The sequence below is a fragment of the Monodelphis domestica genome, chromosome 5 (genome assembly GCF_027887165.1).
Source record: "Monodelphis domestica isolate mMonDom1 chromosome 5, mMonDom1.pri, whole genome shotgun sequence".
NCBI classification, from domain to species: domain Eukaryota; kingdom Metazoa; phylum Chordata; class Mammalia; order Didelphimorphia; family Didelphidae; genus Monodelphis; species Monodelphis domestica.
Genome location: NC_077231.1, coordinates 273,525,428 through 273,597,516, shown reverse-complemented (window position 1 = coordinate 273,597,516; position 72,089 = coordinate 273,525,428). Strand labels below are relative to the sequence as shown.

Genomic DNA, 72,089 nt, shown 5'->3' with positions numbered 1-72,089 from the left:
CTACACTATATCATATACTAATATGTAATATAGTCTATATACTAGAATATATGTAGGCATATATAATTATATATGGCAGCATATACCTATCTAACTGTATATATGCATATACATATATGTTTCTATACATACATTCACATATAAACACACTAAATCTTCAGACCCCACTTTAAATAACAGCTGGCTTGTAGAGCTGTCTAGAGCTCAAGGCCATCTTCCTCTCCCCTGCATTATACCATTGTCACTGAAAGGATCTCTTTTGCTGCTCTAGTCAGCCCAGGATTCCATTTCACTGGACACAAGAGGGGGAAAGGATGTATTTGGGTACATATACCACCTCCAGCAAGGGCGGGGGGCTAACTACATTTGTGGCTGGTCACTGCCCCAAGCCTGCAGGTGACTTCTCTCTAAGAATAAGCTGAGAATCTGGACTGGGCAAGCTTCTGCCTTCAGGAGCACATTTTTCCATTGCATTTTCCACAGCCTGACTCCAGTAAAGGCTTGGAAAGGGGGAGGGAAAAGAGAGTTTTCCACTCCTTCATTAGGGAGGAAACCTTTCCTTACTCCTTGTCCTCAGGGCCAAGAAGTAAATTGGCCTCAAGGGTTCCAATGGTTTTATCCAGAACCCAATTATTAACCAACCTCAGGATCTTACATGATGTACAACACGTAGAAAGCAGTTAATTTTCCACCAAGATTTAGAGTGTGTGTCCCCCTATATTTTACAGCTCTCACTAACACAAGAGAACTCCAGTTTTATCTACAGCATGAATAAAAAGGCATTGGCATCCAGCACCAGGATATCATCTGCCTACTCAGAAAATGATTAATTTAAGATAAATAGGCACTGGTTTCAGACACCCTGATTGTATTCCCCATCCTGCTGCTGCAGCAACAGCGTTTCCGGCGCAATGTTATAAAACATATGCAGGAATCATTCTTTCCCACTCACACACCACAATGCATCACAGATTTAATCTAACTCTCCAGAGTTCTATGCTGGGACTTAATTTTACTTTGCCATCTCCCTACTATACAAAACACTTCCTATTTAATTTTAACACATAAGCCATAAACTTAGTTTGCTATTTTTTATTGCCTGACTTTATACTTTGTTATCCAAACATGGAATAACTCTAAAAGAGGGCAGCAAAATTCTACCATTTAAGACAAATTAATAAGTGAAACAAAGATTAGCAATCAGAGCTTCCAGCAGTTGCTAATAAGACAACCCTGGAAAACATGATACTGTAATTCCTTTGACCAGAACTACAGAAAAGGATATTTTCCCCCTTAAAGATCAAATTTTTAGAAAGATAAGTGGAGGAAGGAGGGGGATATGCAGCTCTTTTAGGCCTAAAACACTTACTGATTCTGAATTTTTAAATCACAAAGAATTGAGAGGTAAAAGGACACCCCATGTACTAGAATGAACATGTTCACTTCTATCCCTACATCTTAAAATAAAAAATGACCAAGGAGAATTTTTTCTCCTTTTACAAGGCATAGGTCTTGGAAAAGTATCTTATAAAATATTTATGAACGACCCTGCTCTCAAATAGATCACTAGAAGCAAATTTCTAACAAGTAGGAATGAGTCATTGAACACGATTCCGACTACTGACCTCCGTCTCTGGGAATTTCAAAGGTCTTGCCTTCTGAAACTCTTAAACTAAGGAACTGAAATTGAGCTCTCAGTATGGTCAAGAAAAAGGCAAAATATGCGATGGACAGACAGCTGACCCTGGAGCCAAGAAAATTGGAGTACAAACTCTGCCTCAAATAATTCCTAGCTGTTTTATCCTAAGCAAGTCACTTAAGCATTGTCTGTTTCCTCATCTGTTAAATTGGGACGAAAGAACTCCTCATTCAAATATGGAAGGCAAAAAAGAATGAAGAGGAGTTGGGAAAGGCTTCCTGTAGAGAATGGGGCTTTTAGTTTGGACTTGAAGGAAGTCCAGAGAAACCAGTAGGCAGAGATGAGGATGGAGAGCATTCCAAGGATGGGAGATGGCCAGAGAAAAGCCTAGAGCCAAGAGATGGAATGTCTTGTTTGAGGAACAGCCAGGAGACCAGTCATTGGATCACAGAATATATGTAGGGGAATTATGTATCAGAAGAGTGGCGAGGGAGGAGGACACTGGTAATAAGGGGCTTTGAATGCCAAAAAGCATTTTGTATTTGATCTGAGAGGCAATAGAGAGCCACTCAAGTTTATTGAATATTATTGAACCTGAGACTTAGGAAAACCAGTTTGGTGACTGATAGATTGAAGTGGGGAAAGACTGGAGTGAGGCAGATGCATCAGCAGGATATTGCAATAATCCAAGGATGAGATGATGAGAGCCTACATCAAGGGGTTGGTAGTGTCATATTTGAGAGATACTGCTAAGGTGAAATCAACAGGCTTTGGCAACAGATTGGAAATGAGGGGTGAGAGTGGAGATCCAGATGATTTCTAGGTTGTGAGCCTGAGAGCTTTAGAACTTTCTATAGTAATAGAGGAGGTAAGGGGCAGGGAAGCTTGAAGGGGAGAGATAATGAGCTCAGTCTAGAACACGCTGAGTTTAAGAAGCCTACTGGACATTTAGTTACTTATATGGACATGCCTTAGGTTCTCACTGAAAACCATTTTGCCTCTGATATTCTGAATTCTACCCTCTGACACATTCTTCTGCCTTTTTACTTCCTCTCATCCCTCATATGCCAGAACCTGTTTTTTTTTTTTATTTAAATTGTGACCTTTAATGCTTCAGTTTCTCTCAGTCTATTAGACTTTTTAAATGACTTTTAGCTCAGTCATTCACTTGTGTCTGGATGTTTCACCATGGATGTTTGTTCATGGGGTTTTCCTGGCAAAGATACTAAAACAGTTGTCATTTCCTTCTCCAGTGGATCACCTTTTTGTTTGTGATCTATGAGGCAAATAGAGGTTAAGAGACTTACACAGGGCCATAAAGCTAGAACTATCTAAGGATAGAGTTGAATTCAGTCCCTCTTAGCTCCAAATCTAGTATTTTATCCACTGTACCACCTCACTGCCCTTTTATAGCTTTTCTTTTATAACTTGTCCAAAGTGGATCCATGGTCCTCTTCTTCAATGGTTTAATTGCTGCCACCTAAGAATTCATCAGAGTTTGAACTTTCTACTATATTTACCCTCAGCCAAAAACATTAAATTGTTCTGCCCCTATTGTCAAACTGTTAAGAAATGAAGGAGGAAATCACTAAACATGGCCAATTAAACCACTACAAATCTGTATCATAAAATCTCAGTTCAGCTTAGCTCTAACTGATATCCTGTTATCTATCTACCACACCGGATGCTCAAATATTCTTCTTCCTCAAGGCTCCATACCTCAAGAATTTACCAGATGGACCACCCTCCTAGGTTATTAATAAGTTGAGGCCATCTACATTCACAATTTAACTTCTGCATGGTTAATTCTCAAGTGTATATGTCTAGTTGCCACTACTTTCCTAGGATCCAAACCTATATTTTCAGATAACCATCACCCATCTTCCCTGGATATTCTACTACCTCTTCAAACTCAAAAGACATTTCAATAATGAAAGCATCCTTTTCAAGTCTGTTGTAGTGTATCCTCTTGTTCTTTTAATGGCATTACCATTTTTCTACTCACTCATGCATGAAAATCCAGGAGTATCGATTCCTTGCTCTTAGGCTCCTTTCATCTGTGTACAAATTTCTCCTGGTTCTGCACCTTTTACTCTGAATCAATTCCTGGAGGTCATTCCAGTTCACACATAAATCCTCCAGTTCATCATTCCTTACAGCACAATAGTATCCCATTACCATCAGATACCTCAATTTGTTTAACCATTCCCCAATTGAGGGACATCCCTCATTTTCCAATTTTTTGCCACAAAGAAAGAGCGCAACTATGAATATTCTTGTACACGTCTTTTTCCTCATTATCTTTTTGAGGTACAAACCTAACAGTGGTATGGCTGGGTCAAAGGGTAGACATTCTTTTAAAGCCCTTTGAATGTAATTCCAAATTGCCCTCCAGAATGGTTGGACCAATTCACAACTCCACCAGCAATGTATTAGTGTCCCAATTTTCCCATAACCCCTCCAACATTTATTACTTTCCTTTGCTGCCATATTGGCCAGTTAGCTAGGTGTGAAGTGGTACCTCAGAGTTGTTTTAATTTGCATTTCTCTGATCAGGAAGGATTTAGAACACTTTTTCATATGCTTATTGATAATTTCGATTTCTTCAAGTCCCCTTTGATCTGGAATGTTGCTAACCTCACTTATGTAATATATTTCAAGTGCCCCTGCTCTTCTATTTCAACTCCTTCCATCTAGTCTAAACTTTCCATTTTCTCTTGCCAAGTCTAGTGCGAAAGTTCTTGTTTTCCTAAATGAACCTCTGATTCAAGGTTTCTTGGGTAGAATTCAGTTCTACCTCATATAGAAGTCTGTGGACTAAGTTCAGGTGTCCATGGAATTAGGTGTTCAAAAATAATTAAATTTTGTTTTCATTCATTTTTATTTCCTCTTTAATCCTATTGCTTCATTTCCCTACTAGATTATAAACTCTTTGTGGGTAAGAGTTATATTTTTGTATCCCAAGGAGTATCTAATGCAGTTCTCCACAAATAGCATGTATTTCATGTTAACTGCTGAATAATAGTTATATTAGTTTTCCCCCCAATATTTCACCATCCAGAATATTAGAAAGCTCTCAAAATAGCTAACTTCTAAAGCTAATCTGATACTACCACCTGTGTTAAATGGCAAAATAGCTTTGATTTTATCCATAAATGTTTCCAAGGCCACATTTTCAACCAGTACTTCTTTTGATAATCATTATGTCTGCATCACATAAAAGCAACAAGGATTTAGATTTTCCAACAGGCAAGGCTTTGGTGAGACATGAACTGGATGCTGAAATTGAAGCAATATTGATAGATAGGAAAGAAATAGACAAATCTTAAGTTTATATTAAGCCAATAAAGATTTTCACATGTTAAGAATTTGTAATTTTCTTGATAAGATATTTGGAATGGCTCAACAATTAGGCTGACTTAATGATCCCAAAGCCTACTTAACTAAATGCTAAGATCATTAATTTGGTTTAACTAAAAGATAGTTTGGATTTGAGAAAATTCAACAATTCCACCTCTTTTGGGAGAAGAAGGGGAGTTGTCACAGGCCTCTGGGTTTCTTACCGTTTATATCATCAGTTATCTGACAGATTTACCAATTGTCTGGTCAATATATATACAGTTCCTAGGAGGTCAGTCTCTTAATAGCATTCCGTGAGATGCACTTTTGTCACCAAATAAAATTTTACATATATGTATATGCATATATATGTGTGTGTCAATACACACATACACTTATAGAAAGATATATAGATACACATATTCACATAATTTATATATATATGTATATTTTTCTTTATGCCATTGTTTTTCCAAACAATATCACAATTCAACATGGTGTAGAACAGTGGTGTCAAGCTCAAATAGAAATGAGATCACTAAACCATCCATGATGATCCTTATGGGCCATATATTAACATTTTAAAGTGAGACTTGATTCATATTCTACTCTATTTTGTTTATTTTGTTCAATATTTCCCATTTCCATTTTAATCTTCTTTGGAATGGACTCAGGAGTGTGGTGAGTCACATCTTTGTCACCACTGGGATAAAGGAAAGAATGTTAGTTTGAAAATCAAGAGAACTGAGTTTGTTTTTGGCCACTGAAACACATTACTATGTGGCCATGGGTACTTAAGTCACTTAAATTCTTCAAGACCTTATCCAGGGGGAAAAGATGAGGATAATGAAATTCATAATGCCCATTTCTCAGGGAGGATAACTATAGAGAAATAATTTTACAAACATTAAAATGCTACCTAAATGGGAGTTCTCTTAAAGATTCAGAAATCAATTTGTTGCATTTAATCAATAGGGATGTGCAATAACTTTTAGGTCATTATTATTTAATACACTAAAACAACGAGGCTGTATAGCTGTACTACTATGTCAACTACTGTTAATGTCAAAGCTATGGGCTAACTCTAGGAGAAGGATGGAAAACTTGAATAATACAGAAAGTTGTGTCTCAAAGCATAGCTAAAAATTTCTGTGATCATTTAGAGCAATGGTTCTTAACCTAGGGACCATGACCTTGACTTTAAAAGATAATTTTAGAATGATATTTTGATATAATTGGTCTCCTTTGGAATCCCATTTTATTTTGTACATTTAAAAGCATTATTCTAAGAAGAGGTCTATAGGTCTCAGCCTGCCAAAAAAGACTGCCATGGCACACAAAAAAGTTAAGAACTCCTATTTTAAGGGAACATTATTAAGAATGCTTTCAAAAATGTACAAGCTTCCCTATACTTAAAAAGCCAGCTTATCTTACCCTATTTCTCTCACCAGTTACTGCTTTATTACTCTCCTTTTTTATGGCCAACTTTACAAGTGAGTTTGGGGGTTTGGAATGAGAAGGAGTTTGCTTCATCTGACCTCCCTCCTTAATTCTTGGAAGTTCAAAGCATCCATTTACTGAAATTCAAATTTTCAAAATCATCAGTAATGTCCTCCTCCTTTCAAAACCCAATGACTTTTTCACCATTCTTATTCGCATTGACATCCCCACTATAGTTTTAAAATCCATGAGTTACAATAGCCAGAAAGATTCCATGGGTTCACCTGGAACTCGGAAATGTTGATACTGAAACATATCCAATAACACATTTCCACTTTGATATTTGTTATCACCACACACTCTCTATGTCTAAGATCTGACCTTGCTTTAACTTCACAAAACAAAGTCTTCCTCAGTCATTTCCCATCAACTGGCGCCATTTCTCAAAGTTACTCAAAACTTCCACCATCTCAGATGATGGTCACCAAAATAAGTGTTTTCAGCCCCGTAAGGGAATAAGGTTTGAGCTCAAAAGCTGTAGTTTCAACAGCTATAAGGTAGAAGATTGATTAAATCTCATTCTTTCCAAAATAATCAATCAGTCTTGTGTAATTGTGTGACCACAACATTCTACTACCCTTTAGCCATTATAGTTTATCTTTCCTTCACTCTAGCCATTGGAACTCCTTGGATCCTCAGAAAAGACATAACCCAAGTACAATTCAGACACCTGAATTAGCTAAGGAGGCAAAATTCCTCATCCCACCCCCAGCATTCCCACTCCTTAACGCTGACCCACCCCTCCTACCCAGATCACCAGGTGGCCTCCACAAATGGCCATTGGTAGACAGACTCTGCCCTCTGGGGTAATGTTAGATAAGTTACTGTCTCACATCTACCACTTTTCTTTTCTTAAAAAAGTAAGAAGCATCAGCATTAGACATGATCACATATGGGTGGATTGCGATTTCCATTGTAACTATCTTAACAGTTTCTTTCTCCCACAACCAATCCCTCTTTCTAACTCCCTTATTTATGTCAAAGCACCATTAATCCTTTCAATCTCCCAAGTTCTCAACCTTTATCCTTGACTCCTCATTCAAGTGAAATGGCCTTCTTGAAAGTTGCCAATGATCTCCAAATTGCCAAATCTAGTGGCATTTTCTCAATTCTTGCTCTTTTTGACATCTTTCTAACAACCACCCTGTTGTTTACCCTCTCTTTCTAGATACTTATTCTATCAAAATAGTACTCCCATTCATAACTTCTTTATTTTCATTGTCACCTCCTAGTCCCAAACTGTATCACCTTATTCCTGAATCACCCAATATATTCTTATACCTGGCATTCCATTTTCTGATCCCCCCCCCATTGTAACCCTATTATCTATCATCAGGATTATTTTTTGAAATATCATTTTTTCTCATGTCATTCTAGCAATCAAAATCTTTCCAGAGCTCTTTAGTGCCAAGAAGATAATCTCCCAACCAGTCCAAGTAATTTTCTGTGCTCTCCATTATCAACCCTCTCTCTTTTGACTTTTCTAGACTAATTTCCTAAACCTTTACAACTAAATCTTGTTTCAGCTTGGATCATCTCTCCCTTTAACAAACTACATTATTCATCCCCTCTTTTCTGCCTTTGCTCAGTGATAATCCCCTTCCTATAATACCAATGTTCTCATCCCTTCTCACTTTCTTTGCAAATCTTATGTTCCCTTCAAGACATTCAAGTAAAAAAGTAAATTTAATAAGCTGCATTTATATTCAACAGATCTGAATTTCAAAAGTCTCTGCTATTTATTACTTATGTGACCTTAGGCAAATCACATCATCTCTCTAGGCCTCAGTTTCCTCAAAATTAGAGGTTGAATAAATTATTTCCAAGTTTCTTTCTATTCTGAGATCTCCACTAAATACTGCCTAATTAGTCCAATTGCATTTTTCTTCTTTAAAGTTTTATTATACTTTTTATTTGCTCAGTCATTTTAGTGCTTTCTGACTCATGTGATTTGCCATTTCCTTCTCCAGTTCATTTTAAAGATGAGGAAACTGAGGCAAGCAGGATTAAGTGACTTACCCAGATTCATGCAGCTTCCAAGTATCTGAGAATGGATTTAACTCGGGTTTTCCTGAATCTAGGTCTAGCATTCTGTCCAGTTGGCCACCTAGCTGCCCCTACTTTAGCCTACTTTTACACTTAGTGAAAAAAAATACTGATTTGTTTTGTTATTTAGGGCAATTAAGTAGTGAAATGGATAGTTTAGTCAGGAAAAAATTGAGTTCAAATCCACCCTCATATACTTTACTAGCTATGTGACCTTGGGCAAGTCATTTAACTCTGTTTGCCTCAGTTTCCTCATATATAAAATGAACTGGAGAAGGAAATGGCAAACCACTCCAATATCTTTGCCAAGAAAACCCCAAATGGGATCAGAAATATTTGGACAATATTGATAAACAACAACAACAATTGTTATTTGTTATATATATATTTATTTATATTTTAATAATAACTATATATTTTCTATATTCTATGTTTTATATGATATGTTTATTTAATATATTTATATATCCTATATTTTTATATTCATGTAATTATATAATATATTTATATATTATAAATTTGTAGAGAATATATATAAATTTATATAGAATATATAATTTTATATATTCTATATTTCTATATGTATTTATATTTTAATAATAACTGTATATATTTTCTATATTCTATGTTTTATATGATATGTTTATTTAATATATTTATATATCCTATATTTTTATATTCATGTAATTATATAATATATTTATATATTATAAATTTGTAGAGAATATATATAAATTTATATAGAATATATAATTTTATATATTCTATATTTCTATATGTATAATTCTATATTTATATCTTCTATATATTTATATGTATATGTTTATATATATATGTATTTATATATTCTATTTTTATACATTTATATACATGTATTCTAGTTGTTTATATATATTCTAGTTGAAAGTATATCTATATACACATATAGATACAGATATATAGAGAAAGATATTTGACTAGACTATGAGAACATCAAAAAAAAGTCTTGCAATTCTGTATTTCCCACAGTATTTAACATAGTGTTTTATCTGACCAGAGTAGTTTTGAAGGTCAAACTAAAGTCTATAGGTAGGAAAGGAAGTGACATTTCCTGGTGAGGTCACCAAGGGCCTGCCATATGTGAAGGAATCAAAAAGGGACCCATTGATAATGGAAGAGGAAAGGTGAAATGAAAGGGTCCTTATTGCTGTGCCATAGTTCAAAGCTACCATCAACCTACCAAAAGAAAAAAAAAAAGATTTTTTAACCCTATCCAAGAATCTAAAGGAAGCAATAAATATCAGAAGAGACATTAGGGCATGCAAGTGATGTCTAACAGTAAGTTCTTGCAGGAAATAATGCATGCATGACAAATTTTAAATTTAACTTGAATTATTAACATTTTCTCTATCACTTAAATCTAGACAATCAACAAAATAAATCAAGCCCTAATTTGTAGCATTTCCCCATTTCTGCAGTGTGTTCACACTAAAAATTCAACAATCAGGACCACAAAAAAAAATTGGAAAAAAACTCTAGCAAACCTCTATGTCAACCCCAAGATAATGAGCAGAATCAAGGATCCAAAGGCAGAGATGATGAAGGCTGAGACATTAAGTTTCATGTATTTACTTTGGAATGGGTATCAGTGGCTCCAAACTATTTTCTCCTCCAATAGCTCCATCTGCTAGCATAGGCGGGTGTAGATAGAATTCTGGCCCATACAGAAAATTATTTAACATATGTTTAATTGAATGGCATCTTAATATGGTGATATACTCTAGTCCCATTTGGGTGGGGAACTTTGGCTCCCCTTCTCTAAGAATGCCAGATAACATTTTCCCCTTAATGCAAACCTGCCAAATACTGTAAAAACTGGATTCAGAACTATCATTGATACAAAAGTTTGATGTGATACTTCTATATCAAAGCAATATGTTGAGAACAGGAGAACAGCAAAGAGTACTTTCATGCATAGATTTTAAAAGAGTAAAACAAAAAAAAAACACAAAACTTTAACTATAATTACAATGAAAATAATAGAATTTTTACTTTGAGGATTCAGAAGGCACTTCAGGTTCTGGTATTACCAAGCTAATATTGTTTTTTGTTTGTGGAAGAAAGAGAAAGAAGGAGAGCAATGGGGAAAATCTATACCTAAGATTCCATGTGTGTAGTTAATTCCCAGTCTGGAAACTTCCCATCACTGAGACAGACCAGCCACCCATCTATAAGTGAAAATCTTAAAGGAATGGCCAGGAAATTGAAGGATGAAATCATATAATATAGTCTCACAATATGAAAGACCATGAACTTGTCTTCCTGATTCTAAGGCCAACTATATGTATTCAATGGGCCATATTGTCTCGCCAGCATTTATGTTCATTATGAATATTATTTGTCATTGTGTGGCAAATGTTGGGCAGTTGGTAGAGTCCAGAGACTGGGAATCAGCAAATCCTGGGTTCAAATCTGGCCTCAGACACCAAATTGGTTGTGTAACCTTTAGCTAAGTCATTTACCCTGTTTGCCTCAGTTTCCTCATCTGTAAAATGATCTGGAGAAGGACATGGCAAACCCCCTCCAGTATCTTTGCCAAAAGTAAACCCTAAATGGGATCATGAAGAATTGGACATACATAACCGAGACTACTAAACAAAAGAAACAAAAATAGCAGATGGAGCAAATTAAAGAAATTAGGAGCTTCCCCCCCAAAAAAGTTTATGGAAATAAATCTTTGTTATTTGAAATAACAAACTGTTCAGATGATTTTACTTTACTTTTCTCTTTCCAATGAAAAGAAAGCTCAGGAAGAAAAATAAAGCTAATGGAGCATTCTCATTATTTGGATTCTCAATAACTAGGAGCTTAATATATTAATTTTTGTGATCTAATTTCCTTTGGAACCACTGGAGTATCATCTAATGTATTATTCAGTAACAAGAACTCCCAGGTATTCCAGGATCTGCCACTACTAACAACAGGTGACTAATGTAAACTTTCTTCAGGGCATATAGAGATAAACAGAACATGGTTTCTTGAAGAAAAGACAAGTATATAATGACATGAATGGTGATTTCTTAAGTGCCAAAATAAAGGTAGTCCCAGAAGAGAGTTAGAGAGGGGAAAAACAGGTTGAAGTATACATCAGGGCTAGCATGAGTTTGATAAAGTTGGAGGGATTGAAGACACTCCTCCTGAATAATTTTGAGAGCTATAAATATTAAATTAAGACAATAAGTAAATTTGACATATTCAAGTAAAATATTAAGCCAGCTTTATGTGAGATTTAATAAGGCAAAGACCATCAAAAAAGTCTTCCTAGAGGAGCACACAGAGACATATTGAGATGAGAAATTATCAAATATAGAAAATTGCCTGCATCTGATGGGACAAAGATGGGGGCAACAAAAGCCTTATCCAGAGGAAAGAGGCATAGAACAATTCTGTTTGAAAATAGAGAATAAAAAATAATCATAATACATTTAAATGATGTACTGAAGCATCACTCAAAATTCTTTCACAAATATTTATTAAGCACTCACTGTGCTCAGGTTATGGTACTAGACTCAGATGAACAAACAAGTTTCAGTCAAGGAACGGTCCCTTACCAGGAAGACTTTCCAGATTAATGTAGAGATAGGATAAAAACATAATTAAGCATGATATTGTGAATCTTAAAAACTACTCAGACTGTACTTTAGAAGATTTGACTTAGCTATTTTCATATTGTAACAATGGAGATACTTGGTCTAACAGAATTAGGAATGTCTTGGGAACTTTACATTATTCCACCCATACTTAGACATACTTTAGGGGAAGATAAATTTGTAAACTCCTGATTGAACAATGAAGGTACTTAACTCATACCTTATAGTGAAGCTAGAACCTTAAGCTAAGTCTGTTTTTAGATCTAACGACAAAAAGGTGTTAAGTACCTGTAAAGGTTAAATTAATCACAAAAAGATCAAGTAACTCACAAAAGGCAAGCTTAACAAAGAAGCGTGAAATACTCAAAAGATGTAATCTAACCAAAGAAGGTAAGAACTAAGAATTGCAGTCCTGGAAAAAAGTGTCTACTGTGATTGGTAGGTGTGAAAATTTAGGGGAAGTGACATAAGAGAAAATTTCTTTAAAAGGAGGGGTAAAAAATCAGTTCAGGCAATTCAGTTCAGAGTGAGATTGGATTCTGAACTCAGCTCAGCAGATTGAGTTCAGTGGAGGACTGGAACCCAGCTTGGAGATGGTCTCCTGGTGAGTGATAAGACTGACTCCCTTACCCTTAGGCTCAGGGAGGCCACTTTGGCCAAGGTCTTTAACTGCTGCCTGGCTAAGCCTGAGCCAGAGCAGTTTAAATATTTTCTTTTTCTCTCTCTGTCTCTGTCTCTCTCTCTGTCTCTCTCTTCCCCTCCCTCCCCTCCCCCTCCCCTCCCCCCCACCTCTCTCTCTCAATTCCTTCTCTCTTTTATTATTTGGGAATCATCCCTGGCAACCAATCATTTAGATTTAAGTCAAAACACTAAAATTATCTTACAATATATAACCTCCACCTCTAATCACAGTTTCCCTGGAGGCATAATTCAAATTCCACCTTTTTTCTGGAAGCTTTAGCTATTCCTTTGAGCCATGACTCCCCCCACCCCAAGCCCTTTTCTCCACTTTTTATTAGAATACTATCGTTTTATAATATACTTATAAAGATATATTGGCTCCCAAGACTAGACTATAATCTCCATGAAGACCTTATAATAATATAATATAATATAATATAATATAATATAATATAATATAATATAATAACAACAAGTATCTAAATACTCTATGTTCTCAGCACTTAACACAGTATCTGACACATAGTGGACATTTCATTGTGAAGTAACACATGAGATAGGAAATAAAGGATTATGTGAGGTCAAAAGGGACCTGAAGAGTTGTTGAGTTGGGTTTTGTAGGATGAGTAGAAATTCAACAAGCAAAGATGGAGAGGAAGAAAGGAATTTCAGGGGTAGGAGACTATATAAGGAAAGTATTTATGGGGTCAGGGAAGACAGGGCATTCCACTTTGGCTGGAGACCAACAGTCATGGAATAAAGTATGATAAGGGTCAAAGTTGGGGAAAAAATGGTGGCCAAAGATTGTAGGGTACCTTGAATGTTGGCTATCTTTCCCACTAAACTTTACCATTTAGACAGTATAGAGTCATTAAAAGATTTTATCTATTCTGATGTTCATCTAGCACTCTTAATTCTTAAAGGAACTTTATCCCATTTATTGACTTATGGAGAACAGAGATTTCCCCTAGTTCCTCTTAAGACATTTTGCCCAATATGATGCATTTGAAGGACCACATCTACTCATCTAATGGATCTAAAAAATGTGTCTGTTTCTTAGAAAGTTAATGAGAGAGAGCAGCAACTAGGTGGCTTGCTGGATTGAGAATCAGCCCTAGAAATGGAAGGTTCTGGATTCAAATATGGCCTTAGACATTTAGTAGCTGTGTAACTTTTGACAAATCACCTAATCCTCATGGCACTCTTCTTAATTGGAATCAATACACAGTATCGATTCTAAAACTAAAAGTGTTTTTTACCAAAAAAGAAAAACTTTTTCTCTGAAAAGCTTTATTTAATTAATTATAGAATATTTTTTCATGGTTATATGATCACAACAAAATTTTAACAAGCAGTCTGAGGTTCTCTTTCCAGTCATCACCATCATCACCACTTCATGCCTTGATCATGTTAACAAACTAAACTCTCATTCCAAATTCAAGCATCAAACATCTACAGATACTCTTTTTTAAAATCAGACTCATAATCAAATAAAAAATATATCATTGTATCAACATAGTTTTAGAGGTAGGTGTGACCCTTAAGTTTAACTAGTCTAATCCCTTAGTTTCATGAAAGAGGATACCAATGCTGAGTATCTCAGTGGATTAAGAGCCAGGCTTGTAAACAGGAGATTCTGAATTCTAATTTGACCTCAGACACTTCCTAACTGTGTGACCCTAGGCAAGTCACTTAACCTTCATTGACTAGTCCTTCCCACTCTTTTGCCTTGGAACAGTATTGATTGATTCTAATATACAGTAGAAGTTTAAAAATACATTATCATGCAGGTATTAAAATAAGATTGCTAAGGATCTTTGGTTTTTAACTCCAAATCCAGAATCCTTGACAGTATATCATGCTAATTACTACTCCTGTGCGTAATTGACTAATACCTTCCAAAATACCTTCATTCCTTCCTCTCTATTTTTCTTGTTCCCTACACTAAGAATGCCCTCTCTTTTTTTATCGAACCTATCCAGATGCTCACCTCTTGAAGGCTGAATAAAGTCCCAGCTCTTCCATGATATCTTCCCTAAGACTTCTAGCCTCCACTGATTCATTATATTGTGGTCAGCTTGGAAGCTGGCTTGCAGAGTGTCTGAGGCATCTTTGCTTTGCCCTGTTCTGTATACTGCTGTTATCAATGACTTAGAAGCATCAAAAAATACCCTAAATAACAGAAAAGGGGGGAGGGGTAAGGGCATGGGGAGATAAAGAACTTTACTTACTTCTAGGAAGAACTTTAACATTGTAATGGGTTCAAATTTGGTTTTCTTGATCTCCCTGGGGAGAAATTGCAAAGAGGCAAGTTTAGCCAACTGAGCCAGAAGAACATGGAAAATTTGAGCTATTCAAATGAGCAATGGACTAGTTTAGTCAATACTCAATTCTCTTTTCATAGGAATTCTTTCTTTATCACTCAAAAGTTTTAACTTTTGTCAGCTATAGGTAGAAAGGGATACTTTTTTGAGAATAAGTAGAGCTACCTTGTCCCTGAGGTCCCTTCCAATTCCGAATCTCTCTCCCTTTATCCTTCTCTGAATCACTTCATCTTTTATAGTATGACTCACATAACAATAATGGTATCAGAAACAGAGATTTGGAAAGGACCTCCTAATTTATCTAATCCAAGCTCTTCATTTTACATATGAGGAAATTGAGCCCCAATTTATTAAGGTTACATAATTTCCCCAAGGTCACACAGTTAATAAATTATAGGTTCATAGTCTAGACCTAAAGAATGTTCAGAGGACATCTAGACCAATATCCTTTTATGGACTAGGGAAACTGAGGCTTGGGGACATTAAATAACATGCCCAAGGTCATTGATATAATAAATATCAGAGGGTATTTGAATCCAGATCCTATAACTCCAAATCCAGTATTGTTTCCATTATACCATGCTTTTGTTCTTCTTATTCTGTCATTCAATTTCATTCAATTCTTTATCATCCCATGGGCGATTATGTCCTTGGGGTTTTCTTGGCAAATGGGAAAATACTGGCATTCATATTTAAAGTTCCTATGGCATTGTATATAAATTATTGTGTTTGTCCTTCCAGAAATCCCTTATTATTGTGTTAGGGCAGTTATTCTTATTTTCCCTACTTTGACATAAAATTCTTGAGGACAGAAAATAAATCTGTCTTTTCCAATTAACCTTCCTAGACCTCAGGAGAATGAAGAGGCTGTATGTTTATTAACTCCTGGTTATATAATATTGCATAATCAATATAATCTGGACTATTTACATGAACTAATTGGAAATGTTGTAATAGTATATAATCTCATTTACATAATATTAAGTTTTTGCCCTTTACATTTACAAATGACTTTCCTCATAAATGAATCGTAAAGAAATATTAATATTATTTTCCCTACTTTACAGGCTAGTAAACTGAAACCAAAAATAGTAAAACAACTAACCTATATTCCTATGGAAGATGGATTTTGAACTCAAGACTCAAAATTAAGCTTTTATCAAGCATTTTTTATATTCTAAAGATATTGTGCTAAGTTAACCGTGTGTGTGTGTGTGTGTGTGTGTGTGTGTGTGTACAGAAATCACTTTCTCAATATACCAAGAAAAAGGGAAAAAAGCAGTCCAAAATTAAATTAATGTGTGTGAATGTCACCTGACACAGCACATGCCAAGTGTGTTAAGAAGTCATATCTCGTTATAGCACTAGCGTCTGTCCAAGAGGCAGAAAATAGACTTGGTAACAAAGCGAAAATAAACATAATTAGGAGCTCAGTGGTTATTTTGTATTTTTCAAAACTCCTTTTATACTTTTGCAGAAGCATTTGAAGTTTGCAAGAGCTTTTTATAGCATACAATGAAGAATTCTAAAGCCAGGCTTCAAACCAGCTACCCAGGGGAATCCACATTCTTGGCGACAAAAGCAGTTGAGAAAACAAATAAACAGAAAAACCCTATGCATCTGTGTTCAATTGGGAAAATTGAGATCCCTAGTTCAAATCCTCATCACCTCTTGTCAATGGTTTTCCAAACTGGCTTCTAGCTTCCAGGCTGCCCCCTTTTCCAATCCACCATTTCTACCCATAGCTGCCAAATCGATATCTACCAACAGCACAGGTTTAGCCACATTACATCATTTCTTTAAAATTTCCCATATCTCCCTATTGCTCTTGGGATACAAAACAGACCCTTCTGTTCATTGTATTTAACCCTTCATATTCAGGCTTTCCTCTCTTCTCATTCACCCTCCTGAGCAATATGGATCAGCCAAAATGGCCGGTAACATTCCATCTCTCATCTCCATGTTTGGCTTTTCCTATTCTCCCTATTCGACTCCAACTCTTGGAATCCATGATTCTTTTCAAAATTCAGGGGAGCTCAACTCATAAATTATGGCTTTCTTGTTTCCAAGTCCTGCCCCCAACTCTTTCAAAATTGTTTTGCATTCTTTTCCTTGTGCTTTGTTTTTACCCACCCAAGTACATACCCTTGCCCTCAGTAGAATTTCATTTGTCTTTGAATCACCAGAGCATAGCATAGAGTCTGGCACAAGAAGGGCATTTATTTTTGCTTACTGAATAAAATGAATGAATGAAAAGTGTTATTGTTTCAACAACAAAAATAATAGCATTGTTAGATATTATATTTATACTACATATTAGTATATAATAGCACGTATGTAGATATATTTAAGTGTAGTATTAACACACAGTCTAGAATCAAGAAGACTGGAGTCCACATCCAGCCTCAGCTACTTACTAGTTGCTAAGAAAAACATTTAACCTCTGTTAGCTTCAGCTTTCTAATCTGTAAGATGGGGATAATAATATCATCTACCTATCAGGGTGGTTTTGAGGAACAGGTGAGATAATAATCATAAAACACTTAGCATGGTAAGTGCTAGCTAAATGTTAGCTATTACTCTTGTTATTATCATTATTATTACTTGTGTGACCTTGGGCAAGTCATTAAAAAACAACAATGATGGTGATGGTGATGATGATGATAGCAAGCCTTTTTATAGCACTTTACAAATATCTCATTTGCTCCTGTCTTTTTGCCTGTTTCCAACACCATCCTCTTTGTCATCTGTGAACCAAGAAGAAATAAGAACCTAAAGATCAGAACTCGCGGGTTTGACTCTCTGAAAGGAAGGTTAAATTTCTTATGAGACACTGAACATTTCAGACTGGTAGAGCACAACTGAGAAAACTTAGGAGGAAAAAGCAGTCTTTTGGAGATCCTACCCTACGAGGTGGGCAGCAGAAACAGCTCAGCTCAAAGGAAATAAATAAGGTTTGGCTAAGCGCTAGTCAGGGAATCTATGTGAGAAGAAAGCACAGGAAACTGGCAAAGGCTGGTACCCAGGTGGCTGAATGGCCCCAACCCAAGGGCAAGCCATGGGATGAGGTACAGATGAAATTAACTTCTGGGCTTTCCACATGGGCTTGTGGAAGCAGCAAGAAATGACAATGAACCCAGAGGTCAGAAGTGGAGGAAGAACCTCAAGGAAAGCATCCTCAAGGAAAGCCACAGAAAAATGAAGGGGTTCTATCTTGGTCCAGCTAAGTCATGTAAGACTATACATCTAGGAATAATATAAAATGTCCACAGGTAGTACAGAGGCTCTTCATTTAAGTAATGAGGTTTAAAACAGGTCTATGCTTGAATAGAGGGTGTATCGACTATACCAGAGTATATCAGAAAAAGAAAAAGACTAGAGTCATTATGGGATGTGAATTTTATTCACAGAAAGAGCAGAAAACTCAGACTGATGACAAATTGAAGTTCTTCAAGAGAAACGTCATGTTCATTTTATTTAATGAGAGCTGGAAGGGACCTAGTCTAGTCCAAAACTTTGCTTTTACAAATAAGGAAACTGAGGTATCAAAACAGGACATTAGCAAAAATAATTTTTCTTATAGTTATCTAGCTAGAAAGTCATTTGTGGAGAATGAAATGGCTTTTTCTTCACATTTCTGACACAGCATATTTTAGCTAACTCCAGAATCAGCAGTCCTAAGGTTCCAAATTCACTCCATACAGTTAGAGTTGAATGTGGCACTGAGAGATTTAATGACATGCACTTCCTTTGGGAACCACATTACATACAATACATTAGTTAACCTTATGAAGGTTCCTTTTTTCCCCTTTTTCTGCATTTTTCATAGACTCTTTTCTTTCTTAGTTCCCATTCCTTGGAAGAGCTAACAAGAAAGAAAGTGCATAACGAGAAATGAACAGAAAAAAAGATTATGGAATTGCCCCAAAGTTAAAATTCTTCTATAGGAACACAGCAAAGAAAGAGAAGGAGAGAGCCCCACACTCACTCTTTGGAAAAACGCATTCATCTCAACTTGATTTCACTTCAATTTAATAAATCTCAATTTCCCAGAAAGGGAGTACATCATAGGACTACAACTCACCACTTTCTCTATTGTCAAAGACATGAAGGGCAACCATGATATGGACAAGATACACTCCTACTACTTGCTACTCTATTTCCCAAGAAACTACTCTGATGTTGTTCCCATCTACACAGTCTCTGTCACCCGAATACCATTAACCTTTAAACAAAGAATAAATAGCAAACAACATGACAAAAGTCATAAAAATCCTAGCATTTGTTCTATGGAAGGCAACAGCAGAGGTAATCAATCATGGTTACTCAATAGGAAGCATAAGGGGATTATTAGAGCATCACAGTTCAACCAAGAACCCAAGTCACACTCTTCCACTCTTTCCATATATAAGGTGTCCAGGGGGAAGAAGGCTGCTCGTATACATATTAAGACCACACCAGGAGTCATGAGTGTGGGAAAACCTATTTCCAGGACAGTTCACAACTCTAGATTTTAATCCTTGATGTACTTGTTCCCTCCAGGGATAATCCTTGCCTCACAAAGCTACTTATCTGTTAGCTGTCCTCCGGCTGAGGAAAACTTCTCTTGTTCTCCAGTTGATGAAGTAACAAGTTACTTTGTTATTTAACAGGGCTCTGAGAAAAAGTGGCAAATCCTTTTGGTTATAAGCATTTCTCTTAAGCCTGACAAAGGTCAGTTAAATTCTGATTTAGGATCAGAAGGAAAACGTTGCAAACCTTCAGATTTGCCCTTCTAGATCATCCAATCAAACCAGACAGGGCAGTAGAGAGCAATATGGCACCCGAGCAGCTTTCTCCATTTTTGGACATTAGATGAGCAGTAAGTATCAGAATCTCAATTCTTCACCCAGTAGCAATATTCTTGTTCTCTCCAGATGAGTTTACAGAAGCTGCTCCAGCCTCTCTGTAGACAATGCCTCTTCCAATCAGGGAGATCCCAGCAAAGCAAGTGTAAAAGCAGCTGCCACACCTGGAAGCCATGTTCTGTCTTTATTGCCTACCCTCATCTTATTTTCTGTCTCCCTTGTCTAGTTCTTTCTAGTTTGTTCTCAAAAGCATTTCCTGTTTTCTTATATTTCCAGTGCCTCAAAACAGAGCTTCTGGGTGGTAAATTACTCAATCTTTACCTTAAGAGATCTGCTTGTCAAATATAAGCCCAGCATCCCTTGTGTAGAATTGCCATAATCTCTAGGTATTTGATTTATAACTTTGATTATGATTTTGTAAAAATCTAGAAATATCCCCAGGTAGGCTTTTGTTCTGTATGATTACTTTCTTACAACATGACCAATGTGGAAGTGTTTTGCAGGATAATAGATGCATTACTCAGATCAAATAGTTCATCTTCTCTGGGAGGCAAGGAGCTTGTGATTCTAGAAAACATATTGGAAAATTGTTATTTTTGTGTAATTGGGAAAATATTTTTTTAAACCCTTACCTTCCATCTTGGAGTCAATACCAGGTATTGGCTCCAAGGCAGAAGAGTGGTAAGGGTAGGCAATGGGGGTCAAGTGACTTGCCCAGGGTCACACAGCTGGGAAGTGTCTGAGGCCAGATTTGAACCTAGAACCTCCTATCTCTAGGACTGGCTCTCAATCCACTGAGCTACCCAGCTGCCCCTGGAAAATATTTTTAAATAGCCCCATGCAAATTAATTTATGGACCACAATGTTCTACAGTCATCACTACCTCAGTCAATGTTCTGCCTACAAACTGGTCTTCAAAGGTGAGGGACAGTTCCTGATCTGGCTTATAGAAGAGGCTATTCCCCTCCCTCTTCAGCACTCTATGGGAGGTATTGTCTCAAAACTAGGCTGTTAGTGTTCCTTACATAAACTGTCTCTTTCGAACCCTTTTGGCCATCCAACTGTTCATATACAAAAAGGAGACTATGCATTACCATGGAGCAGGTAGATGATGAAGTGACTAGAAGTGACTAGAACACTAAGTCTAGAGTCAAGAGGATGAGTTCCAATCTGACCTCAGACATTTACTAGCTATGTGACTCTGAATTCGTCATTTCATTCCCTTTTCCTCTGCTTCTTCATCTGTAAAGGAGGGGAAAGAAATGGCAAACGTATCTCTGTCAAATGGGGTCCCAAAGAGTCAGATTCAACTGAACGACAACACGTTACCAGAGCATCTTTGAATGAGTAGCTTGCCCACTAGTCCACAGATAAAATGCCACGGGAAAGATTTAAACAGGTTTATCTGCCTGAGACTAGTTATCTATGTATTTGACCATACTGCCCTTCAGTACACTGATCCAGGAGTCAGGAGACCTTGGTTCAAATCCCTTTTCTGTCATTTCCCTGTGGGTCCTTGAGTAACCTGTTCAATATCTCCGAGTCCCAGGTTCCAAATTGTAAAGGTTGGAACATTAAACTTAGATGACCTTGGAGAGACTCTCAACCTATTGGTCATTTATCTTATGATCTCATAGATAATTCTTAATTTTTAAGCAACCTTGAGTTCCCTTTTCTGGTTGCTCATCATTAGGTATATTCATTGCTTGTTAGCACTTCCAAGGATAGAGAATCAGAATAAGAAAGAACTGGGCTCAGCCTGTAAAAATTGTGCAAAAAGAAGGTTTATAAGGTTAATTAACTGACTATAATATGGTTCCCAGATGAAGTGCATGCTGTGAGTCTATTTTTAAATTCGAAAACAAAAAAGATATGAGCTGCAAAGATTCATCTCCAATTTGTTAAAGTCTCTGGAGAGAACATTCTCATTCAACAAAGGGTATCAAAAATGACATGCAAAGTTTTACAAAGACAGGGATAGAACTAGAGATGAAATTGGGCCAGGGAAACAGAGTTCTACAAGAATATGCACTTTGAACTAACAGTTCAGTTAGTGCCAGAAGGCAGAGCTTCAGTTTACTGTGTAGACAACCTAACTTTTATTGTTATACCAAGAAAATTGTTCTATTAAATGGAAGGAACTCACACTAACTTTCTACCCCTGTGCCCCATCATGGTACATGGCTCTGTCACAGGAAGCTCTATCAGCAAAGCACAGCCTTTGGAACATATGCCAGGCTAGAAGGGTTTTGAACATGACTATATTCAGAGCGGCTGGCCACCAACTAATGAATTTTTGGGCCTCAGCAACTAATAAATCAATCAACCAAAGCATGGAAGGGGGAAAATCTGTATCACTGCTAGCAAGATCCAGGCTGATGAAATCAGCTCTTTTGAAGTTCTTGAAGTGTGAAGCAATGTAATTGAATTAGGACTTAACCTTGTAAATTTATTTCTTTTTTTAAGTCCTCATATTTTACTGTCATTTATGGAAAATGACAGTTAAAATCTTTCATTTCCATGAGAATTTTGGTTCTTTAATGGATTTCATTTTTTGTTTACCTAACCTTAAATATCACATATTATAATACACTTCACTGTATTTTTTAAAGTTCACATCAAAGAATGAAAGATATATTGATAGCCATAATAATAATGGAATAACTGACATTTCATGTAGCATTTAAAAATTTACAAAGTACTTCTTATACATTATCCCAATCCCTCACCCCAAACTTTATGGATAGATTTAGTTATCCCCATTTTACAGATGAGAGAAATGTGCATGTGAAGAAACCAGAAGGCGGAAAAAAGTCATCAGTCAAGACTTGTTTCTGACTAGATGAGTGAAGTCTTGAACTATCTATTATTCGATGACTTTGCTCTTCAGTCCTGTCCAACTCATCATGACTTGAGATTTCCTTAGCAAAGATAATGGAGAATTAGCCATTTCCTTTTCCAGATCATTCTACAAATGAGGAAACTGAGTCGAGTTGAGTGACTGGCCCAGGGTCATAAACTAGGTAACTGTCTGAGGCAGGATTTGAAGTCTGTATTTGTTGTGGTGGTATTATCTTTATCTATATTTATCTTTTTTAATATATTGTGGCATCTCTGAGATGATTTTTAAAGTTATAGGTGGACAGAAACCTGCTCTAATCTGATGCCTTTTTTTCTAATTAAAATCTGTTACGTAAAATTCTCAGTTGTGTTTTCTAACAAGAGGAAGGGAGGAAGTTATTATTTGACAAAAAAGATCTATGTATATATAAAACTTACTTATCAATTCTTTCTTTGGAGGTGGACGTAGACAAGTCATTCTTTAAACATTATTTCTCTTGCTGTATCTAATGTTCTGTTGGTTCTGCTTGTTTCGATTTCATATGTCTTTCCATTTTCAAAAAAAATAATCTACTCATAATTTCTTACAACACAGTAATATGCCATCACTATCATATGCCACAACTTTTTCAGCCATTCACCAGTTGATAGGCATCCCATCTATATTTCCAATTCTTTGCACAAAGAAAGCAACTATAAATATTTTAGAACCTAGTTCCTTTCCTTTTCCCCTTATCACCATGGGAAATGAAACTTATTTAATAGTGATATTGATGGGTCAAAAGCTTTTTATAGTTTTTATAACTCTTTGGGCTTAATTCTAGGCTGCTCTCCAAAATGGTCGGATTAGTTTATAGTTCCATAAAGAGCATATTAGTGTCCTCATTTATCTCATCCCCTTCAAGATTTGTCATTTTACCTTTTTTACCATTTTAGCCAATGATAGTTATAAACTGGTGTCTCAAAGTTGTTTTGATTTACATTTTTCTAAACATTTTCTAAACAATAATCACAATTCATAAGCATATAGTTATGGATAGATTTAATTTCTTTATCTAAAATTGGTCATACCTTCTGACTATTTATCAATTGGGGAATGGCTCTTATATATATTTAACAATATATTTTTGATATAAGACCTAAGAAACTATCCACAAAAATTTTTTCCAAACTTATTATTATAGATGCTTGTGGGGGACAAATTGAATATAATGGAGTAAGTAAAAAAAATAAAATAAAATAGAATGAGGAGGGACACAAAGGAATAATTACATCATATGAAATAACCATGATTAAAAAAAAAAAACATGTTACAATAAAGGGAAGGAGGGGCTGGAAAGCTGATAGGAAGTACTTGAAGATCATACAGATTAAGAAAAAAAAGGGCAAATACAATAATGGAAGAAATAACAGATCATTTATAGTAATAAGGGTAAATTGAAGGTCAAGGGAAAATAACTAGGAAAGGGGAGAAAACAAGAATGAGAATCTTAAAAGGGTAGAGGAGGAAGATAACAGAGGGCCTGAAGAAAGGGTAGGAATTGGGGGAAGGTAGGAGTTAGAAGAAAATTAGATTTCTGTGGAGGAATAATATAAAAAGAGAAACAGGAAGGAAAACCAGCAAGGAAAAAATAGAATGAATCATTGGCTCAACTAGTCTGTAGTAGCCAGAGATGGCCAGATTTTTTGAGCTTCTATTAAGCTCTATTGAGCATCTCAACTAAAAGTTTCTCAGCCTCCTCTTATAGATGATTCCAAATTGAAAGAATTTGTGAATCAGTGTTGCTGATTCACATAGAGGATCTGCCTAACTGTGAAAAGCAGAATAGAAAACACGCAGACAAGGAGTAAGCCAATGAGGAGCTTTGGTGGTGCAAAATTTTCCCAAATGGTCTGAGGATATCAAAGATAAATACATGGGTGGTTCTTCCTTCTGGAGCTTCTCTCTCAGATTTGTGTGTTCATCTTCCCCCACAGATTCACAGTCCATTAAGGGGAAAGCGTAACCTTCTCCCACTCCTTTATGTATAGATTTTTAATATATTATTGCTGAATTTACTTTAAAGTGAGAGCTCTTGTGTTGTTATTCTTCCTTCTTATTTGCTAAGTAAATATTTATGTTTTAACTCTTAAAGTTTTATTATGAATAGCTAATTCATATAAATGGAAGCTGGTGAAGAAGGGAAATAGGAATTGAGAGTCAAAATAGTTAGAGTCAGGGAACACATTCATTTTACATCAGTGTTACTCCCAAGGATCCTGAGAGAATTTGAGTGTGGTATGCTCTAGAAACCTAGACCTGCCATTGGGAGAATGGGTTGAAATGTAGAACTCAGACCAGGGAATAAGAGTATTGATACACACTCACATGAGAACCACAAGGAAATATAGTATAGGTATAGACATGCCATAGGAATATAAAATTAAGTAGAATTTGAACACAGAACTGCATGCCATACTGCCTGCAGCATTGGTTCCTTCCTCCTTTTTCTTCTAAAATATTAAATCTTAGACGTTTGTGGAAAAAAAATATATATATATATATACTTTCTAAAGCCCATTTAGTTCTCACCATGACTTTATTGAGTCTACCTTTCTGTTCAGATCTATCATTTCTTTATTTTTATCCTTTAGTGAGTTTTGTCAAGTTCTGAGGGAGGAACAACAAATTCTCCTACTGTCTACGATATCTAACCGTCTAGGAATATTTTGCATCTTGATTAGTCTTTCAAGCATCAATTTACTATGACATTGAATGAATGTATAAAACTGATATTTTTTCAATATTTATTGGACTTTTAAACCTAAAGTAATATGGTTTTCCCATTTTCCATTCTTGAGGTGGTTTAGACTCCTGTTTTATCCAAAATCACAAATCAGTTGATTTCTTAGATTCAGCTGAAACATATCCTAGGTAGGTATGTACCAAATCATTGGGTTATGTTTTCTAATATAACCTGAAACACACTTTGTTCTTTACAGGATAGTCTAAATTAACATCTGCAGTTATATTAAGTTTTGTTCTCCCTCCAACATATATTATTACATTATTTTTCTTAGCACAGGGTATAGCATGACTTCATAGTTTCCATTGATCTAAGTTAGTCTCACAACAAAGAGATGTCATCTCTCTTGCACTCACAACACAGAACTTCTAGGATTCTACCTTTTGCCAATATATTTTCTAAAATTTCCTACCATTACCCTAGTAGTACAAGATAGGAATATGGTTTAGAATCATCTTATTTCCTTTTGTGTCCTAAACCTCCATCTTTGCTTATTAATTTGAAAAAACCTGAATTCATATAATAATCTTCTCTTCCCCTTTCTAACTTCTATCTATCCCACTTATGTGAGTTTTCCTCTAGCTACTATGTCCTCAATACCCATTTTAAAATGGAGGACACCAAAAGAGTTTCACTCATTATAACATATAAAACATTTTGAATCATCATCTATTCCTTGCTTTAATCTTGCTTACCCTGTTAAGCATCTGATCCTTGGTCAGTTTACCAATCCAAAAGCATTACACAGCGTTTTTAATTTTTATTCTTTTTTATTTGGATGGGAAACGTGAATTCATTAAATGCCCCAACATTTCTCATGGAGGAATTTTTCAGTTTTCCTGGAAAGGCAATTTTGGGGTGGTGGCTGATTTCCCTTGATTTTTTCATTTCAACATACTCTTCTCCAGGTTCTCCTCTCATTTCTGGGCATGAGTGAGTAATCATGTACAGCTGGAATTAATCCTCTTTTAATGTGGAACTTGTATCTTCATGTCTGCTGTTAAGGCTTTCGCTTTTTCACTGAAGCTCTGGAGATTGCCAACTACTTTTCAGGATATTTTCTGTGGGGATCCTCTCTCATGTTGCCTTATAGAGAATTATACTGAGATTGACTTTTCTCTTTACGATCAATATTCCATGGAAATTTGTTTTGTGTAATTTCCCGAAATATTGCATTCAGTATATCTGATTCTTCATAGTTATCTGTGGGAACGGTAGTCTCCATGTAGTTCAGTCCTTGATATTTCTTGTTTTCATCTATAGGGACTGTACATTTTCCAAATCCATTGTTTTTATTGAATTCCTTTTCTCTTGCTATTTGATCCATCACATTTAGGTCTTCTAAGTGAGAGAGTCTCTTCCTTAGAGAAACTGCTGACTTATTTAGAGCATCCACAGTTTGTTCCAAAGTGTCAAGTCTCATGTTTGTCTTTTTCTGCTCCCCTTTCAATGATCTTATATCCATTTTTATATTTGCCAGTTCTTCTTTCAATTCTGTAACTGAGCTCATTAGACACTCTGAATTTATTTGTTGTGGGTTCAACTTCAGCTCAAAACAGCTTTTTGTAAATGGTGTTAGATAAATTTTTTCTTCTGAACAGTCTTCACTTTTCTTAATAGTCTCATATTTATAGGATGGATCAAAAAACCCCATATTTTTTGGCTTACTCACTTCTTCAGTTGCTCTTTTCATTTTCTAAGTGATAATTTTTATCAATGAGGATGTTGTTCCTTTCTTGTTTTGTTTTCTTCTTGTTCTTTTATCTTAAGCGTTGTGTTGATTGTGATTGAGAGATGACAGAAGGGAGCTGGATCTATACATGACCACTCACTTAGACATTTTGTCAGAACTCATCCTTCCTCTGGAGTTGTAACTATGGAAACATCATTCATTACCTTCTTAGGGCTTGGAATATAGGAGACATAATAATGAGCCCCACCCCCCATTATGCTTTAGACACAACAATTGGCCATGGAAATGGGGGCAAGAATAGATCTTGGGAATGATTTGAGGTGTGGACTTCCTGTTAAGTTGACTTGGACTTCTTGACTCAAAATTGGGTTGTCCCTTCAAAAGGGACAGTACATCCTTCAATGACCTTCAGATTTGTCACATAAGTCAAAATTTAAAAACAAAACAAAACAATGATTTTTCCTTTAATAGTCAAGGGGCTCAAAAGTAGATAATGGGCTCTGGAAAAAAGGAAGGTGATTTAACTTGAATATATATCTGAAATAGTGGGGATACTATAGGTGTGTTATCACCTCCTCTTTCCATTTCTATCAGAAGGAACAGACTCTATAGTAAATGACCTTTTGTTCTTCATTTTATCTCTGGAGAGCTAAGAAATAGCTTTTTCAGTCATAGGCTCACAAAGGAAAAAATGTCACTCAATACCATCCAACTAAACCATTGTCAAATCTTTTGTTTTCCTTCAGATATATCCCCTTCCTTCCACTAATAAAACCACCACCTTAGCTAGGTGCTCATCACTTCTCTGGATTAATGCCAGTATTTTAACTGATTTTCCTATCCCAAGTCCTGCTGCCTTCTATCATATATCCTCCACTCAACTGCAAAAGAGATTTTCTTAAAGTCTAGGTTTGCTCATATCATTCACCAATTCACTAATTTCTGGTATCTCCCAATTACCTCCAGGATCAAATAGGAATCCACTTTTTTGTCATGTAAAGCAAATACCTCTTCTTTTACTCTTGGATTTAGATACAATGGGCAACCTACTACTCCAATTCCATGATATTACACAAAGAAAAAGTTCTTTTCTTTTTCTGTCTCCCACATCTGGAATGCTCTCTCCCTCCTCACATCTGACCCTTACCTTTGCTGGTTTCTTTCAAGATTTATCTTAAAACCTATCCTCTCTGTTTTCTATGGGAAGCCTTTCTTGTGCTTTGTCAGTGCCTTCCTCTCTCAGACTGCTACTCATATATTTTGCATTTGTCTTTTTTCAATTGTGTCTAACTCTTTGTGACCTAATTTGGGGTTTTCTTGACAAAGGTACTGGTGAGGTTTCCCTCTTCCTTTTCCTATTCATTTTACAGATGAGGAAACTGAGGCAAATGGGGTTAAATGACTTCCCCAAGGTCACACAACTAGTAAATGACTAGAACTTTGAACTCTTGTCTTTCTGATTCCAGGCCTGATATTCTGCCCATTGTGCCACCTAGCTTTCCATATATTTAGCATACAATTAGGAATTTATTTGTTGTTTTCCCCCATTAAAATCTGAGTTCCTTAAAGATTTCAACTTTTTTTTTTTGTATTCCTAGTACTTGGTATAGTGCCTAGGATTTAATAAGTATTTAATGTTTTTTGACTGATTGGCAATAGGACTCTTCATCCTTTGACTTTGGCTCTTCTCCAGGCACGTGAGGTCAAAGCAACATTTCAATCATATACTAATTAGTTATCTATATATCCATGCTGTTTTCAATAAGGTTCATGTGTTGGTTTCTTTAGGTTTTAGAATAGTATCTTCAACAAACAGAAGTTATATTCAGTGGATTCTGCTACTTTGAGTTAAGGAAGTGGATATGGTGCAGGAGAGCTCTGATAGACTTTGGTGATCTGATCAATGTATATTTATAGTCTGAAATGCCTGACATAATCTCACTTTTATCCTTATCATCAGGGGACCCTTAAAAAGAATCCTTAAAAAAAGGATTTCTTTCAGGACTCAACAGTGTCAGCATTCAGCACAAAGCCTTGAATAGTATCAATTAACAAATATTTGTTGATTTTATCTTGATACCCTAGATAGCAGGAATCAAGAATCCAAACCAAGGAAATCCAGATTGGCAACAATCTGTTTAATGAGTTTATCTAGGGAGCAAGAATAGATAAGAAAACAAAGCCTAACAATATGTATATGTATTATATGTATGTAATAAACAATTTAATGCCAACATATGCAGAGTCTGAATGAGAGGAAGAATATGAGATTATTTAGGAAATTCTTTTTTTTTTAAAAACAGTTATAATCAGGGTCTTGGAGAAACCAAAATAGATGTAAAAAGAGATATATTTGATAATCACATTATATTTGAAGGTAATGTAAACAGTGAAAATATTATGAATGGTATGTACACTAAGTAGCATAGCTGTTAATTTTATAACATCTTGATGTGAATGACTAGTAACCCCAAAATAAGTAGCAGACCTTAGTAATCCTATTTTAGAGGTGGGTAAACACAAAAGAAAGAAAAAGATAAGGAAAATTTAAAATGGAAAGTATTGTTGAAAAAAATTGCCTAGTGTAGATGGGAATCTATAAATACACATTTTTCAGCATCCTATTGTACTGTTAAAAATAGATTCTCTCTTAAATCATGAAGACATCAAAAACAAATATAAAATGGCCAGTCTGGTAAACATATTCTTTTAAAACTGTACTATAATATTAATAAAGATTAAATAAAATATAAAGAAAAGAGCTAGATATAAATTATGACAATGATGACTTCTTGAATAATGGGTGAGTTGAAAAAATCTTAGAAATAATCAACAATTATATTAGAAATAGTGATAATAGTGAACAGAACTAAAGCAATTCTCAAAAGAAAAAAATATGTATCATAAAACATGTGATTAAAAATCTTAAAGAGCACCACAATTTAGAAGACTAGAAAATAAATTTAAAACCCTAAAGCAACACTTAAATATCTTAAAATTTAATCCCAAAATAGAAAAAATAGAAAATCAAAACAATATGAACTGAGAAACAAAATTATTTTTAAAGACTTTTAAATTTGATAAATTGTTAATTAGTCTGTCTGCTCAAAAGAGAGCAAAATAAAATTATAAAAATAAAAAATGAATTAGGCAAATTCAGAACAGGAAATAGATTCATTAGCAATTACTACACTAAGTTACAGTAATCACAACTCATCTTTCAAAAGAAATTAATGAGAATCTATCTTAAAAACACAATTCCCAAATAAAAAGGAGAGACCTTAAACTATACAATCTTGGAAAAGAATCCAGCAAATCATATATGAATTTCCAAAAGAAACAACCTTGGAATGTATGAATTTATAAGAGAATCATACCTGCCATTTAAAGAATAATTAATGCCTAAGTTATAAAAATATTCTGTTCCTCAAAACAGAGACAGAAAGTACTCTTCTCAAACTCATTCCTGAAACAAAAATTTCCTTGATATTTAAAGAAGAGAAAGGAGTATGAGCCAGTTTCAATTATTAATAATACTGCAAAAATATATAAATTCTCAAAAGAAAGTAAAAGAAATGCATCCAGGGGAAAAAACCCATAATAACAGTATATCCATGCCAGAAGTTTAGAAATGGCTCAAACTTAAAAAAATAATTTGCAAAAATCAATCATATAAAAGGCAAAGAGAGGAAAAAATCATAGTATATCCCCCCCACCCCATAGGAGCTGTCTTGAACAAAATATATCATTTATGGTTTAAAAAAAAACCACACAAAAGCCTTTAATGGTTTAGGAATGGAAGGGTGCTATGAACAAAAATTATATGTCTAAAACCAAGAACCATCAGTTTCTTCAATGAAGAGATACCACAAACTTTTCTAGTACCAACACAACACACATAGGGAATATCACCAACAATATCATGATGTCTGATCCACTAAATTTCCTTGATCAATAGTTACTCTCAAAGAAAAGAAACTCATTTCCCTACACCAAATGAGAATGAAACTATGTGTTTCTGTATTTATGTGAGCAAGTGCGTACACATACACTACCCAACGTTAATGGAAAGATTGATGATACTGTAAAATTTAGCTCTAGCCCTTTAAAACTACCTAGAATTTCTGATCAACTGAATGGTCCACAGACATATGGAATGGAATATAAGCTCGTCTAGCAACACTTTGGGATGTTGGCAGTTGGAGGTTAGTGAAAGGATAATCTGAATCTATGAAAATTATCTAGAGGAAAGATGCCTGCCTGAAGGAGTATGAGACTAAAGACAGAAATGAGAGTATAAACAAAGAAAAGAAAATCTAAAGGATTCAGGAGAATTATGGACATGATAAACACTAGGTAATTATGAGGGGGAAAATAGATGAAAAATAGCCTATTTGGGAATTTTGGTGATGGTGTCCAGCAACAAAATCAGAATCAGTTATCTGTCATTCTGTAGTAAGAATTCAGGGATATAAATTTAATTTTAATATCCTAGACCAAAAATTTCCTGAATCCCTCAGAAGAGAACCTGACAATATCAATGGGTGAATCCAATGTTATCATCATAGACAGCTCTCCTGAAAAGCACTTGTAATTGCAAAATGTGGATATTCTTTATGATTTTGTCTATGGCTCACATGATACCTGATTTAGCACCAAAGTCCCAAAAGAGATAACCAGGAAAGATAATTAGATATGAAAAAGATTAAATTGAAATTGTTCCAGACTGTAGCCATGTTTGCTTCCCCTGGATTCTTTTAGTGATCATTCCTTTCAACTTAACTATGACTTTTTGCAATTGATCAATTAGCACCTATTATTGCCTAAAAGGTACTAGGCACCTGTGCTAAGCACTAAGAATATGAAAAAGAAAGGCAACAAAACAGTCCCTATTCTCAGAGAGATCACAGGTCAATGAGAGAAACAACCTGCAAAACATAAACCAAAACAAAACAAACACATATAGAGGTTAAATTAAGAGTAATCATAGAGGAAAGCATAAATTTGAAGATGATTAGGCAAGACTTTTTTACAGAAGCCCAAACAGTTGCCATCATAGTGAGAATAAGTACTTTATAACAATTCTTGATAAAACATCTGGACTATGGTTCATTATTATTTCCCTTCTTGGGTACTCCCAACCCTAGACACCAGAAGAAATGACCTTCCCCACCTCTTCTCAGTCTGTGCCCAGTCTCCCACCGTGCCAAGTCCAGCCCTTGAAGTGCCCTTCACTTTTCCTTTTTGAGAAACTCCACAGGAGGGAAAAGGGCAATAGATTCTCAGAAATTCTTTATTCTTATAGTAATAATAATAAATAATATTAGCAATGGGAAGGGAAGTGAACCCCATTAAAACTGCTAGTGGTTTGATCTTCTGAGAGGGGTAGGGGGAGGAAAAAACCAAAACAGTGCTTCCTTCCTTTTTTCAGACAGAATCAAACCTGAAACCCTAACTGAGGAGATAACCTGACAAGATGAATGTGCCAACAGGGGCCGTAAGTTTAGGACCTCACAAGTCCAAAACTAATCTTCATCAACCTTCTGGAATAATAACTCATAGCCACCATGGAAAGCACATTGGTGGAAAGCACGATCAGAAAATACTGGTGCCACAGATCCCACGAAAAAATTACCTACAATATTTAGAAGAGAAACGAAGACTGCAGTTCAAGAAATTCCTCCTCCACAGAATATTTTTTGTGGCCCAAATATCAGAAAACGTGGAAAAGAAAAGTATTACTGATTACTATGAGCAGCTCTTTCAATTCATACTCAAGAGTCACCTGGGAGAAAGTGTGACTGGGATTGTCCTTATCTATCCTACAACCATTCTCCATGTTCTTGAGAGCTCTGTGGGGACCATTTACAGAATTCTGACTGACTACGTTTCTCATGAAACGACTGAACCTGATTTTTTGCTCCATGATCTTAAAATTTTGGTTGTATCCCACAACATCCCAACGAGACTCTTCATGCAATGGTACAACTCTGTAATCAAAGCACCCGTGATGTATCTGGAAGATGTCACCCAGTCACAGTCCAAAGATGAGGTGGTCACTGAGTGTCTGACCTTGGTACTCAAACTTGGCATGTACCTTTTAAAAAATGTGAAAGTGGGCACTAAAGGACCAGGAGATAACCTTCACAGTCTTGTACCTGAACTTCTACTCCCTGAAGAAATCATAAAGTACCTTTGTAGAGCTGAAGGCTTCTTGAGCCCAGCATTGTTTTTATCAATGTATAACAAGCCCATTCATGTGATATTGGATGCAGAAGTTGTGTGGCCCACCTCAACCCCTCTAGGATGAAAATGGGTTTCTTTTAGATTATTTTAGTTCTCTTCAAGCATTGCCACATTGACATGGTAAAACAATATAACTAGGGCATTTGTGAATTACTCGAAATAGAAGAATAAGCTTACACCATAGTCATCTATCCGCTGATATGGGAAAAATAAATTCCTGTAACATTGTAAATTTTATTCATTTCCTTTCCTCCAGTTGTTTAATTCCTATGCAAAGAATAAGTTCATTTTACAAAATATGGTAAGATGGTTGTTTTGTTCCACTTATTCATAAAATTACTTAGATAATAAAAATAAGAGTAAGATTATTTTAGACAATGTTGAGAGATACTTGTGAGGAATACCTACAATCATTTATTGTATTGTGGGTAGAATTGCAAATGTATAGGATTGGGGGGAGGGTAACCCGGTGGTAAAGAATAAAAGTTTCAAAGAAATCATGTATAATGACCCAATAATTCATTTTGGAGGGAAGAATATGCTCTGTAAGTGGTATCAAAAGTTATTTATACAATGATTTTTTATTGTCTCAATTTACAAAATCAGTAAGAAAGGGCAACAATCTAAATGCCTAATAAAGGTAATTGTTAAATCAGTCATGATATGGGGACATAATGGGATACTCTAAATCCGGGATTCTTACTCTGGGTTTCACAGACCCCATGAAGGGTCCATGGACAGATATTAGTAGATTGTGAACTTAGATGACCAAAAATTACATCTTTGTTTTAATATAACTAGTTTCCTTTGTAATCTCATGTATTTCATGCATTTTAAAATATTATTCCCAGAAAGGAACCATAGGCTTTACCTTACTGCAAAATGTAACTGAAAAATAAGAAGTCTTCTTCCATATCGGTTAAAACCAACAAATATCACTAAAAAATAAAAGGCTTAATAATGTAATTTTAAAGCAAAGCCAAAAGAGGAATATAGATTAACTTGAGGACAGAGACCACCTTTTTTATGTCCCCAATGCTTCATGCACAAAATAGGCATTTGATAAATGTTTTTTGATTACTGTTTGAGTGAAGAGTGAATGAGGAATGAATGAACAAAGGAATACTACTCATGAGGACTTAGAATGGTTTTCTGAAAAATTGTTGGGATGCTCATTGAAATTAATTGAATTGACAACAATTATTGAGGGAGTTTAGTTGGCATTGTTGATGTCAAATATTGATATAATATGTAAAAGATAAAACTATGACTCTATAACTCAACTGTAGCATTGCTGATCCAAGAAGTTTAGCTTTCAAAACATAATTATTCTTTTGGTAATGTCAGTCAGCTAAGAATCATGGAATCAAGAGAACAATTCACACAATAAATATTCTAAAAAGAAAGAAAAGAAAGAAAGAAGGCTGTGAGTGATTTTTACCACTTATATGTGTGGTACAAGACATATATTTTCTAGCATAATCAAAGTGTTTATTTGTCTTGTTTTGCTATACTTATTTATAAGAAGGAAAGGTTTTTTTTCCTTTCTTTTTTTGGTGAAGGAGAGAACAGTCAGAAGTGATACTGATGAAGAAAAACAAAAAGATCATTGATTTTTTTTTAAATTTAAAGTTATAGGCTCTTCACAGAGCCAAAGATGTGCACAGCCCATGGTATTCCCCCAAAATAATTATATAACATTAAAAATTAGGATGAAGAAATAAAACACCTGAAAAATGAAATGGACTGAAATCAATCGTGTAGGAAGAGTGACAAAGAACAGATGAATTGCCTTCATGCTCTTTTGCATCTACCCTATGTTAAGAGATCTAGAATAAGATTCCTTAGCACTTTTAGTATCAAACTAAATACAAATGGTAAATAAATCTTCCAGTCCCAGGTTACCCATCTTAAACCACTTGGACTGAATTAAATAAAACACATCTGGTTCAATGCTAAGTGATGATAGGGATGGTATTTTTTTTTATTTTCTCTCACACAAAGACAAGCAAATACATCACTTCCACCACCCACCTCTACTCCTTCTCACAAGATAGCAGAACAAAACTGGAGAAAGTAGTCTAAACTTTCTGATTTGGCACAATACAAAATTCATATAATCCAACCTAAACTGGGCCTTTGCTGCAGCAAGGCAACCTTTTAGTTCCTTTTCTCCACACAGAACATTTTCTAACCCTCTTCCCCCCTCTGTCTCTCTCTCCCTGTCTCTGTCTCTCTCTCTCCCTGTCTCTGTCTCTCTCTCTCCCTGTCTCTGTCTCTCTCTCTCTCTCCCTGTCTCTGTCTCTCTCTCTCTCTCCCTGTCTCTGTCTCTCTCTCTCTCTCCCTGTCTCTGTCTCTCTCTCTCTCCCTGTCTCCCTGTCTCTCTCTCCCTGTCTCCCTGTCTCTCTGTCTCTCTCTCCCTGTCTCCCTGTCTCTCTCTCTCTCTCCCTCCCTGTCTCTCTCTCTCTCTCCCTCCCTGTCTCTCTCTCTCTCTCCCTCCCTGTCTCTCTCTCTCTCTCCCTCCCTGTCTCTCTCTCTCTCTCCCTCCCTGTCTCTCTCTCTCTCTCCCTCCCTGTCTCTCTCTCTCTCTCCCTCCCTGTCTCTCTCTCTCTCCCTCCCTGTCTCTCTCTCTCTCCCTCCCTGTCTCTCTCTCTCCCTCCCTGTCTCTCTCCCTCCCTGTCTCCCCCTCTCTCCCCCTCTCCCTCCCTCTCCATCCCTCTCCCTCTCTCTCCCTCTCTCTCCCTGTCTAGGAAGTAAAGCAACAAATAGAGGGCTGGAACTGAAGTCAAGATGATTTGAGTTTAAGTCAGCTTTAGATTCCTACCAGCTATGTGACCCTGAGCAAATCACTTAACCTGTTTATCTCCATTTGTTCAATTATAAAATCAGGATAATACTGACTTTCCAGGTTACAGTAGGTCTTGATTATGATATTTGTAAAGGCTTTAACACAATGTGTGGCACGTAGTGTTATATTAATTGTAATTTTTATTACTCCTCTCAAAATACCTTGATAGCATTTCCAACTTTTCTCTAATTTCCTTAAAAAAATGCCTTCCTCTTTCTAGTACCCATAATTGCTTCCATTTTCTCCTTTCTTCTCATATAGAGAGATAATATAATAAATAGATAAACCCTGAAACATCCCTCTTCTATCTCAAATCTCCATCCTTTCACTATTACTGAATTTCTACTCATTACTTTCAAATCTGCTCCAGTTTCCCTAATCCTTAAAAAATAGAAATATTTTACATGATGCCACATGTATAACTTTAATCAAATTGTTTGCCTTCTCAGAGATGGAGAGAAGAAGGACAGAGGGAATTTGCAATTAAAAAAATGTTAAAGGATGTTAAAATTGCTGGACATCCAATTGAAAAAAAATTAAATTAAATCAAAACCCTTCAGGCCACTCTTCCTTCTCCTTTCAAGGTAACATCTTTTATCTCTTCTCCCTTTCTCAGCAAAATTCCTTAAAAGTGTCTACACTTACTGCCTGAACTTCTTTTCCTCTTACTCCCTCCTCATACTTTTGCATTTGGATTTCTGAGCTCATTGCTCAATTGAACCTTTCTTTCCAAAATTACTAATGATCTCTTAAATTATAAATCTGAGAGAGTCTTTTCATACTCCTAATTCCTTTTCAACCTTTCTGCTGTATTTGGCACTAATGACCATCCACTCCTCCTAAATACTCTTTCTGGGTTTTCTTAATACCATCGTCTCCTGATTCATCTCCTACCTATAAAACTTTTCCTGAGTCTCTACTGTTAGCTGATCAGCTACATCCCATGCCTAACTGTGGCATTCTCCAGGGTTCTGTCCTATATTCTTTTTCTCTTCTCCCTCTGTTCTCTATCTTGGTCACCTCATTGGATCTCACTGCCTTGCTTATCATCTCTCTGGAGATGACTCCCCAGTTCAGATGTGTAGCCTATGACTTTATTGAAAAATAATAAGGTTTTCTTCCTTAGTACCAATACTCTTTGTCTTAATTCTTACCTGTCTCTCTCTGGTTTAGAAGATGAAGTGATCATCTTCCTTGCCAAAGCTGAGCCCTTTAGCAAAGGTTCATAACCTTTTGGTGTCATGGACCCCTTGGGTAGTCTTGGTGAAGCCTATGGACCCCATCTTGCAATAATGTATTTTTAAGCACAGAAATAAAATCCATTGTATTAAAAGAGCAGAAAGAAAAAGAATGAGAGCATTAGACATGAGTTCCCTCTTCTTCCATTCTCTTCAGAGGCTAAATAGGATAGAGTTAGAGTGATTTAACTCTTCAGGATGACCCGAGTCTAAGTCAGTTTTAGATTCTTCTCAGCTATGTGATCCTGGGCATATCACTTCACCCTGTTTATCTCTCCATTTCAGTCTGTATCACTAATTACCTACTAGTCATTTCAGACGATGTTCTGGAGACATCTTAACATTCAAAAACATGGGTTCATTTTTATCTTTCCCCTAAATACACTCCTCTTCCATACCTCCCTGTTTCTGTAAGAGGTATCCCCATCCTTTCAGGATGCTAGTGAATAATTTTGGTATTGTTTTGGGCTCATTCCTATGTCTTTTATCTTAATTAATTACATAACCTATCACAGCTGCTCAACCTTGATATGTTTAACTTTACTCCATCTCCTGCCTCAGTCTCCTCCCCACTAGTTCAAAATCTCATCACTTCTCACCTAGAATACTCCAATAGCCTCCTAATTGTATTCCCTTTATTCAGTTTCTCTTATTGTTCTAGTCTATCCTGCATGACTGCTGCTAAAGTAAAGTTTCTTAAGCATTTAAGATCTGACCATGAGACTCTCCTACTCAACCAACTCCAGTGCCTTCCTATTGTTTCTTGAAGAGAATATAAACTTCTCTATTTAGCTTTGAAGACTACATAATCTGACCCCAACCTATCTTTCTAATATCACTGGATTTTAATTTACCTTTCTAAACTCAATAATCCATCCAGACTTTTTCTCTGTCTCATGAAGAAATTCCATCACCCATCTCCATGTTTGCACTTGCCATCCATCCTGCCTATAAGGTACCCCCTCTGTCTTTCCAACTCAAAATCTTGACTTTTACAGGCTTAGAAATGACTGTCATTTCTCTATCTTGGTCAAAATATTTCAGTATATATATATAATCTCCCATTCTCCAATGTATAAGGAAATAAGTAGAAGTTTCTTGGAATTTTTTTTCATTTCTTTCTTTTATTGTTAGATTACAAAGAGAAATTAAATTTTTAATGAGTTTTGTTGCCTTCTTTACATCCCCAAAATTGATTTGCATAAGTACACTTTGCATTCATCAACCAAAGAGAAGAAAAGAAAATGACTGCTTTCATGTTCCCATTTCATTTCTATCACAATTCTTCACCAATTTCCATGGAGATTTGAATGCGAAAAATCCATACTAATATTCCTGCATTCAGTCCACAACCATATAACCTTTGCAAATAAGTTTCAAAATCACATTCTGATGGCCACACAATCAAGAATCATTTGGGAATGTGTATCTGGAAATGTAATGAAGCTAATGGTTTATTGCAAATCTAAGGGACACAATAGCTCATTGAAAGCTACCAGAAGATTTGCTGTCAGCTGGTTATTTGGTTTCTTGGAGGAGTTATTTCTAGGTGGCCATAGTCAAATAATATGGAAATTAGTCATTGTCTACCAGCTTCCATTTACCACTTTTTGAAGCAATTAATCAAATGTTAGTTCAGCCTGACCACTTTTTAAGCCTATATCTTTCTTAAATAAAGGTTAACAATTACTTGCAAATTGTATCATATTGCTAAGATCTGCTTATATAATTTTAAAGATAACAGCACTTTGTCAACTTCAATGACTTTTTAAAAAGCACACGAATAGTTGACTAGATAAAAATCAGTGTTTAATTGAAATATACTATTTCTCCTGTGAAATCCACTTTTTAGAGAGGCATAGTTGGGGTAGTAGAATGAGTATTAAACTTGGAGGCAGGATACCTAATTTCAAGCCTCAACCCTGACATGGAAAATAGATATGGGAAAAAATTACCTTCTCTGCTCCTATTTCTTCATCTCTAAAATTGAGGATAATAATATTTCACTATAAGTAAAAATTACTTCATAAACATAATGTAGATCACTTGTAATTATAGTTTTGTTTTTGGTTGCTTACTTTGCTTCCAAAATTCAGGAAAAATGACCAGTTTGCATCTAGATATCTTCACCTGACTTTTTAGTTTTCTGTTGATACCAGTTCTTTTTTCAATAAAACCTTTTATTTCTTTCTGTAATATTACAAACTATCATCTTGCTAGTTTATGGGGACCATGCAGAGATTTCTTTCCACCTTTCCTCTGGGGGAACACATGAACAAGATAAAAATAGAAAATCTACCAAGGACCTTTGAGTGATAGGGGTTCCTGCCACCGACTTTTTAATGCAGAATTTATTGATCAGAGGGTAAGAGACCATAGACAAGGATTACACAGCATGAGAATAAGAATGATGATAACAACTAACATGCATATAAAATTTTAAGCTTTACAAAGTCCTTTACAAATATTATCCCACATTATCCTCATGGCATTCCCAAAAAGTGGGAATTACTATTATCCCCATTTTATAAAAGAAGATATCAAGGCATGAAGAGATTAAGGGACATACCAGAGATACAGAGCTAGTAAGAGTCTGAAGTTGGATGTGAACTTATGTCTTTCTGACTCCAGGTCCAGTGAACCACTTGGGCAGATGGGTATCAAAATTCCATTCTAATGCTGACATATAGTATCAAGGATGGCTTTGTGTATGAGGACTAGTGGAAAAGACATATGAATAGGAAAAAATGGGTCATTCATTTAGGCATCATGGAAAGAAATGAATAAAGAGCCCAAGTCATCCATTGGTACTCCTGAAATTTTCTAAGAATCCAGAGAAAGCCTCTAACATGCTGGGACAATTCTCTTTTGAGCAAAGGAAAACATAAAGAAGAATTCCACAGAAAGAGCAAGCATGGAGGTATCAGGGTCTGTATTGTGTATTGCGACAGGGGTTAGACATACCAATGAATGATGAAATTAGAGATTTGCCAATGTGGAAATGACCTACAAAGATACAGCCATGGAAAATGTATGAATGAGGACAAAGGGCAGATGTCTTTTTTTTTTGGCAGACATATAAGAACTTAGCAATCAAAGAAATCTGAAGGTAGAAACAATTTTATTTTGGTTTTTATAGCCATGCCCCAAGCCTTTAATAAGTTTTTTAATATTGATTTAAACTCTGAGAAAACTTCATGAATTATTACTATTAATCCTCACTTTCTGGGTCAAAACTAGCTTATTGTTTGCCTTAGAATTCTCTCATTCTTTTGTAAATGTGTCACTTTTTGACCAAAAACAGGATCTCCCACTTTATTCATGGACCTTTTTAAAAAATGATTTTTGCCTATTTCAAAAATCAGACCCATTCTCAAATGGTGAAGCTTTGCTCCCACCCCACAAACTTAGGATCTTGAAAGAAGAAGTCAGAGGAGATCAGAGCTGGAAGGGTTCTTAGAGATTACTGACTCTAAATCCCCCATTTTTTTAAGAAAAGGCAACACAGTGACTTTGGGACAGTAAGAACTTGAATATGGAATTCTTTGCTCTGAAGCCAGGGTTCTACTAAACTTTCTTTGAGGATGAGGCTGAAAAAGAAATCCCTAGAATGCTTTCAACTAGAACATAGTTGGGAGGACTGATTAGCTTCTCAAGATGACTGCTGTACCTTAAGGTAACAATATTTAGTTGGATGCTCAAACTGCAGTATTTTTTAAGTCATTATATGATGACTTCAGTATAACAGAGCAGAACACATGGCACTTGTGTCAGAAGACTTTGCTTTGTCTTCAGCTTGACCCCAAAGAGGCCAAAATCCAGGAGCAATAATGGGTGGATGCTGCAAGACTCATGTTTGGCAACACTTTCCAGCACCAGTGACCACCTCTTGTTTTCTCATTTTTATTATTTATGACACAAAGATTGAACTGGATAGCTTCTCAGTTCCCTTCCCATTCTAGAGCTGTGATTCTAGGATTATGATTCCTCATATATCAATGAATAGGATATAAAAATGAAATGTCAAAAACCATTGAAATTTAGGGTCACATATAAAATTTCAGTCAGAATTGTTACCCATGTTCCTAAGGGATGTCTGTAACTAGAAGCCAAGTACTGGAATGGATAATGGACAAGAACAAAAATCAACCTTTAAACACTATGAATATGTAATATTAATATTTTAATTATTAAAAATTAGAATCAACTCCAATGATATCATGGAATTTCTATTTAATAGAATTGATGTTGCTACTGAATAACATATATTCTTAGATTCATTGAATGCAAGGTCTAATTGATATATTCCCAATTCACACATTCAGGAACACTGTAGTAGTTTCATTTTGTTTTTTTCTGTTTGTTCAGGGTTTTTTAAACTATGAATGACATGATTTTTTTTAAAGGGAAAAATATATCTTGTTGAATTAGAAAATCCTATTGTCATCTTTGGCACCAAAGAATATTTACCTTCTATGGACCATTATCCTTCCATATCCTCCCATGAACAGTATAACATAATAAAATAAATAGAAATTTTGTTTCTGTGCTACCATGATAATTTCATGACATTTCTGCTAAAACAGTTAAGCCGCTTGTCAGTAGGTTGTCTGTCTTCAACGATGAAAAGGAAATGAGGAGGCACGTTACAAAATTCAAACTTATTCATTCCCTTCAGGTTTTGCACATGATATTAAAAGTGTGCATGGAGAATTAGACTTCTCCCCCTTGTGGTCAATTATTAAAAATGTGCAATTCCCAGCTTTAGGTTCTGCCTAAAATAGAAAATTCACAGATCATGAAAATTTTCAATCCCTTCCATATGGACAATATTTGGCTAATTATCTAATTCATTTATAGCATCCCTTATTCATGAAATGATAGCATGGACTCTCTAATGCTTTTTGTATGCATATTTAGAACCTTTGCAGAAAAATTGAGACTGACCCTACTTAAAAGTTATTGAATCAAGAGTAGCCTTTCTTCCTTCTCTCTGTTGCCACAATTTGTTTTGTTTACTATTATGCTAAGTTGAATGACTCTGAATAAATAAGTTATCACTCTCTCACTGGGAGACAAGACAATATAAAACTCTGTTCGAAACTCATGGATGCATAAGTAGAACATCAAAATAACTATTGTTAATATGAAACCCCCCCCAAAAAAAGAAAAAGAAAAATCATTTCTCATCAAAAATATCCAGACAATTCAGAAAGAAAGGATATTAGCTTCCTGTAAATTTGTCTTCTACTCTTTAGTTTATTAAAGCCTGTATGCTTACTTGGCAAAACTTTTAACAAGGTCTCCAACAAGGAAGGGAGGAAGGGAGGAAGGGAGGAAGGGAGGAAGGGAGGAAGGGAGGAAGGGAGGAAGGGAGGAAGGGAGGAAGGGAGGGCAGAATAAATTGAAGGAGTAATAGAGGTGAGGGAGGAAAGGGAAAGGAAAGAAAGAAGATCCATGTTTTCTTCTAAAGCACATAGCAAGTTCTGCCATCTACACAAGGGCCATCTTGATTACCCAAATACCCATCCATTCATTTTTAAGATCACGTTGACTTAGGTGTCATATACACACTTCTATATAAACATGCTCTCTCAATCATTAAAGTATAAATTTCTATAGAATAGAAATTGTTTCACATTCATCCATTTTTAATCACCAGTGCTTATTCCAGTGCCAATACACAGTAAATTTTAGATAAAAGCTTGTTAATTGATGACATGGTAGATAAAGGACCATTCTTAGAGTCATGAAGATCTTGGATGACGTCCCAAGTTGGTTACTTATCCACTGCATGATAGCACATCTAGCAATGAATTTCTATGTCTCTAAATCCATTAGAAAAAATTACAAAGATTTAGAGGGAGTTTTTATACCAGGAGTTCACCATACCAATGAAATCGTGGGTGCAGAGCTAAGACCACATGTTTCTGGGTGTGTGGCTTCACTATCATGGGGAGCATCTGGTAGGGAAGTCTCCTCCATTAGTGCAAATTGGCAATTTGGGTCGGAGGCACAAAAAATACTTTGTAAACCTTAAAGTACTCTATAAATACTACCTAGCTATTATAGTATATATGCCTAGAAAAATGTATTAGTTATTTTCACTGTATCCCCTGCTCTTCAGCTCTGTTTTTTTTTAATCCTAATTTTGTTTTATTATCAATTTTAAAGCACAGGATCAGCAAGTATCTGAAGATATATTTGAGGTCATAACTGAACCCAGGTCCAAACCCATGCATGTTGCTATATTCACTGTGCTACCTAGCTATCCCTTCAAATCTACTTTTTTTCCCCCTTTGTGTAGACACATTTCAGTATAGACATTGCTTATATTTTAAAAATCTGGAAGCACTTCTCTGTAGGATACATATAACTCTACAGTCCTTTAAGATAAGTGATATTATTATACCCATTTACAGATGAGAAAAGTGAGGCTGGGAATATTTAAGTGATTTGTGCCACACAAAGTTATATAGATAGTACGGGTGTCTGATGTGGGATGTGAACTAATTTCCCTGACTACAAGTCCATTGTTCTAATCCCCTTTGCTAACCAGCTGACCTAATCACTTTAATAAAAATTACTGATTGCCCAGCAAAACAAACACCAAAACCCTTAATTCAATCTTTTACACCCTTTTTGGTAATGCACAATGGAGGATTTAGAGGGTTGGGGAAAGGTTAGGGTTAACTTTTCTGAGCAATCAAAAAGCAATTGCTTAATGCTTCAAGCTCTAACCACAAAACTCTTTTCCCACCTTATTTTCTTAAGATGCCAATATTTTCTCATCATTTTCTAGTTTTGTATCAAATTATGCTTCCCTATATGACATTGTGTTATGTTTGGTGGTTGCAGTGCCACACCATCAAATTAAAAATAATCTTCCATATGAACTAAGTCAGACATTCAAAATTTCTATAATCTGAACATTTCTGTAAGCAGAGTGGGACCATACTTATATCCCAGGTGAAAAATCCATTTGCCTTGGACTGGTACCACTCAAAAAATGGTCAGTGTAGATTTGGAATTTAATAAAGGCTAGATTGAGGCAAATCTATGAGCTAGATATCATTTATTAATGGGGACAAGTGATCTATTAAAAAAAAAAACTCTTACATTCCTTGTTAGAATCAATACTATGTATTGGTTGTGGTGAAGTTAGGAAATGGGCGTTAAGTGGCTTGCCCAGGGTTATACAACTAGGAAGTATCTGAAGACAAATTTGAACCCAGGACCTCCTCTCTCTAATCCTGGCTCTCAATCTACTGAACCACCTCGATCCTCCCCTTGTGATCTAGTAATAAAGGACAGGTCAATACATGTCTCCATATGCACCAAATATTAGAGTGAGAGTCTCTATGGTGTTCAGAAGTAGACCAGTACAAATAGTTGTTCAAGATTCACAAATAAGACTTTGGGGAAATTCTCTCCTTGATTAGGTCTACTCATGACTCCATTTTACTGCTGTACTAACAATAAACTTAATCATACCTTTATTAAGCACAAATTATGTGACAAGAACTGGTAAGTCCCTGGGCATCAATATGTCATATAAGCAAATTGGGCAAAAATGAAATGGAGGACTGAATACTTATATGACATTGGACATATGAATTTTCTGCAGTGGATTTCAATTTCCTCATCTATAAAATGAAGAGTTTGTACTAGAAGTTACTCAAGGTCCTTCCCAAAACTAAATCTATCATTGGGTAATTTAAATGCTATCGATAGCAAGAGAGGAATGGGTGGAGAGGGGTGGCCAATGGAGGAAGCATTACTCTTGGCTCCCAAATTCTGCTCCCCTCCAAGAGACAATGAGTAAAAAAGTAGTTGGATTATCCTTGTTGATGCCAATTCTGGAAGCATTTGCTAGTTCCCAATTGGAGTGGCTGCAGATGGCAGTAGATTTAGATGATAGAGGCTACTAGTACTCATATCGTAAATTCTTTGTTTGTGACTATACCTGTAGATTAAGGGCTACCAACATTTATTTGAGAATAGTCTTGAGCAGGTGGTCTAAATAGCAATTGTTTCCTCTAATTTATTCTCTTTTAATCACAAATAAAAATTATATAATCAATTCTTGTGTGACCATCCTATACTGTACTATGTGATTAGTGTCAATTAAAATACAGCAAGGGGGAAAGGGTTAAGTTTTCCCTGTGGGTAGAGAACTTAGCCATAAGAGATTAATTAGACAATTTCACACTTACCAAACAGTAGAGCTAAGGGATAGAGGTTGACAGATCTATGAGAATCAGAGAAAAATGAGTTTCCTGAGTGCCAGATTGGTGAGCAAGGGAATGCCTAGTACTTGGTCCTTATCATTGCCCAAGATCAGGCTAGTGGCCAACAGCAACACCTGGTGGATTGGGTTCTGTTTAATTTCTTTCATTTGAATATCATGGCAATAGGAAAATATTGATTTCTTTATTTTTCCATCACTTGTATCTTATCTCTTGCTTCCCATTTATTATAATTCCATCAATTAAAAAATAAAGAAAAAGAGGGAAATATATTGAAACCCATTTACACATCAAAAATGGAACTTTAATATTTTAAACCTTTACTTTCTATCTTAGTTTTCAACTCTAAGACAGAAGAGTTGCAAAGGGAAGGCAATTGTGGTTCAGTGACTTGCCCATGATCACACAGCTACGAAGTATCTGAGAGTGAATTATAACCCAGATCCTCCCAACTCCAGGTCTGGTACTCTATCCATTCTCTACCTAGATGGCCCCCAAAAAAGAACTTTAAAAATATCAAAATATAGCTTTAAAAGCTTGCCTGATTAATTAAAATCCTTAAGCTAATGTGCTCTGAACTAACTGTAATACAACTACCCAGGTCTGCATTATATGAACATCTTAAAAGAAATTCCATGAAATGCTTCCAATTTAAAAGTCCAAATAAGATATTTCTTTGTTTATACATTTGTTACTAAATCTCACATTCTTAGGAAGTTTCAATATACAATCAATAGCAAAATATTCCAGTAACAAAGAAATAAGTTCTATGTCTGCTCAGCTTGTATGAAGCTTATTCATGGTCTCTAAGTTAATAAAAGGGTCTACCCATAATTGGGTTCTTCCTTGCATTTTCTTAACATGAGGAGAATGGGAGAAGTACATGGTCTGTCCATTGATTATACCCTGCTCATGCCAGCCTTCTATTTGTTCCAAATAATTTTATTTTTGAATTCTTTCCTCTGATTCTTCTTTCATAGTTCCTTACTTGTTCTGTGTTGCAACCTATTCACTTCCTCCATTGCCCTCAAAGTGATACTTATTTTAATTTTTTGGAGTTAGGTGTATACTGTGATTAATAGTCATAAAAAGAAAACCTTCAGAATACTGATATTCAAAATGTGAGCCTTTGTTTCAAAGGAAGTTTGGGGCCATGAAAAAAGATAACTTTAAGTAAAGATATATTTTCAAATTCCAAATTATATTTTGTCAGAAGGAAAATAAATAAAAGCAAATCAAAATAAAGCAAATTCAAAGGCAAGCAAAATAAATGAGCAAAATGATACTAAAGTGTTTTTTTTTCAAATTCTATATCTAGTACACTTATCTCCACTTTGTTAATCAGTGGGAGCTAAAATTCAAAGAAACAGCATCTGGTAAACACAATAACCATTCATATTTAAGCCAAATTCTTCTTGGCTATAAATTTTTTAATTCCTTCATTATGTCAACTGACTGGCTAATGAGCCAAAATAACCATTCATCAGCATCCTATAACATGCCCTAGAAGTTTAAATGAAAAGGTATCAATCTTTGGAACCCAAACACACTTGCTTATCCAATGCTTCTCCCAGAGAGTAATGGAGAAAACATCTAGTGGAAGTCATCATGTCAACCCCTTAATGTGGGTAATTAGTGGTGATACAAGAATATTGGGGAGGGTAGGCAGACTTTGTGGTTGATTTTGATCATCATTTATTTAAATGTTATTAGGTCCCTATTTATATACCACATTCAGCAAAATTCAACATTGACTAAACTCCTACTGAATATAAAGCACATACAAAATGCAGATGAGATGATGACTAGGAAGATGAGGTCACTCACCAAATTGATGATTGAGCCAGGAAGAGACCTTTGTTTTTTTGATGCCTAGTATAACATCCTTTCCATTACCCTGCTCTCCCATTTGATAAGTCAGCCCTTTGAAGGCAGGGATTGTCTTTGCTTCTGTTATTTCTATCCCCCATGGTTTACCCTGAGATGGTTTATAAGTAATAGTAAGCAATCAATAAATGTTTTTCATTCATCCATTCATTCATAATAATATCAATGCAAGTCAGTATGACTTATGAGAGAGAGACAGAGAGAGACAGAGACAGAGACAGAGACAAAGAGAAAGAGAGATTCTCAGCATCAGAAAATCCCAAGTTCTGAAATCCTGCATCTTACACATATTGACCATGAGACACTGGACAAGTTGCTTGACCTGTCAAGGCTCCAGGCAACACTAAGATTTTTCCATTTGCATCAGAAGATTGGATTTGCTCAAGTGGAGTTAGTATTCTTCCCTACATCAGTGAAATCACAGGTCTAGGCTATAACCTAACACTACAGTCTCCTCTCAGAAGATCCTTTAAGACAAGAACTTCATCTACTATTTGTTTTCATCCTTAACCCCATCTACCATATTGTTACAGTTGAGGATTCAATAAATAGATCTTCATTGTGTTCAGTATCAAAAGATCTCTCATTGTGGAAGTACAGAGACCTCAGTTTAAGTTTTTCTTGCATTTTCATACCATATCATAGCATTGAAGTGACCCTAGAATCTCAAAGGCTATGCCAAAGGAGTGTCCACTTTCATATATCTTCTCAAGCTGAAAAGCCTTCAATAATGTGCTGAAGAATGAATAATTAGATGGCTTAGTGGCTAGAGCTCTGGGATTGAAGTTAGGAAGATAAGGCTCAGACACTCCCAGCTGTGTGACTCTGGGTAAGTCTCTTAACCTCCACTGCCTAGTCCTTACTGCTCTCTTCTGCTTTGGAACCAAAACACAGTATTGCTTCTAAAGGTTAAGAAAAAAAATGTTTACTATATTCTATACTGGATGCTTAGGATACAGAGATTAAAATGAAACAGACCCTACTGTCCAGGAGTTTACATTTACATACATTTACATAACATGCTTTCTTGATAATTAAATAGCAAATGTAAAACAAAGTTATGGGGGAAAGGGGCTGGGAAAGTAGAAAACAATGGGGGAAACCCAAAAGGATTGGGATAACAGTTAATGCTGAGCTCACAATGAATGGAGCCCAAAGAGATGAAACTCAAAATTCAGCTATCTTCCCATGGATAGTAAAATGTTGACTATCACTTATAAATATGAATGGAGGTTGAATCATGCCCTCATTCATTTTGTTTTATCCCTGAATTTTTTCTAGTGTAAGTGAATTGTATCTTTCACAACATGATGCATGGAAATGTTTATTATATGATAACAATTGCACAATCTATATGATATTACCTGCCATCTTGGGGAGGGGGAAGGATTAGAGGGAAGGAGAAAACATGGATCGTGAAATACCAGAAGACAATTACTGAAATTTTAACTCTTTATGTATATGTGCATATACATAAACATATATATATTCTTAAAATATTTTTAATCAATTTTAAAAGTTGACTATTGCCCTAACACTAAACTTAGTCAAGTATGACTAAAATCATTCCATCCTCACATGCAAGTCGCCTCTCCTATAGGTAACCTCTGGATCATAGACAATATTTTATCCCACCATCATATTGGATGGTGGAGATATGGCATGATGAGCATTTCTGAAAAATAGAATTTTACCAATGAGTTACTTTACAAAATCACCAGAAAATTATAGGTGCAATGGCTTTGGGTTGTATATTTTTGCAATTGATGTTTTGCACTAAAATGTGGGAGTAGAAACATTGAAGAAAAACAACTTCTTGATTACATGGGTCGAGGGGGATATGATTGGAGATGTAGACTCTAAACTATCATCCTAGAGCAAACATCAACAACATGGAAATAGGTTCTGATCAAGGACAACTGTAAAATCCAGTGGAATTGCGTGTTAGCTATGGGAGGGGTGGGGGGGAGAGGAGGGAGAGAAAGAATATAATTCTCATAACCAAGGAATAATGTTCTAAATTGACTAAATAAAATTTTCTAAAATTAAATTAATAAAATAAAATGCAAACTGAAATAAAAAGAAAAAAAATAATATCCTGGACTATTTCATAATCTGGGAGGAATTTACCATTCAATTGATGGAAACAACCTAGCAGGGTATAATCAACTGGCTCAAGAATTTGTGGTTCAAATCCACCTCTGTCTCCTAGTGCCTGTATAACCTCGGATATTTTCTGGATGACAAATTCCCCACCTGTACATTGGAGGTGTAATACAAGGTGACCTTCTGAGCTCCTTTCCAATTCTAATTCTATGATCCTATGACTTAATTAATATTTGATCATGAATAGCCTTTTATAATTTTCAAAGCTTTTACATGCATATCCGATTTGATCTTTAAAACAATCTTGTGAAATAGGATGATTATTACCTTCTGCATTTTGCAGAGGAGAGAATTAAAACACACTCAACCAAGGTCACATAACAAATCAATGCTAAAGCTGTTATCGTAACCCAGATCTCCTCCCTACTCCAGTGTACTTTTCACCAGTTACTTTTAATTGCAGAATTATTGTCATTCTACAGTGATTAGTAAGACATTTGGCATTTGGCATTCCAAAGCCAGTAAATCTTGGGTGAAGTCCTGTCTGCACTTTTCCCCAAAGATTTAGGTCCTGGGTATAGTCAATGTAGGAGACTCCAAGAATTCCACTGCAAACCCAGTAGCACCAATCAAATAACAATTATTGTTGGGACAAAGAATAACTCTTGGGAAATACTCAGGGCCAAGACTTTCCTTACCCTCCTGATACTGACTTATGTTTATATCATCAACCAATGATATCACATCCTACCATCAACTTAATATAAGGACAGACCTTTCCAATTTCTCTTTGCTAGGCTAGTCTATCTTGGTAAACATCAAGTATTCAATATGAAAGTGAGAAACAGAAATCATATTAAACAAAAATCCTCTGCAACTGAATAAGTATTAGAAGCTATCATTAAAATAACAATTCAATAAAGAAGGAAATGTATGCTTTTGCTTGATTATTTCACTTCCATTGGGAAAAAAATGTCAATGTGGGACTTCTGGGGAGGTCATTGACTCCATGTGAACCTCTTAAAGCTTTACTAAATGTCAACATAGATCTCACACTGCCTAGCAATATCATTTTTAATTTAATATATAAGAGTATTCTATGGACAATAGATCCATTTCTTATCTCTAGTACTAACAAGTTCTTTGCCTCCATTATTAGCTTGATGCTAGCAGTTTCAGCAAAAGGCGATGAGTTTACAAGAAATGCAGACAATAAGGGCGCTTCCCAGCCTCTTCTCTTTGACCTGAGCATAGGAGTATTTCTTTGATTGCCTGAGGATAGCTCCCAGTGGAATAACATGTTTAAAATGCCCACATGTATAGAACTGTAATTGCTAAAGTAGTTATCACTCAACTCACTGCTAAGGAAACCAATTAGGATTCTTATGACTGCCCCCAGTCAAGTGGAAGAACAAGAGTTTTTAGCTGTCAAGAGCATTAAAAAAAAAGTTGCCACATGCCCTCTTTTCTTTTTTTTTTTTAATTCTTACCTTTTGTATTAGAATCAATACAGTGCATTGATTCCAAGGCAGAAGAGTGGCGAGGGTTAGTCAATGGTGGATCACACTTTTTAAAATGATATTATTCAGAAAATCAAAATACAAGAAGTAAATAGCTTCACATTTTCTTGTGGTAAAACTAATAGCAGCCAGGTGGCCTAGGGACTTAAGTGCCTAGAATCAGGAAGACTCATCTTCCTGAATTTAAATCTGGCCCCACATACTTACTGGTACGACCCTGGGCAAATTTCGTGGCCATTTGTCTCTGAGCTAGAGAAGAAAATGGCAAACTACTCCAATATATTTGCCAAGAAAGCCCCCAAATTAGGTCACAGGTCATAAATGACTGAAAAACAATGGATAGACCATAAAACCAATAGCAAATAAGAATACAGTACAAATGCCTTCCTTCTATATGAGATGTAACTAAGGCTTCTTTTACCTAGGTCAAAAATTTTTAGAATATAACAGACAGTCCAATTGTGGGCACTGGGAGATAGATCAAGCTGACCCCAAGAGAACATGGACCATGACTCCATAAAGGTTGAAAGAATCAATCAATAAACTTTCATTAAATGTCTGCTATGCATCAGGCACTGTGCTAAGTGTTGGATATATTTAAAAAAAGGCAAAAGATAGTCCCTGCTCTGGAGCTTGCAATCTATTGGGAGAAGGCAGACCTTGATACAGGAGCAAAAAGTGACAAGAACCTGGGAGGAATGGCTCATGGGAAGACACTCCACACAATGGTTGAGGTAAGAAGATAACTGGGATGGACCATTGGTCCCTACCATGAGGCAGCTTACTTACACAGGATGTCATCTTGCCCCTATGGACATTAATACTCTTTGAGCAAGGTCTTCTTCCTATTATTTTAACTCTGTTTAGTCTATAAGAAATGGCAATAAATATGAATAAACTAGTTTTGTATAATTTACATGACTGATACAAACAGTACAAAATCATACTAATTTTCTAGCACACCATGGCTAAATTATCTAGTTAACATTAGTTAAATTTTCCTTTATTGTGCTATGTCTCTTAGTCACTAAAGAGTATGAGTATAATAATTTATGTATTTCAGATGAGAAAGAAGAATAACCTATCTTCTCTTTTTCTTCAGGTCCCTCATCAAGTTCCTACCCTCATACATCAGCATGACCCTGGACCTCACTTTTGCTTTTGTAACCCCATCAACAAAAACAATAGCTAGCACATTATTAGTGCTTAATAAATACTTGATGCTGATTGATTAATTCAAAGACTGGGTAGAGTCTATTCTAAAAGGGCAATAAAGCATAGATTAGAAGGTCTTTTCAAAGTTGTAAAAAACTTTCAATAATGACCCTAGGATCAGCAATGTGTTTGATGTCCAAGGACCAGCCAAAGTAACCATGGAGAAGTCCATGTCTAAGATTTACATTGAGGAATAAATTTTTCATGCATGAAAATTCCTAAAGATCATTTAGTAATATATGGAGGAAACGTGCCCAATATGATAAGTGAAATACTTAGGCTGACAAAATTACAAATCCTTAAAATACTTTAACATGGTATTTTTCTTCAGATACACATAATGAAATTAAACTTTTCTTACCAAAATGAAGCAGTATAAATTAAAAAAAACTTATTCTTGTGCTTTTAGAAGTTGAATTTCTTAAAATTGTTTTAGAAGCTAAAAGAACTCAATTCCTTTCCAAGTAGATGAAGCAAAATTATCACATGATATGGTCAACTTTTCAAGCAATTGCCTTATTAAAGAAGGTATAAATCAGCAATCTACTATATTTAAAAACAAATGTATTGAAAATATTTTTTTAAGTTTACTTGCTTGTCAAGGTCAAATATCTTGAACTAGCATTTTATTATAAATGTCACATTTAGCCTTTGCCCTCTAAAAGGATACTCAGACTCCACCACAGAGGAAAAAGCAACAGCAATGACAAATTGACAAATTTATGGAGCCTTCTATATTGTGGCACCAATTTATAGAAGCCATGGGAAATTTTGTCTCACCCAAATTCTATTTATTATTATGGCATCATTTAAGTCTGTTTAAAATGTTGGTTAGAATCCATGAAACCTTGTCTATTATATCATGAAATATGATTGCCTCTGTGGTTGGAGAAAAAAGGCTATATTTAGTAGAAAAGACACTAGGTGTCTAGAAAGCTTGAGTTCTGCTTTTGACTATGAACCTCACCAATTACATGAACTTGGAGAATTCATTTAATTCCTCTCAAACTCCAGGTTCTCATCTCTAAAATGAGGCAGCATGTCATAGCAGCTAAAGAACTGAACTTCAAGTTTTGCTAGAAACAGTAGCTAGTCATGTGAATCCAGGATAAGTTGGTGCCTCAGTTTCCTCATTTATATAATGAAGGAGTTAGAACTGATTACCTCTAAGTCCCTTCCAATTCTAAATCCATGATCCTCTTATTAATGCCTAAAGTTACTTACAACTTTAAAATCCAATTAAGAAGGAGAAAAATCATCAGGTTTGCAAATAACTTCATCATCCACAAATCTTAATTATATTCTTTTATGGGATGATCAGGGACAAGAAGTACATAGCTTAGAAGCATGGCAAAACATGCTAAAATGGGTAAATGTACAAGATTACTTAAATTAGGCAATATGTATCTTTAAAAATCTGCAGTTCTTAAAAAAATCTGCAGTTCTTGATGATCTATAATCAAGGTGGTGAAAAGAACTGTTCTATATTATTATGGGATCTCAGAGTATTGTTGTTTTTTTTTTTAATGAAAGAAGGTTATAGAGGGAATTATGACTAGGAAAACTACCAGGATGTCTATCATTTATAAAAGGAAAAGAAGTGATCCTGGAAGCAGTTCTAGGTTTAATTTTTGGTACTTAATATTTTTAACTAAATTTGTAAAGTCCTTGAAGAAGACTGTGATCTGGGTACCATCTACTGTGAACCAATCCTGTTAATCACCCTCAAGGGCAGAGTGAGGAATTGGATTGGCAAGAAGTGATAGATGTTATCCATCTTGACTTTTTTCCAAGGTTTTTGATTCAGTCTCCCTTGACATACTATTCAATAAACAAAGAAAATGGAGTCTAAAGGACACATCTTCAGGGTGATACTACAATTGTTAAAATAAAATGTTTATCAGTGTCAACTTGTTGATCTGATAGACTAAAGCATAGGGAAAAGTTTCTACAGTCTTATAATTCCTTCCCATATTTTACAGAGTACCCAGTTTAAATAAACAAAAAGATCTTGCCATACTGGAACTTTCTATAGCCAATATCATAACTTGAACCCATGCTATAGAAGAGAACTGTTTCCTTGACAACAATCTTAAAAGTGAAGTTAATGATATCTTCCTATAATGGTTATTTGTAGCCCTGCATTCCTAAATTTAAATGAACTCTTTTTAAAAGTCCTATAGTTTTGTTTTTACATTATAAACATCTATAGATTATTTCTACTTTGTGAGAGGTCTCTTGTGACAAAATAAAACAATTAAGTAAAATTAATAATACACATAGAAAATGCATATAATATTTTACATCTGTGGCATCTTCTCTCTTTATTATTTTTAATTAAAATAATTTTTTTTCTCTTTTAACCCATTCCTTGGAAAAGAATAACATAATCATAAAGAATGAACATAGTCAAGCAAAGCAAATTTCTTTAATGGCTGAATATAACTATTTACATATAAACATATTTATATTTACATATGAATAATTCTATACATTTTGGATTTTTTTTAAATTTCCCATAAGGTGGCCCTCCTTTGGACCTTCCCATTATTTTCCATACTTGTTCATACTAGATGATCACTTCAACCCTGGAATTCACAACTTGTCCATGCCCTCTCTGACCGAAACTCATTCCTTCCCCAAAGAGCCTAGTTATCTCTACAGGGTAAAGAATCCATTTTTTATTTATATATTTATTGTCCATTCATATATACCTATAAACATTTTAGCAGTTAATTGTGATAGAGAAACCTAATTTTATTTTAACATTCATGATACAACTATTTCCTTTGTCACTAAGCATTAAATTTCTCCCCCTTGTCTCTCTTCCTCATTTCTTTTTCTTCTATATGATACGCCACCAAATGTAAGAGCTGGAAAAAATAAGTTGAGTCAAAGTGGATATCCAGAGATTGGGAAATGCCCAAACAAACTAGAGTATATACACACATAGTGGAATATTATAATATTATATATATATATATGAATATGACTAATTCAGAGAAACATAGGGAGTTTTACATGAACTGATACAGAGTAAAGTGAGCAGAAATAGATGTGAGATTAATGAAATAATGTACAAAAACATGGTTCAAGTATATTAGAATACAAATAAATGCCCTGACCAATTCTAACTTCAAAGATCAAATGGTAAAGGATGTTTCCATCCTCTGGTAAAGAGTTGATGGACTCTAGAAGTGCAGAACACAGCATGTGTTGTCAAAAATGACCAATGGGTTAATTTGTTTTGCTTAGCTACATTTATTTATTACAAAGAAGACTGTGATGAGATTTGGAAGAAAAGGTGAGAGTCATTAAAAATTGGGGATCATAATGAAAAAAATTTAAGATTAGAACTAGAAGAAATTTTCCTCTTCTCGATTCCTCCCTTTTCAGTACTGGGAAATTGAACACCAAATATGCTATGGTTGTTAAGTGACAAATAAGGAATTAAAACATAGGTTTGACCAGTGTCTTGCTTTGTATTTAACATAGTAAATGCTCAATAAATGCTTACTAATTTATTTTTATAAATAGACTTTTAAACTATATTACATTCATTCTCTAAAACAATTATGTCTTTTGGGAGGAATGGTACTTATTATATATGTACTATTCTTCCTTCTAATTTAAGCTGCTTTAAATAATATGGTCTTTTTCTTCAACAATCAAAAGATCATTTAAAAAAATAAAACAATACTCATTTCCAGGACAGTGAGTAAGCACTTAATAAATACATGTTTTAAATCAAGTATTCATCCATTTGAAATCTAGGCTTTTATTTAAAAAATAATAGAATTAAAGAAATTATTTCATGCAAGTTAAAGTCAAAACTCAAAATATTAGGTTATGAAGGTAGCTGTGGCTCCATCTATTTATTAATGTTTGGTTCAATGAATTCAAACCCTCAATTTTGAAAGTATACCTGTCAGCAAAGCAGATTAACAATCCAAAAGAAAATTCTCATCCTTTTTGTCCATGTTCTCCCCAAAATTCTCCATAGTGGATCCACCCAAAGTGCTTGGAGACCTTGCTCCATGTCTTTATGATGTCATATGGTTGCCTATGCAGTACTTCCTCTCTGTTAGCTTTTCCCTCAGTATATTAACTGCTTTTCTAATCATATATTTCCAAGATAACATGTTTTATGCTCCCCTTTGCACATCATGATCAGCAATATGCAACAGACTATTTATGAATGGTCCGTCTCTACATTGCCATTTGGATAAACTACACTAATTCTTCAGAAATTGTGTTTTCCAATACACAGAGAATTTTCAGGATATTGCTATTATATATGGAAATTTTAAACCTTAAAATTTCTTAGACTTATGAATGTTGGAAATTTCACCACTGGGAAATTTCATACTTGAAAAATTTCCTACTGATAGTAAGAACTCTATTGGAATGTGAAACTCCTTGACATGGGAGGATTCTTCTCCTCCCTACTTAAGACTACTTAAGGACAGAAAGCTTTTGCTAAACAATGGAAAGGGCTTTGACCTATGCTTAAGCATAGAACAGGAAGTTCTTTGAGTCATGATTGATTTTAGAATTGATACAATAGAGATACTTGGAATGACAGAACCAGGTCTTGGAAAATACAATCTCCACCCTACTCAGAGTAACAGGATTTAGGAAGGGCTGCAGCAAAGATCAAGATTTAATTATTTGAGCATATGACCTTCAACAGACATGTACAAAGCCACAGACCTCTGGGCAGGCCTGGGTTAAACTAGAGCCACCATTGGCACAGGGGAGACATCTACAGTGATTGGTAGATATGATAACTGGGGGGAGGGAACTTAGATGGTTTCCTTAAAGATAGCGGGGTCTGAGGAGAGAGGGAGGGAAGAGAGTTTTTTGCTCAGGGAGGTTTTTGCTCTGAGTGAGGTGGCTCTGAAGGAGGACTGAGGAGGTTGCTCTGTGGGAGGACCAGGAGAGAAGGCTGGCTCTGAAGGAGAATTCTCTGGAAACATTTCTTGAAAGGAGGCTCTCTTGAAGGTAGAGCCTGAGGATGGCATGAGAAGCCTTACCTAGAGAGATCTTGGGTGAGTGATAAAACCAACTGACTGATTTATTCATTCTTATTCCTTTCTTACTTTCTCTCTTTTTCTATTGATTAATCAGTGTATTATAAATTAAATTTCTCTATAAAACCCAGTTGGCTTGGGCATATTCATAAATTGGGAATATATTCCCTGGCAACCATCTTATATTTATATAAAACCAAGACACAGTAGAAAACATATTTCAGTGGTCATAATTGATATATATATATATATTTCCCTTGCTGCCAAACATTTTAATTATCACAAAATGTATATGTAGTTGTGATCACATTTATGAGGCTCAATAATATCCTGGCATTTTATTTAATTAACCCAATGCCATCTGCAAAAAAGATCAACTGGAGGACTTCAGTGTCCACCATTTGGGTTCTACATTGGACAACCCCCATTACAAGGTCAATCATCAATTCTGACAAGGACCCATTTCCCTTTTTTATGGCTCACTTGATACTGATAATCAAAGGACCAGTGAACAGAGCTGTCTATCATCTCTATTGAAGAATATCATATGACCTTAAAATAAAAATTTAGAGATACCTTGTAGGAGGAGAATCCTTAAGGCTATGTTTTACTCTAACAAAGTCAAATGAATTTCATAATCAAATAATAAACCCAGTGGGACTATGTATTCTTTTCATCTTTCAATCAACTGTGAAGACTATGAAGATATGATATTCTGTAGAAAATAATTTTAAAGGTCTAAAATAACTGTGCAATTGTTATCATCTTCTTCCTCCTTTTGTATATTCAACCACTATATTGCAGAGCTAGAAAAAGTTCATGAGTTGAAAGCCAAACAGGTCCAGGATCGAAGAAGGATCAGATGACTGGGGAATCTTAAAAGGTTCAGGGAATATCATCAGAGAATTGAGGTAAAAAATACTAGGCAGTCATGTGAAGATCAGTGGTAAGTCCCTTGAATTAATGTGAAAAGAAAGAGTAACTCAAACCTAATGCCCAACATTGGATCCCAGCATCCTCTTGACAGTCTTTTGCTTCCTGCAGCACTTTTTCCTTCCACACATCTTGTTTCCTGGATCCTAGGCTAATTGATAGAAATTAATTTCATCACATTAGGTGTCAAATGTGACTGTCTTTAGCTAGTTAACTTTAGCTGCATTTTCATTAGGCTAGGATCCTGATTCCTATAGATATATTTTAAGAGCAATGTCTGGGGATATATTCTTTGCTCACATAATCTCTCCTTTCTAATCCTACTCTTTCACGGGTATGCTGATAATAAAAAAGAGCTTTTACTTTTTTGTTTAGTTATTTGATTAATGAATTTAGAATATTTTTCTTTGGTTACATGATTCATGATTTTCCCTCCCCTCCTCCTACCACCTCCCATAGCCAATGAGCAACTCCACTGTATTTACATGTGTCATTGACCAAGACCTATTTTCATATTATTATTTGCACTAGAGTGATGGTTTAGAGTCTACATTTCCAATCATTTCCCCATCGAACCATGTGATCAAGCAGTAGTAGTTTTTTTTTTCCTTTGTGTTTCTACTCCCACAGGTCTTTCTCTGGATATGTATAGTGTTCTTTCTCTTAAGTCCCTCAGAATTGTCCTGGACCATTGCATTGCCACTAATGGAGAAGTCCATTACATTCGATTGTACCACCGTGTATCAGTTTCTGTGTACAATGTTCTCCTGGTTTTGCTCCTTTCGCTCTGCATCAATTACTGGAGGTCGTTCCAGTTCACATGGAATTCCTCCAGTTAATTATTCCTTTGAGCACAATAGTATTCCATCACCAACAGATACCACAATTTGTTCAGCCATTCCCCAATCGAAGGGCATCCCCTCATTTTCCAATTTTTTTGCCACCACAAAGAGTGCAGCTATGAATATTCTTGTAAAAGTCTTTGTCCTTATTATCTCTTTGGGGTACAGACCCAACAGTGCTATGGCTGGATCAAAGGGCAGTCTTATCACCCTTTGGGCATAGTTCCAAATTGCCCTCCAGAATGGTTGGATCAATTCACAACTCCACCAAGAATGAATTAATGTCCCTACTTTGCCACATCCCCTCCAGCATTCACTGCTTTCCTCTGCTGTCATGTTAGCCAATCTGCTAGGTGTGAGGTGGTACCTCAGGGTTGTTTTGATTTGCATTTCTCTAATTATAAGAGATTTAGAACACTTTCCCATGTGCTTATTGATCATTTTGATTTATTTATCTGAAAACTGCCTATTCATTTCCCTTGCCCATTTATCAATTGGGGAATGGATCAATTTTTTATACAATTGTTTTAGTTCATTATAAATCTGAGTAATTAGACCTTTGTCAGACATTTTTGTTATAAAGATTTTCCCCCAATTTGTTGCTTTCCCTTCTAATTTTGTTTGCACAAAACCTTTTTAATTGAATTTAATCAAAATTATTCATTTTACATTTTGTAATATTCTTTGTCTCTTGCTTGGTCTTAAAATTTTTCCTTTCCCATAGATCAGAAAGGTGTACTATTCTATGTTCACCTAATTTACTTATAGTTTCTTTATATTTAAGAAATACACCCATTATGAATTTATCTTGGTGTAAGGTATGAGGTATTGATCTAAATCTAATCTCTCCTATACTGTTTTCCAATTTTCCCAGCCCTTTTTGTCATATAGTGCATTTTTGTCCCAAAAGCTGGGATCTTTGTGTTTATCATACACTATTTTGCTGAGTTCATTTACCCCAAATCTATTCCACTGATCCTCCCTTCTGTCTCTTAGCCAGTACCATATTGTTTGGATATCCATTGCTTTAAAGTATAGTTTAAAATCTGATACTGCAAGAGCTTTTATTTTAAAAGATGGTAAGGGAGGATGGGAGGGGAAATATAAAGCAATATTGCCTAAGCAACACGAACTGTGGCAAACTCATAACTAATGCATGGAGAAGGAAAACAACAGATTGAGATCAATTGTTAAACCTTTGTCTTCAAAGAGGTCCAGTGTCATAGAGAGGTGATATCTTGACTTATACGTGAATTGGATTTAAATATGGTAGAGTTGCACAAAGTCATCAGTCTTACTCTTCCAGAGTCATTGAATTCCAGCAGCAAGACCAAAGTCAAGATTATTGGTGATGATCCAGGATGCAATGGATATCCCCAGCTTCTTTGATGCCAACCAAGCTCAAAGTGCCCCCCTCAAGAATGTGAGAGTCAGGCAGATGAATAATAGCTACATTTCATTGCTTAATCAGAATTTCAGATAGTGGTAACTTTGCATACATACTAAAATTATAGCCAAGTCTACTGTGCTTGAAATCTTTTAGCCTTTTTATCCATATAATCATTAGGAAAAAGGATTACACCTGTGATTTCATTGATACAGGGAACTCCCACATGAGAAAAAATCTCTCTCTAAATGGAATTCAGCACTTTCTCTGCAAGTCTTAGAATTTCCTAGAGCAGTGTGAAGCTAAAATGGCCTGCTTATGGTGACACAACCACTAAGTGTCAGGAGGAAGATTTGATACCAAGTTTTCCTTATTTTTTTTGTGGTGTTATTTCTCTTACAATTATCTCAAACTTTTATCAAATGCAAACAATATCTTAAGGTTTAATTTGAAGAGAGAAAGGGGAAATGGGGGAAAGAAGGGAGAAAAGCACAGAGAGGGAAAGGAAGAAAGAAGAAGGGAAGAAAGGGATAGAAAGAAGGAAAGTGAGGAAAGAGGGAGGAAGGAAAAGAAGAGGGGGGGGGCAGAACAGATTCAGGTTGCTCCAAGGAATATTTTGTCTACCTTTGCTCAGATGTCACAAAGTGAAAAATTAAAGAAAGAACTGTGCAGGAGGAGAAAATATAAGTAAACATTGATTAAAATACCATACATCTTATAGATCCTATTTGAAAGTTTGAATTAAAGAGCTGGCCTCCAATAGGTAAGTACCTAAACTTTTTTGTCTAGGTTGTATTAACAAAAACTTATTCATTAGTAAACATATGCACAGATTATTACTGGGAGTATAAGCAGCTTCTATTAACTGATTTGTCCTTGCCCTAGGTGTTGTTATTGATCTGAAAATGCAACTATCTTCCCTTTTAAGAAATTAGACAATTATTCTCTAGGACCAAAATTATTTATCATGGTGAATTTTGTGATCTATTTCAATGAATGACAAGTTCTGTAATGTCTACTACAAAGTCTACTTTGTTTTTTTGTGTTTGATTTCAGAAGTAAAAACAAAAAAAAATTCCAGTTCCTAAGTTTTCATGACAGAAAAGCTATCTATTCATAAAGTCAGTCAAATGACAAATGTCTTCCTTTGATTCTAAGTGCCTTGAGGGCAAAAATTGCCCTGATACCCTTCCCCTACCATCTTTGCATCCCAGGTTCTAAGCACCAAATAATCTTTACCTAGTAAATGTGCCTATATGATGTTTTGATACTCAAGAGCAAAGAGATTAGTTCAGTGTACTATAAACCCTAATGTGCAACACATTATTTATCTAGAGATTTACAAGGTTTATTCTCGGCTGTTTTTTCTTGCAGGGGAAAAAGCATATATGAATACTCTAGCCTACTACCCAGATAATTGAGATTAATGATAATCTGAGTATGGTACTTGTTTAGAACTGACATGCTTATGAATAATTTTCTGGTTTGTGTTTGTACCAGAAAAGTAATGGCTTCATGATTTCTCAACTTGATTAACAGAAATTGACTAAGTGAACTTCATCCTGAGCAAAAAAAAAAAAAACTATAGCAGGACAAAAACTGAAAGTCTAAGTACAGAACATTTAATGGTACCTAATAAATGTGCTTTCTTTTGTTGTTGTTCATTTTACTGGACCTGTGACTTTGTTGGTGAAGAAAGCTTGCAGGGAAGAATACTTCTTCCTACAATTTCTCTCTTGCTATTTTTATTCATACAAAGTTGACTGTGAGACATAGAAGTTAAGTGACTTGTCCAGGGTGACAAAGCAACTATTTCAGGTGGGAGTTGAATACAGGTGCCTTTTCCCAACCAAGACTCGTTCTCTATATTCAACTTGACACTTCCCCTATCAATGAACCAATATTAATTATGGAAGATTTATTCTGATGTCCCATTGTGCCATGCAAATGGCCCCTTGCTTCAAAGCAGCACATTGTTCTGTTTTTTTCCCCCTACAGATTTGGTATCAGGTCATGCTGCTAACCGGTGACTAGACTGGTTAAGTAAATATAAAAAAATATTTAAAAAAAACCAATAAGCTAATAGCTAAGTGAGAATTCTTTGGCAATGGCCATCTGTAAAACAGAAAAGAAAAGAAAACTAAATCCTCAGTCCTGTATTGCCTTTTCCCATTTCTGCAGCAATGGTGGAAGAATGATAAAAAAGGAATATGGATCTGAATCAGAGATTTTAGACATTAAATAATCATCAATCTGTTGATACTCTCACTATTCTTGAATGTCTCTATACCTCCTGTTTGTTTCCCTAATGCCTAAAAACAGACCTATGTCTCCTCCATGAAAAATACCTCTTTGACTCTACCACTACCCAGTGACTATTCTATTGTCTCCTCTTCTCTTTTTCAAGGCTAAAAACTATGAAAAAGCTATTTACTCGGTGTTTTCACTTCCTTTCCTCTAAATAACTTTGAAATCTTTTGTAGTTCATTAAACCCTCCAAATTAAATCAATATAAACATTAATATGAGTCAGACCATCCAAATTATATCAACATATACCTTATCATGTGCTCACTGATGCAAAAGGGGGGAAATGGAGAACAGTGAAAAATTTGGACCATGACCAAGAAAATGAAAAAGATTAATGTTTTATAGACTACTCAGAAGCCTCACACCAATATTCCATACTTCCTGATATATAGAGACAAGAAATGAATATTCTAACTCCTGAATTCCAATATTTAAATGAAAATAACTCTCTGAACAATAAGGAAATTGTTCATCATCCATTTTTAAATCATTTCCATATAAAATATCTCTCCCAAAACAAAACATTGACACACACAATCAAACAAAATCAAAACAAAAATATAAGGGTAAAGATAAAGATACAGAATGAAAAATAAAGAACAAGTTAACCTACTTTCAAAGCTATTTGCAGCTAAAATTGAGAAATGTAAAAAGGAATAGTCATGAACCTAAACACCAGTTCCTATTAAAGTTTAAGTGATACAAAACAATCAATACAACAAGGAAGCCAAAAGAACCAAGAAATTGCCTCAGCCAATAAATAAGTGATCTTGCCAGAGGACAGAAAGGTAAGGGTTTAAAAAAAGTGAGGAAAAAGGCATGTTTTCACAAAAGATACAATATTCTAAAAAGGACCGCCATCTTGAGAGTCATAAACCTGACTGAAAAATGCAGAGGATACAAAATCCCACCATGAGTTTTGTTTGCTGACTATAAAGTAACGTTTTGGTCAAGCAAAATGTCATAGTAGTCTCTTCTTCAACTTCAACAAGTTCTGTCCCACACATACATAAAGATTATACAGGATTTCTTGATGCAACAGTGTTAACTTTGATCAATCATCCCCTGATTAACAATATTAAATTTTAAAAAATGTATCCTTGTCAGATGTTTACCCCCTCCATGAAGTTATTCAGTGCAGTTGGAAGAAGCATTTCCTAGAGAAGATGAAGCCATCTACAGGGTCCTGTTCGTGGAGGACAGTGTTCCAAATCCATCAAGCTATACAATATTAACTACAAGGAACCCCAAACAACATTTACAAGCATTCAAGAGTTCATTCTAACATTTCACACAGGAAAAATCAAGTGGAGGAATGTCTGTAGGCAAGACTGACTCATAGTTGAATGGAGAGCCCATTGTGTTGGTCACAAGCATGGATATTGGGAGCAGAAATAGCAGATGGACAATGAGCTGGGCCCAGAATTGAATAGGAAGAAGAAATGCAGCTGAGTCACATTTGAGAGACTACAGAGTGCTTTCCATAACCCGAAACATCTCTTGAAAAATAAACCCTTAATTTTTAATGCCAATATTCTACCAATGTCACCATATGGATATGGAGGATTTAGAGGAGCAGGCGTCACTTAGCATAATAGAGAAGAGAGTGTATCATTATCTCACCATTGGAGTGAGCACTCAGGCTAATGAGATCAGAGATCTATTAAAGGGGCTCATATTCAACTCAAATTCAACTGCCTCCTGCATAAGGATTTATATATAAAAGTCAGCACAGCACAGGATGGAATTATCTGACTCAAAGCTGCAATGGACCTAAAGCATAAAAAAAACATAACCGGGACACGTTTAACAAAATAAAAAATATAATTCAAAATGGATAATGTTCATTTGTGGTTTTCTAAATCAATATTAGAACCAGGGGTCCATTTCTTTTTCAGTTTGGCAACCCCAGACTAGTTTATTGAAAGCTAATGTGGATGATCTGACATACGAAGATTGCCATACTCTGAGCAATCCCCTTAGCTTTGGAGTACTACATCAGAGGTACCAAATATGTGGGCAGCCTACAACACTCCCAGAATGTGGTGGCCTGAACCTGATGGAAATGTCATTCCGATATTATTTTAATGGATTGAAATGTTAATAAAATTTATTAATAAATTAACATTAATAAATTTTATTATTCATAATTTTATTGTTAATGATAGTAATAAAAATATATAAATATATGTGCTTTTCTAAGACATTGTAGAGACCCTTTTGTACATAGTGGCTCCATTTTTATTTGCATTCGACACCACTGCTCTTGGACAGGTTTTGACCTCCTTACTAGAGCTTCCCTGTACCAGTGATATCACAAGTCTAATCTCTACCCATACCTCTTCTCAATCTTTTCCCTCATATTTAAAAAATATATGTATGTATGTGTGTATAAATAAATAAATATATGTATGTATATATATATATATACATATATACATATATATATGTATACATATATATATATATGTATATATATATATATATATATATATATATACACACACACTCCTTCAATGCAAGACCATCCCTGGGCACAATTTGGAATGGCTACCTTTTGTCCATAACAACCTTCCTTCCCTTCCTTTTTAAACTTTTCTTTTTTATTTTGATTGTCTTCTCTTTTGATCATTCACCCCAAGCTGCCCACTAATCTCAGTCTATTCTTCAGGGATATCCATAATATAACTATAAAGCAGACAAAATTTGTCTAAGGCATCCTGATATTACTCATGCTTTCCCCTTTCCCCATCACTCTCACTTCTTTATCACCTTCTATGCCTCCAGGCACTAAGTTGCCCACCTGCTCTCTCTTCTTCCCCATATATGCTCTTAAACTCCCAATTCACATTTACTGTGAACTTCCTCTAAGACTGCCAACCTCTTGGGGAGAAGAAAAGTGTCCTATTTATATTTGTAAATATCTTCATGACTCCCACAACCCTTTGCAATTAAAATCTCTCAATGTTTGTTTAATGTCCAATAAATAAAATGATGGATAGGAAAAAAATACCATCTCTTTAGATTCCCATCAACTGATGAATGACTAAAGAGTGCATAAATATAATGGAATATCACTGTATTATAAACAGCCAGGACTATGATATATTTTGAGAAATGTGGGACAGTATATGAGCTGTGCATGAGAAATATGGGACAAAGTGAACACAAACAGAAAATCAGTGAACTCCATGACACCAAAGATGTAAATGGAAAGAACAAAAAAACAATAAAAAATGAATGCTACAAAATAAAAAATGATCAAGCATTATCTGAAAGAAAATATATGTGAAGGCATCTATTGTTTACAGAAGTTTGGAATTATGGGTATGAAATATTTCAAAAATAATTTAGGCTTTTTCAAAATGTTAGAAAGGTTTCTGAAATTATTTTTCCCCATTAAAAAAATCTGTTGCTAAACATGATCTTTGGAGGGGCATCAGGGAAAGGATATATTGGGAAATAGAGATGATATAAAAACATAAGAAAAAATGTATAATACTACTTTTAAAATAAAGTGGAGTTCTAGTCCTGGAACTAATGGAGTTCAAAACTGCCCTCAGTATTCAGACATTCGAGTTTGTGCTAAGACAGTTTTGTCTTGGAGTTTCTTCTTTCTTTAATCTCCTGCTATAATTCAATGAGGAATATAAAGAAAACGTGTAAAGAAGTAACCACAGAATCTGTGTTGAAAGGAGCCTCAGGGACTATTTAGTCCAACTCATAGATGAAAAACAATTCTCTCTGCAATATATCAGACAAGTTTCCCTCCAGCCTTTGTTTGAAATCTCCACTGAGAGGGAATCCACACATTTTAGAAGAACCCCATTAAGCTTTAGGATGTCTCCTGTTCCCAAGAGGTTTTCTCTTCTATCAAACCCAAATTTATATTTGCAACTTCCACTCATTGTTACTATTTCTGCCATGTGGGCCAAAGAAAATAAATATATTCCCTTTTCCACATGCTAGATCTTCAAACACTGCATAAGTTCAGAGAGGTAGAACTGGTAGGGACAGCAGAGACCATTTTGTCCAAGCTCCATTCTATGAATGAAGGAACTGAAGCCCAGGGATATTAAGTGCCCCTCCCAACCAAATCATATGAGTAGTAATTATCAAGTTGAACATAACTACTATGTGCCATGCTAAGTCTTTCTTCTCTAGGTTATACAACCCCAATTCCTTCAATAGTCCACTTGGGCATGAGCTTGAAGCTTTCTTCCATCTTGGTTTCCCACCTCTAGAAATCTTTCATCTCATCAATGTCTTTCCTAAAATGTGATCTGCAGAAAAGATCAAGACAATCCAGATGTTATCTGGACAGAGCAAAAGACACAAGAACTATTATTCTCTTGTGCCAATAAGTCATACCTCCCTCTACAATAAAAATTATAACCAGGATTTGTCCCAGAAAGATCATTGTTTATTGTGGAATCATGTTTCAATTGTGTCTGACTCTTCATGACTCGCTGGGATTTTCTTGGCCAAGATACCAGAAGAGCTTGCCATTTCCTTTTCCAGCTCATTTTACAGATGGGGAAACTGAGGCTAATAGAGTTAAGTGTCTTGTCCAGAGTTACATAGTTAGTAAGTGTCTGAGGCCAGATTCAAACTTGGGTCTTCCTGACTCCAGGATCAATATTCTATTCATTCCACCACCTAGGTGTCCTCCAACAGCATTAGGCGTCCTTTATTCACACAGAAAGGGATATATATATTGTACCAAAAGACATGGTTTTTAAACATCTAAATTTCAATTTATATGAATTAGAATTACTTTGAATATTACTTTGAATTTGTCTCTATTTATCTTATCCATAATTCTGCTGACTTATTCATAGAAAGGAAGGAAGAAGACAACAAAGGAAAAATGGAAAGGAACAAGCATTTACTGACTGCCTACTTTGTGCCAAGCACTGTGCTAAGTGCTTTATAAACAGTCTTTCACTTTAACCTTGCATCATCTCCAAGAGAGAAGTATTATAATTATCCACACTGGATTATTGAAGAAACAGAGGTAGACAGAGATTTGATGACTTGCCCAGGGTCACACAGCCAATAAGTATCTGAACCAGGATTTGAACTCAATACTTCTAACTCCCGGCCCAGTGCTTGCATCACCTAGATGCCTATATTATATAGCTACATTTCATCATGCATAAGTACAAAAAGTTTATATTTTATTTGCACAGAATTTCATTTTTTGGGAAAAGTCAAAGTAGATTAATTTACTATTGAAACCAAGAAGCTCTCTTCTGTCCCTAAGTATGAAACTTATATCCTTTCAAGTAATGAAATCTGAACAGAGCTGTCCTTGTTTCCCAGTACCTGACTTAAGTTACATGATTATTGGATCCCTGAATTTCAACTGAATATTTAGGAGAACATAACAAAATACTTCACAGATAGAATCCTTTATTTAATCCATATGACTTATTAATATATATATATATATACTCATTATCAACCTATTTCATATTTTATTTTACATTTGTTTCAAATGATTAGCAGCATGATTTGGGCTAACCAAAGTGAAACAGAAAGTTGAATAATTATCTTTTACAAATGGCCAATTTAGATAGTCTAGTCCAAAAAGTGACCTTAATTCAGCAGACTTCTAGTTCAGAGGTAGATCTATGTCTTTGATTCAAAGAGACAGTTAAATCTGAATGCACAGAGAAGACTACAATAGAAATTTAATACAGAAGTGAATAAAAAATTACTGATGATTCCGACTGCTACTGCACCTTAAATTTTTTTTTTAAACATAAAGGTCTTTTGTCTAAATGGACTAAATCAAAGATGAAATATCTTTGAGTCTGGATCACATATCTTTTAAAAGATGTCAGGGGTTTTCTACCCTTTGGGACTTCTGTGTGTACTTCCAAATCTAAGGAGCACTTCAAAAAAGGTATGTAATATTAAAAGAAGTTGACTTTTCATTGGAAAAAGCAATCGTGGTGCTAGGGCAGAGATAATGACATGGCTCTCCCACCTCTGAGCAGAGCAGGGTGTAATTTCAAGGATAGAATAATACATACTGTCAAAAGTGGCACTGTACTGTTTGTTTAATATAGTTTATTATTTTTTGTCATTTATTATTCATTTTAAGCTAAACACTAGAATATCATAGGTTATAAAGGTCTTGAGACTTGGACATCCTGGAAATCTAGTGTTGCCTATTTCTCTCTTACCTTCTTCTCCTCCTTTTCAACCATTCAGAAAAGTTTAAAGGACTTTGCTTTGGGGAAGTCATTGGAGACACTGTAAGTAATTGGAAGGCATGGGAGGCAAAGGATCCGACGCTCCTTTCTATTTGTTGAAAAGGCCATCCAGCAGTGGATAGCCAAGGGATGGTTTTCTCCCCTCCTTGCCAACCAGACATGAAGGGGAAGAGCTGATTCAGTAATTCCTAATTTTCATTTCCTGTCTCTGACAGTTATGAAATATGAACCAGTGGGCAACACAATGGAACTAATCTGTGTGGGGACTTCATCAGCTTATGCACAACACATTTTCATCTTCTTCTAGTGTTTTCCACAAGATGTTCGGAAACAGTGAAATGCAATAAAATACATTGTGATTTCGATTAGTAAGAAGCATTAAATTATACGCGAAGCAATTCACTAAATGAATCTTTGTAGGTATTAAAGTGAAAAACATAATCATGATGAAAGGACTGCCCCCCCCATGCCTACCCCAGCTCCCTCTGACAGACTCCAAGCGACTGCACAAAATTACCCATGAAAAGTGTTTTCTTCACACACCGTGGAAATGGAGCTGCCACAGGGGCAAAGTAGAGCATATTTATAACAATCAACAGATGCACAGGAGAAATACTTCGTACTACTGAAACTATAGAGTTAATTTCATTAGACATAATGAAATTATACAAATGGGAATCTAGCCAGAATGTTGAAATTCCCTTTCTCCCTCCTCTACATTCCACTAGGTAGGAAAATATATAGACATACAAACAATGGGCTTGTAAATTTAAAGTCAGAGGAGACAGCAGGGGTAATCTAACCTGAAAGCCATTGGTTTATAGATGAGAAAAGAGAGATCCAAAGAGATTAGCTACTTTGCTGAAGGTTACAGAGGTAGTAAGGGACAAATCCAAGATGAGAGAATGAGAACAATATCCAAAACAAAAGGACAGTGTTGGCGTTGTTGCTTTTTCTATCATTCGTTCTGGAACAAAATCAAGTCAATGAAATACATTTCAATTCTAGAACCACAAGCAAAACAGTTCCTTAACTTCTTCGAGACTCGGGTTCCTCCGTTTTCAAATGGGATAGGTAAGCATACTCACAAGTTTGGTGGTGGTTGCTTTTGGTTTGTTTGTTTGAGGTAAGAGCTTTTTAGATGTTAAAGCACTGCATGTCACTGAGTCAAATTTATAAGAATACAGAGCATTTTCCCAAATGACAAATGATCAAAGGATAAGAAAAGACAAATCTCAGATGAAATTAGAACTCTTTAGTCAGATAAAAAAAATGCTTCAAATCACTATTGATTAAAGGATTGCAAATTAAGATGACTCTGAGGTAGCACCTCATACCCATCAGACTGGCTAATGTGCCAAAAAAAATGATAAATGTTGGAGGAGATATGGAAAAATTATGACACTGAACTGATATAACCAGTCTGGAGAACAATCTGAAATCATGCCCAAAGAGTCATCAAACTGCATATCCTTCAATCCAGCAAAACTACTATGGAGTCTGTATCTGAAAGATATTAAAGAAAGGGGGAAAGAACCTACCTGTACAAAAATATTGATAGCAACTCATTTTGTGGTGGCAAAGAACTGGAAACTAAAGGGACATCCATCTATTGAAGAATGGCTGGTTGTGGTACATGATTGTAATGGAAAAATACTGAGTTATAATAAATGACAAACAAGATGATCACAAAAAAATGCAAAAAAAAAAAAACCTGAAAAGACATGAAGTGATGCAAAGTGAAGTGAGAAGAACCCAGAGAACAGCATACTCCATAACACCAATAATGTAAGATGATTGACTGTGAATGACTTAACCATTATCAACAAAAGTGGGATCCAGGACAATTCCAATACTCATGACAAAAAAGGCTATCTATCCACCATCATAAAAGGAACAGAGTCTGAGTGCATATTGAAGTATGCCATTTTTCATGTTATTTCCTCCATGCATTGTTGTCTACTGCAAGGAATGTGTCTTCTTTCACAAAATGATGAATGTGGAATTATGTATTATATGATAATATATGTACAACCTGTATCATATTGCCTGCCTTCTTGAGGAAGAGGCTGAGTTGGGAGGAAAGAGAAAACATGGGTCACAATATAATTAGGAGCCTAATATGAAAAAAGTTGTACTGATGTAATCTAGAAAAAATAAGAATTTATTATGAAAAAAGCACTAGATGGCATCATTACTATTTATTATTAAAAAACAAACTATCCTCCAAAGGTATCCTCTGTTCAGGGGGGTCACTTTTCAAAATCAATCTCCTTTTAACTATGCATGCAACCCAAGGGGATTTTAGTCATAGGTGGTATACTGGAATAAATGCCAGACTTGGAATTAGGAAGACCTATGTTTTGATACTTGCTATATGACCCTGGTTAGGCCACTTGACTTCTGTCTACCTCAGTTTTCTCATCTGTAAAATGGGGATAATAATAGCCATAATGTTGTTGTGAATGCTAAATGAGATTATATAGATAGATGTGTATGTACGGATATAAAATGCTTTGTAAATCTCTAATTCATATGTTTCCAGTATTATTGTGATGATGATGATGATGAGATTAGGTGATGTAGTGGCTAGAGAACCAGACTGAGAGTCATCAAAGACCCAGGTTCAAATCTAGTCTCACATATTTAAAAACTATATGATGCTAAAAAGTTACTTATAGTTTCTTTGCCTCAGTTTCCTCAACTGCTAAATTGGGAAAAGAACAG

General features: G+C 35.4%; 1 protein-coding gene across 6 annotated transcripts; it reads left to right on the top strand.

Annotated features, from left to right (window-relative positions):
• Nucleotides 1-12,676: 12,676 nt before the first annotated feature.
• Nucleotides 12,677-33,803, top strand: TEX47 (testis expressed 47). Of its 6 annotated transcripts, none has more exons than XM_056800174.1 (2): nt 12,677-12,757; nt 32,757-33,803. In XM_056800174.1, the coding sequence occupies exon 2, from the start codon at nt 32,802-32,804 to the stop codon at nt 33,633-33,635; it is 834 nt and encodes a 277-aa protein (XP_056656152.1). In that variant the 5' UTR covers nt 12,677-12,757; nt 32,757-32,801; the 3' UTR covers nt 33,636-33,803. The 6 variants fall into 6 exon arrangements, 5 of the variants coding, with proteins under 5 accessions (XP_056656152.1, XP_056656153.1, XP_056656150.1 ...); XR_008912447.1 differs by lacking the exons at nt 12,677-12,757; nt 32,757-33,803 and adding exons at nt 13,442-13,508; nt 16,636-16,773; XM_056800175.1 differs by lacking the exon at nt 12,677-12,757 and adding an exon at nt 13,475-13,508.
• The last annotated feature ends 38,286 nt before the right edge of the window (nt 33,804-72,089 follow it).

Coding starts and splice junctions, on each gene's coding strand:
- TEX47 (XM_056800174.1), top strand. CDS start 32,802: ATGAATGTGCCAACAGGGGCCGTAAGTTTAGGACCTCACAAGTCCAAA.